General features: G+C 33.9%; 3 protein-coding genes and 1 long non-coding RNA gene across 4 annotated transcripts; all 4 read right to left on the reverse strand.

Moving 5' to 3' along the window:
* Positions 1-12,433: 12,433 nt before the first annotated feature.
* LOC135211830 (macrophage mannose receptor 1-like) lies at positions 12,434-21,833 on the reverse strand. Its single transcript, XM_064245040.1, has 9 exons — positions 21,774-21,833; positions 21,229-21,363; positions 20,512-20,689; positions 19,775-19,901; positions 16,408-16,529; positions 15,053-15,214; positions 13,871-13,939; positions 13,325-13,450; positions 12,434-12,662 (listed from the first exon to the last, which is right to left on the reverse strand). Exons 1-9 carry the CDS (start codon positions 21,831-21,833, stop codon positions 12,568-12,570), a joined length of 1,074 nt encoding a protein of 357 aa, XP_064101110.1. The 3' UTR covers positions 12,434-12,567.
* Positions 21,834-21,950: 117 nt separating this feature from the next.
* On the reverse strand, positions 21,951-40,090 carry LOC135211831 (macrophage mannose receptor 1-like). The gene is made up of 22 exons (XM_064245041.1): positions 39,923-40,090; positions 39,026-39,101; positions 38,169-38,327; positions 37,298-37,540; positions 36,014-36,187; positions 35,379-35,492; positions 34,692-34,852; positions 33,011-33,126; positions 32,207-32,361; positions 30,924-31,019; positions 30,595-30,701; positions 29,385-29,491; positions 28,625-28,695; positions 27,498-27,662; positions 26,931-27,154; positions 26,258-26,387; positions 25,588-25,758; positions 25,016-25,138; positions 24,058-24,203; positions 23,224-23,314; positions 22,370-22,482; positions 21,951-21,962 (listed from the first exon to the last, which is right to left on the reverse strand). Exons 1-22 carry the CDS (start codon positions 40,088-40,090, stop codon positions 21,951-21,953), a joined length of 2,922 nt encoding a protein of 973 aa, XP_064101111.1.
* Positions 40,091-40,572: 482 nt separating this feature from the next.
* LOC135211832 (macrophage mannose receptor 1-like) lies at positions 40,573-48,289 on the reverse strand. Its single transcript, XM_064245042.1, has 8 exons — positions 48,138-48,289; positions 47,385-47,489; positions 46,569-46,736; positions 45,541-45,714; positions 44,435-44,584; positions 42,276-42,317; positions 41,368-41,523; positions 40,573-40,613 (listed from the first exon to the last, which is right to left on the reverse strand). Exons 1-8 carry the CDS (start codon positions 48,265-48,267, stop codon positions 40,573-40,575), a joined length of 966 nt encoding a protein of 321 aa, XP_064101112.1. The 5' UTR covers positions 48,268-48,289.
* Positions 48,290-51,903: 3,614 nt separating this feature from the next.
* Positions 51,904-58,705, reverse strand: LOC135212293 (uncharacterized). The gene is made up of 3 exons (XR_010313848.1): positions 58,628-58,705; positions 52,546-52,658; positions 51,904-52,066 (listed from the first exon to the last, which is right to left on the reverse strand). It is a non-coding gene; the product is annotated as an uncharacterized LOC135212293 (long non-coding RNA).
* Positions 58,706-61,305: the final 2,600 nt, after the last annotated feature.

Genomic DNA, 61,305 nt, shown 5'->3' on the forward strand with positions numbered 1-61,305 from the left:
CCTAGGATGTATTTAACGCCATATGTTTAGTTTAATAAAACTTTAATGCGAATGTGGAAAGTTGGTAAGTGAGTGACAAGTTTTCGTATGGCTATTCATGAATATGTCTCTTGGAGAACTTAAAAATGGCGCAGTCCTGGGACGAAAGAGGCTAGTCTGCTTTTGTTTTAGTTCTCGTTAGCTTCCACCTTTGTGGAGTCTTGTGGGAGTATCCGCTGGGCCATTTGCTTGAGAGGGGACCTTTAGAAGAGCTCCTCTGTGAAAGTCGATTCCCAGTGTCCTCCTACGAGTTCATATTATCAGTTTTTTTCTGATGATGGCGGGTTTCTGAATCTCTCTCTTTTGCGCGAGCAGCTACATTCTGAAGAACAGGTATGACCAGTGCCCTTCATTCTAACGAAAATCCTGAAGGTCTCAGAGCCATATCTTGCTGAACGTTTAAGCTCTAGTAAATTCTATTTGAGGTTATAAACACAGTCATTTGGAAGTTGATTTTTATTTAAATATACGTTGCTGAGCTAACTATCGATGGATTTAGGATAGCTAAAAACACATGGATTGTAAGATTAGAGTTGGTCAGTTCCTTATTTATTTATTTTTTTTTTTTTTTACGTTTTCAACGTAAGGCAGCCTTACCGTATCCGTTATTGGCCACCTTCTCAATAACAAATCCTTAGTAAAATAAGTGGATCAGATGTTGACGCATTGTATCAAATTATTTTTTCATATACGTAAACGTAGGCCCTTTAAGTAACATATTTGAGCCAACTATGATCTTTACAGAAACATCGTGATAACTTAGGAAATGTATTTCGGAAACGGTGAAAGTAAGATTTCTTTGCACCGTGAATTCATATGTCTACCCCTGTGAGAGCAGCATCAAAAAAGGGAAATTTACTGTCTTTTCCAATTCAGTTTGAAATTTGATGACTAGCAAATTGAGACTATAAGGTCCCCGACTGTAATATTAACCACCTATCGTGGTCTGATGGACGGCAATTTTTACATTGGTTTCAAAATATATACCATGGAAAGGTTTTCTAGAAAAGGAGAGAAGGGGCTATCCACAGTGTAGTGAATTTTTGCTTATAAAAGATACACCTATATATATATATATATATATATATATATATATATATATATATAATATATATATATATATATATACGTATATGTGTGTGTGTGTGTGTGTATTCACGAAATGATGCGAGCAATCAGCACACGCAGCAAGATATTATTAAAATAATATAAGACAACTAACGTTACAACGCTCGATTTGCATCCCTTCATGGTGGGATGTCTTTGTTTACTATATATTTGGTGACGTCACCAACCAAAAACATAAATGGGTCCTGCAGGTGATCCTCCGTTTTCTCTGAGGATTTTACGTTTTCTTTGATTAAGTATTGCCAGAGTTGTCAGGTGTCAATATGTGCAAATGACTTTTAAATTTCCATAGCTATCAATTCAGTTGTGCCAGGTGTTCCACCTTGTTAGCTATTTTAAATAACGAATCATTAGAAGTGTAAAGAAATGTAAAATTGATCTGCAAATGCAGTATTCTCTATACTTCTAAAACCAGAAGGTAACCAATTAGCTTTTTACTACCATTCATTCAGAAAATTCCTTCCTCCACCGTAGCCAAGTGAGTTAACACTAATTCCTACAAAAATGTTGATTTAGTATCGATAGCTATCGTTAAGTTCTCTTAGTAATCTTTCAGAAATGTTTATTTTCTTCTTGTAAAGGCATTACAAAATTAAATAAGATTTTACGAGCTATATTTTATGATAAAACTTAAAAGATTTTTTATTTTTGTCACTCCAGAATCCTTGTATAATACTACGCCCATCGTACAATTGAAATCAATAACTGGCAACTCTACTATGACCGTAATAACGAATAATTAGTCTTTAAAGGCATTTCTTTATTTCAAATACAGTTGTAAACCCTTTAGATGTATATTAGAACTTTCTGGTTTTAAGCATACACAACGGCAAAATATGAGTAAATAAAAGCAACCAACATTAGACACGCGTCTTATGACACGCCGTACATCTCTCAACAGCGCTGATGTCTTTGTTTACTATATTTGGTGACGTCATTATCAAAGACATGAATGGGGCCTGCAGATGATCCTCCCGTTTTTTCTCTGAAGATTTTACGTTTTCTTTGATTAAGTATTGACAGAGTTGTCAGGTGTCAATATGTACAAATGACCTTTGAATTTCGATAGCTATCAATTCAGTTGTGCCTGGCGTTCCACCTTGCTAGCTATTTGGAATAACGAATCATTGGAGGTGCAAAAAAATGTAAATTTGATGTGCAAATGCAGTATTCTCTATATTTATAAAACCAGAAGGTAACCGATTAGCGTTTTACAACCATTCATTTAGAAAATACCTTCCTCCATCGTAGCCAAGTGAGTTAACTTTAATTCCAACAAAAATATTGCTTTTGCATCGATAACTATTGTTAAGTTCTCTTAGTAATCATTCAGAAATGTTTATTTTTTTCTGTAAAGGCATTATGATAAAACTTGAAAGATTTTTGCTTTTTGTTTGTTACTACAGAATCCTTGGATAACACTACGCCCCTCGTACAATTGAAACCAATAACTGACAACTCTACTATGACGGTTATAACGAATAATTAGCATTTAAAGGCACATTCCTTTACTTCATATACATTTATATATCATTTTTATATATAAAAGGACTTTCTTCCCAATAGGTATATTATAAAAGACATGGCGTATGTATATATAGGATGGTTAAAATCTTGATGGCTGGGAACATATGGCAACAATTCGTGACGTATGCAGCAAGTATAGTAAATTACGTCATCAACAACACCAAAGAAGGGATTGTCGAGAGTTCCTCCACGTATATGGTTCGCTGTTTGAGCTCTGCCTGAACTTTTCGAAGTTAATATCAGTTATTATTATTATTATCATCATCATCACAAAGTTCATTTATTTACAAAAAAATTTCCAGTGTGAATCATCAGCTTACAATAATTTACAGAGTTGTTGTTGTTGCTTGAAATTCAGGTGGCCTTATGCCAGCACGGCGCCTTGATCATATTTCGAGCCCCAAAGTATGAGGTAGGAGAAAAATTTTTGCAGCAAAATAGTTGCACGTCGTACTAATCCGGTACGAAAATATGAAGTTATCGTACGATAAAAATGACGGTGATAAACTCTACTGGATTACCACACTGTTTCACTTACTCGGTCTTCAATAGGTGGGGGATGTATGGAGGAAAAGGAAACATTTATCAGTCGTCTTCATAAGGGAAAGAAGCACAGATTTAGAAAACCTTTGTTGACAAGGCTTTTGGTTGCTCAGCCTCTCTAGCTATGTGGAGCAGTGTGAGAGATGCCCTTATTATATAAGTAAACATTACGGTCTACATTTACCAAGAGGCCAGTGTTGGCCAGGTTAATGCAGACTGTCGTGGAGCACACTTAGGTCTGAGAAAATAAGAATTATAAAAGAATCCTACCTCCAACATCAAAGATGTGACCGGATTGCTCAAGGTAGATCACTCGCCTTAAATTTCCTAGATTTAGTTTTCCCTAAAAGTTAACCTTTAGGTTTATCTGTAAATTGTTAAGATTAACGGCTGTTTTTTATGACCTTTGTTAAAGCTCCTTTGCAACCGTTCAGTCATTGCTCTACAGCAAAGATTTGGTAATGGTTTTGTTACTCAAGGAAAGGGTCAACTCAGTGACCTGCCATAGACGTTCTCAGTTGGTCAAAATCCCAAGTACTAGTGGTAGGGAGCTTCATGAATTCCAGATACCAAGTATCTGACCCCTCCATTCGAAATTGAGGCTACCTTAGAGAAAATTTATTTAGCGTGCTTTTAAGTGATTTGATTCCACAGCTCAAGGACATCCTCTGATTCAGGATGACCAATATAGGATAGAAAAAGGATTTATTTACAATCTCTAGAGTCCACTAATATACTTACAGGCTGCTAGTGATATTTGTACTCCTAAATTTTTTAATCGGAGCGTTTCTTCATTCTTATGTACGTCACTTTCGCTTATAATTCTTTACCAGTCCTCGTTAACTCGTTAACTTTTTGTTTTCTTATGGGATGAACTTTATTTCTATTATCTACTTCATTATTAGAAATATGTATATGTCTGATATTCAACAAAGTCATGCAAAAGGATAAAAATATATTTTTCCCGGACTTTGAATTTATCTTTGTAAATGAATTGAAGGCGAAAATGAACATAAATTATGATGTGGGTACAATACACACCTTCGGAAATTATTAACTATATTACTATGAACTACTAGACTGGATTATGAGCAATTAAAGACAGCCATAGATAAAGGAACACTTGCATAACATCTCGCTGTGCTGTTTATACTTTGTATAACGCACCTTATGACGTCATTAACCAAAGAACCGCCTCCACTCTCGAGTGAGTTTCCAGTTGCCAGTTATGTTAAAAAATAAGTTATTTAAATCTTATTAAATATTCAGGTCATTGGAGTCTGTTCATACACAATGGCAGCTATCAATATTATGGAAACATTGAAGGCGTCAGGAAATAATCACTTGGACTCCATACATGGTAATTTCTGTATTTCTCAACCATGAAAGTGGCCAACTAGTCTCTTTAGTTACTCATGCAGACGCCACCTTCCACCATTGCAACCATCTGGGTGAACTCTAATTCTTTCAAAAATGTTGGATATACTTCGTTAATTGTTATTTCTTAATGTCAAAAATGATTAAATTTATTATATAATCTAATAGGAAGGAATTAAAAAAGGACATTTGATTTTAGAACTTAACTTTCATCAAAAATTGATTTAGGTTTTTGCTTATCTTTTCAGAATCCTTGACTAGGAATTACGCTCTTTATGCCATTAAAAAGAAAGTGGCAACTCTTCTAAGACGAAAAATATCGAATAATTAGCATTTAAGAGCATTTCTTTATTTCATATCTATATCAGAATATTTGCAATCGATTTCAAAACTGTGTGACAATGGATATAAACACTAATACAAGATATGTTTAATGAAATCACGGTTCAGAGATAAAACTCTAGAGGCACAATGCAGCTGTAGTTACTGACGTCATCGGCAACCAATCAGAGGACTAGTTACTGACGTCTTCGGCAACCAATCAGAGGACAGGAAAGTTCCCGCCAAAACAACACCAGCAACTCCGAGGAACAACCATAATTATGCGTTGCTGTTTGCTAATTTTCCAAAAAATCGTCAAAAATTTTGTGAATTTTTGGATTTTGATTTCGACTGTTTTTTTTTTTTTTTTTTTTGCTTTTGGTTATTGTATACTTAATAAATATGAGTTTCTACGTAAAAATTTACCTAATAATTTATTTATCTAATATCAAAATATGACGATAATATAATGGCAAAAACTCTAATGAGGTAACATGTCCTTTATTTGGTTCCTGTGTGTCTGTGTAAATAAAATGATCTATCAGCGTTTTAAATCTTTCCAATCCTTTCTATCATATGATGTTTATAATTAGAATTTGTTCAGTCCCTCTCATATTCATTTTTATCCTTCATACGAGAGAGGAATTGTAGTTTAAGCATCACTAATGTAAATTGAACTAATAGTTACTTTTAGTTAATATCATGGAAAGAATATCTCCATTAAAAGGTTATTAGCATAATATTAGGAAGTCTAAATGTTATATGGTTTCATATTGAAGAAGGCTCTGCCTATCGGGCAATTAATTTGCAGGAAATAAAGGAATATAAATAATTAAAATCTTGGCCTGCCACCTCGGAGGCCGCGAGTTCGGTCCTCGGGCATTCCACTGAGGGGTTAGAGATGTGTATTTCTGGTGATAGAAGTTCACTATTGACGTGATTCGGAAGTCACGTAAAGCCGTTGGTCCCGTTGCTGAATAACCTCTGGTTCCATGCAACATAAAAACACCATACAAACAAAAGCAAGGAAAGATATACGCTCCTATAAAACATCTCGTGGTACTGTCGATGCTTTGAATAACGCGCCTTATGACGTCATCAACCAAAGCACCGCCTCTACTCTCGACCGAGTTTCCAGTTGCCAGTTATGGTAAAAAATGATTTACTTAAATTTTATCAAAAATACAGTTTGAGGGTCTGTTCATACACACTGGCAGCTATCAAAAGTATGGAGTTATTGAAGATGTCTTGAAATATTCACTTGGACTCTGTACGTGGTATTTTCCGTTTTTTCTCAACCACTAAAGTTTCCAACTAGTCTTTTTAATTACTTATTCATACTCCACCTTCCACCACTGCAGCTATTTGGGCAAACTCTAATTCTTACAAAAACGTTGGGTTTCTGTCGTTAATTGTTGTTCCTTCCTCGTAACAATGATTTTATTCTGTATACTATGTGATAAGGAGGAACAAAAAAAGGAGATTTGATTTTATAGCTTTAATTTCATCAAAAATTAATTTTGGTTTTTGCTTATCTCTTCAGAATCCTTGGATAGGAATTACACTCTTTTTGCGATTGAGAAGAAAGTGGCAACTCTTCAATGACGAAAAATATCGAATAATTAGCACTTAAGAGCATTTCTTTCTATTTTATCTATATTAGAATATTTGACTCTGGATTCAAAACTTTGTGACAATGGGTATAAACACAAATACGAGATATGTTTAATTAAATCACAGTTCAAAGATGAAACTCTAAAGGCACATGGCAGCTTTAGTTACCACGTCATCTGTAACCAATCAGAGGACTAGTTACTGACGTCATCGGCAACTAATCAGAGGACAGGAAATTTCCCGCCAAAACAGCGGGAAATTTCCTGTTAAAATCAAAATCTGGATTTCGATTTTAACTGTTTTTTTGCTTTTGTTTATGGTATATACTTAATAAATATGAGTTTATACATAAGAATGTATCTGATTATTAATTATTATCAAAATATGACGATGAAGCAATAAAAAAAATTCTGCCTCATAACTGAAGTAACATGTAATTTTTTGCCTATGTTCCTGTGTGCTGGCATAAATAAAATTATCAATCAGTGTTTTCTTTTAATTTCGAATTCTGTCTGCCATATGAGCTTTATAATTGGAATGTTTTCAGTCTCTATCATATTTAAAACTAATCATTTTAATCCTACATACGACACAGGCATCCATAACTGTGTAGAGAAAACAGATAATTATATTTTTTTCTGGAAACATTCAGCTCTCCTTCATCTTAAAAGGAAATTGAACTAATATCTATTTTTAAATGATGTTACAGAAAGAATATCTCCATTAGAAGTTTATTAGTATAATATCAAGAAGTACCAATGATTGTTATATGCTTTCACATAGACGAAGGCTCTGTCTGTCGAGAAATTAATGTGCACGAAATAAAGGAATATGAATAATTAAAACCAGGAAAATATAAACGCTCTTGTAAAACATTTCTGGGTGCTGTCGGTACTTTAAATAACGCGCCTTATGACGTCACCAACCAAAAATCCTCCTCCACTCTCGGCGGAGCCCCAGTTGTCAGTTATGTTAAAAAATAACTTATTTAAATTTGGTCAAATATCCACTTTAAGGATGTCTCTTCATACACACTGGCAGCTTTCAAAATCATGGAGATTTTGAAGGTGTCTTGAAATTATCACTTGGACTCCATACGTGGTATTTTCTGTGTTTCCCAACCATGAGAGTGGCCAATTAGTCTTTTTAATTACTCATGCAGACTCCACCTTCCTCCATTGTAGCCATTCGGGGAAATTCTAATTCTAACTGTTGTTCCATTAATTAAAAACTATTTTATTTGTTGCTTAATCTAATAGGAATGAACCAGAAAAGGATATTTGATTTTATAGCTTTAATTTCATTAAAAATATATTTTGGTTTTTGCTTATCTCTTCAGAATCCTTGGAAAGGAATTACACTATGCCAATAAAAAGAAAGTGGTAACTCTTCAACACGAAAAAATATCGAATAATTAGCACTTAAGAGTATTTCTTTCTATCATATCTATATTAGAATATTTGACATTGGATTCAAAACTTTGTGACAATGGATATAAACACAAATACGAGATATGTTTAATGAAATCATGGTTCAAAAATGAAACACTAGAGGCACATGCCAGCTTTAGTTATTGACTTCATCGGAAACCAATCAGAGGACTAGTTACTGACGTCATCGGCAACCAATCAGAGGACAGTAAATTCCCCGCCAAAACAGCAGTAACTTCGAAGGAACAACCAGACTTATGCCTTGCTGTTTGCTAATTTTCCAGAATCGTCAAGTATCAGCATCATTAATCTTCAAGTTTCTATAAACGTTTGTCTCTCCTTTAAACCCTTTAATGTAAAAAATTGTGAATAATATTGACTTTTAAACATAATATTACCCTCATTCCATGTATTACTTAATTGTTGTATTGTACCTCTCATAATTTATCTTTTCTCAAAAGCTTTGAATAGAAGAAATAACATACTCTTGCTCTCAAAACTTAACGTTCATTTGTTGTTGTTGTTTTATTTTTTAGCTGGTCTTATGCCACCACGGGCTCTTCCTCCTATAGCAGCCCGAAATAAAACAAGTTCAGTTTCTGCAAAATGGTGTTTTGAATAATTCAGTGAACGGTACTGATTTTGCATGTCGCACGCACATTCATATATATATATACATCTTCTTCTTCTTTTCTTCTTCCCAGCTTTTTCCCATTTTTATATGGGGTCGCCGTTTCGGATGAGCCGTTTCCATCTATTTCTATCTTGCGCTTCTGCCTCATCAATTCCCTTCTCATGTAAATCTCTCTCTTTACACAGTCCTTCCATCTCTTTCTTGGTCTCCCTCTCTTTCTTCTCCTTGCACCTCCACTCCCATAGTATGTCTCCCAGCGTGGTCCTCATCTCTCCTCAACAGGTGTCCATACCATCTCAGCCTCCCCTCCTGCACTTTCTTTGATACTTCCACCACCTTAGTTGACCCCCTTATGTAGTCATTTCTGATCCTATCCACTCTTGTTACCCCAGACATCCACCTAAGCATTCTCATTTCTGCCACATCCATCTTCTTCTGCTCTGCTTTTCTCATGCTTGCTGTTTCCGTACCATACAGCATTGCTGTTCTTACCACCGTCTTGTGAAATTTTCCTTTTAACCTAAGCGGCACTCTTTTGTCACAAAGAACTCCCGAGGCCGCTCTCCAGTTGTTCCAGCCTGCCTGTACCCGATGTTTTACTTCTTCTTCCATACTTCCTCCAGCGTTAACAAAAGATCCCAAATACTTAAACTTATCAACTCTCCTTATTTGCTCTCCACCAAGCTGAATACTTTCTCTATCATCCCCCTCAGTGGTGGTACACATATTCTGTCTTGGATCTACTTATTCTCTTACCTCTGTCCTCCAGTACTTGTCTCCATCTTTCCAAATCTTCCTGCTCTCTGCACACAGAAAAACAATATCATCCGCATACAATAGTTTCCATGGTACTGTCTCCCTTACTTCCTCTATTATAACATCCATCACTATGTTAAAGATAAAATGGGCTCAGAGCCGACCCTGTGTAATCCTACTCTCACCTCAAAACCTTCTGTCTCCCCAACCACTGCTCCTCACTCTGGTAAATACATTCCGGTACATCTCTTGTATCAATCGCACATACTTCTCTGCACCATCTTCTCCTCAGGCTCCTCGGCGGAGCCTCCAGTTGTCAGTTATGTTAAAAAATAACTTATTTAAATTTGGTCAAATATCCACTTTTAAGGATGTCTCTTCATACACACTGGCAGCTATCAAAATCATGGAGATTTTGAAGGTGTCTTGAAATTATCACTTGGACTCCATACGTGGTATTTTCTGTGTTTCCCAACCATGAGAGTGGCCAATTAGTCTTTTTAATTACTCATGCAGACTCCACCTTCCTCCATTGTAGCCATTCGGGGAAATTCTAATTCTACAAAAGTGTTCAATTTTTTTCCTTAACTGTTGTTCCATTAATTAAAAAACTATTTTATTTGTTGCTTAATCTAATAGGAATGAACCAGAAACGGATATTTGATTTTATAGCTTTAATTTATATATATGTGTGTGTGTGTGTATATATATATATATATAGATATATATATATATATATATATATATATATATATATATATATATATATATAAATATTTCCTCCTGACGGAGGCGCGCAGATGTGACTGATACTTACCAATCTCTCTCTCTAAAGCCCAGCAATATTTACCAACACACTCTCTCTCTCTTGCTCCTCGTCTCTCTCTCTCTCTCTCTCTATATATATATATATATATATATATATTATATATAATATATATATATATGTGTGTGTGTGTGTGTGTGTGTGTGTGTGTGTGTGTGTGTGTGTGATCAGGAGACCAGATTATAGAACTTATTCTTCTGTTAGTGTAAGCCCGTAAGACAAGAAAATAGCAAAATTGATCTAGTTCCACACAAAAGAAGACACTGTATAACTCCACTACTGCAACTTCCTTAAAAGCTTTCTAAGAATCGCGAAATCACAGAATGGTTTTGTAATCAACATATTTCTCCTCCAGTCAGTTATTAAGTGCAACAGCTTTAGCCTGATGCATTGGCTTATTTTTTGAAGTCTAATCTTCTTTGTAGAAAGAAAATTTATCTAGAAAAAATGTATTGCCAGTTGGATTTTTATTCCCATAAATAAGATGGCACTGAATTATTTGTGTTTATCAAGTAATTATATTTGCTGACTTAACAATGCTAAATGTATCCATTTATATAAACCCGATTAAACCTTTAATACAAACCTATTACTCTGTGGTAGATGGCGCTCTGCACTGTAGAAACTTAATCTGTCATCATAGTGTCAATTTCAGCTTCATGGAGAGAGAAAATACTAGCTTTCTTGATCTGTCCCTTTCAGATAGTTTTTAAACTGGCGACTGTCCAGATGAATATAAATTTATCTTTGTACTACCAATGAACAGCAGTTGATAAAATTGTATCTATCATATTTATCACCAGAAATTGTGATGTATCTTCAGTAAACACCCTTTTAATTCCTCGTCTGGTAAAAGTATGACCTTAATTTCACAAATATTTATATTTTCTGATATTCTTGAATGCCTTTTTGCACTATAACTGACTAGGCCAAAAAGACACCGATTCTGCTATGCTCCTTCCGGCCACTCAATCTCGAGCTCCTAATACCACTGCCCGATTTCCTTCCTGTTACCAAGGCAGCCTGAATGTACATCGATGCGTCTTCCCCTGCAAATAGCTTGTATTTTTTATTAATATGACTTTGGCCTAACTAACCGTCAAGGCATGCGAGCCATCTCAGTATCTAATCAAGTTATCTGTTCTGGTAGAGTAGAACTGCTGCTTGGTTGATTCACACAGGTAATTTGGGAGTCAATTCGAGATTGTGATATTTCTGTATAAATTTACGATCCGTTTGGAGTTATGAATTCTTTATGTGAGGGTGGGAGTGTGTGTGTGTATGTGTGTTGTGAACTCCTGCACGTGTATTGGTAAGTGTCTGTGGGTAAGTGTGTGCGCTTTGAACCCCTGAGTGTGTATTTGTGTACGTGTCGTGAACTCCTCTGCTTGTATGTGTTTGTTTTGTGGACCCCTGTGTGTGCGTGTGTGTGCTATGAACTCATCTGCCCAGCATTGTGAAAGCAACACACACAAAAAAGAATTTGACTTCCCTCTCCTATTCGAAATCACTTTGTCCTTTTTCAACCACTTCATGGGTCTCGACTCGATCATTATATATATATCGTAGAAAACCCTGTGAACTAGATACCACTGAGTAGATGCCAGCGAATTACGTTAACGAAGGTAAAGAGGTACTACAACCATCTTACCTCGAGCAAGTCTGCGATTTCAGCGGGTTTTAGCGTTAAAACGCTTTCGCTAATTCAGTGTTGCAAATTGTCGTGACTGATACCAAGATCAAGCCCTGACTTCATTTGTTGTTTATGAACCTGAAATACCTTATCATAGAGGATAAAGAGTGGAAATTTATTCGTTACACATTTAATTAAGTTATAGTAATTTATATTTACACATCATGTATTTACAGAAATGTCATCCGGATATAAATATTTGTTTTTTTACATTAATTTACGTGTCCATTGGTAGTCTTTCAGACTTAGTAATCTGATATCAAAGAATATATATATATATATATATATATATATATATATATATATATATATATATATATACACATATAGGCCTACTCATATAATATGTAGAGAACATGGATACAATAAAGTAGATTACCCACTAAATAAATAGATAAATAAATATTCAAATAAATAATATACATAAATAAACAAGTAAATGTCAGAATTTCACTTTGACATATTGACATAAATATGTACAATCAGTGAACATTTTTATTTTTGCAGATGTAAATTGCAACAACTACATTTACTTATTACTGGAGTAAAGCGAACTAGTATTATTCACACAACTTGAAGGTCTCGGATCAAGATGACAGATGCCCTAACTTCATTAATTTATAATACATTATGCACACATATGCATGTATGTAATATGTATATGTGACTGACTTGAGGCCTATGCATCAGTTACATCTCTGTGAGTGATGTACGCCACAGATGATTCCTTTTCGTCGCTGATGTGGGAAAGATTAACTACTCCTCCGCTTCGACCTGTTGGTAAATATAGGAAATATATAAATATACGACTTAATTAAACAGTTAATAACTTTATCAGTACAGGAACAAAGAATTATACTCCAAAAGATCAAGCGAAGTTGCAATGCATTGCTACCTTTAAACAAATCACGTTGTATTTTCGTAATTCCTTTATAGTTTTAACTACTTTAGCAATTACATTATTTTTTTGCATAATAATGGATCTCGTCTTTCTGTATTTCCTATCATGTTAAGTAATTCCTATCAAATTAACGACATATTCTTTGGAAGATTGAATTTTAAGTCATTGGCCCCTGTAGGCTTATTACATATGTGTAGGGGTTTATCTTCTGAATAATAATAATAATAATAATAATAATAATAAAAATAATAATAATAATAATAATATTTAGTTTCTGCCTCAGGTATCTACGTTGTAAAGTCAGCAAGAGGCGTTCTTGGGTTTGTTAATCGTGGTGGTTGGATAGTGTCTACTGGTGTATTTACCGGTATAATGGTTTCCTCCAGTGCTGGGGTGTTTGTGCGTCTCTCTCTCTCTCTCTCTCTCTCTCCTCTCTTCTCTCTCTCTCTCTGGCCTAAATTCTATATCCTACTCTATCGTATTAATTACGTCAATACTGAGAATGCTTGGGCATGTCACGAGCGTCTGTACTCACCCGTACTTAACACTGGAGCGTTCGTATTTTTCCTTTTGAGCAAAGTCATTCCGACGAAGCCAACGGCAACGAAAGCGAACATGACAGCGAAGACGATTCCGAATATTGCGCCGCCACTGAGTCCACCTGGTCAGTCAATATATAAAAAAATTGATCAGCTGCCAAAAAAGTCTTTGACGTGCATCTCTCGCTGAAAAATTCCAGTAATATCTTTAAAAATTCCAGTAATATCTCTAGATATTAGCCTCATTACAATTATTTACTTTTACCCCTCAAGAAAAATGAATTCACCAACCAAATAAGTAACATTCAGAAAATATTGAAACTGCAATTAACGAGACGAAACAACCAGCTGTTAAATGTTATGACTGAAAGTTATATTTCATCTTGCTATAAGTACTATTTTATATAAGTATTGAAACTAATGAACCAGACGAAAATATAAGCTGTGAGATCTTATGACCCTAAATTAATCTCATTCTCAAGGCCCACTTGACCCCCCAACGTCAAAATTTACCACCAGAGGTCACCTGTCACCTGACTCACCTCCTGTCGATGGACTATCAGTTGGAGGAAGGGGTGGCACTGTAGGATTTGTCGGCTCCTTATCAGGTACTGTGAAAGATAAAATCTAACATTAGGATGTTTCTTAAGATCCTTTGAATTAATTAAATATGCCTTGAAGTAACTAAATACCCCTGGAATTAATTAAATACCCCTTGAATGAATTAACTATATATTCCTGGAATTAATTAAATATCCCTTGAATTAACTATACATCCCATGAATTAATTAAATACCCCTTGAATTAATTAAATACCCCCTTGAATTAATTAAATATCCCTTGAAGTAACTAAACACCCCTTGAATTACTTAAATACTCCTTGAATTAATTAAATATCCCTTGAATTAATTAAATGCCCCTTAAATTAATTTAATATCCCTTGAAGTAACTAAATATCCCTTGAATTATTTAAAAAAACCCTTGAATTAATAGAAGATCCTTTGAATTGATTAAATACCCCTTGAATTAATTAAATGCCCCTTGAATTAATTAAATGCCCCTTGAATTAACTAAATATCCCTTGATTTAATAAAATAAATACTAATCGTAGCTCGAGTCCTAAAACGTATTGGTACAAATAAATTATATATATATATATATATATATATATATATATATATATATATATATATATATATATATATACTGAAGCTCAAATGATAGCATTGGAGAATCCATACGATTCCCCTATTCTAAATTTAAATTTACGATACGTGACAATATTTGCATTTGGAATATTCCGTCTCGCTATCATTTGAATAATCAGGAAATTTAAGGTATATTGTGTAAACAATTAGATGAATCTTTGCATGCATTTGGGAAATTTAAGAGAGTTCTATAAAATCAACAGAATTGTGTATAATCCTCTATCCTCGTATTTTGTTCCTTTGTAACTATCAAACTATCATCAATGTCATTCAAAGGAAAGTCATAAAATGGGAAAGTAAATCCACAGTAGTATGCCCGTTTGATTTTGTTATTTAAAATATATACAGCAAAAAGCTTTCAATGACCTGCACGGTTCTTAAATAGCAAAATAACAAAATCAAATAAGCATGCTACTTTGGATTTACTTTCCCAGTAATATAATAATTATTATTTATTATATATCGTTATTATTTATTTTATGTAAATGTCAAAACAAATATTCAAGATGGTCTTACTCTTCACAGCTCTGCAGATGAAAGACCGGTAACTGCTGCAGGCCAGGTCATTCCACTTCCCGTCCTCGTGGTAGAATTCAGTGCACTGCTCGTAGTCCCAACTAGGCTCCCCCTCCGCCCAGTTCTGGTAATCGAAGGGCGTTCCGTCAGACCAGCCTAGACCTACGAAGGAATGAAATATAAGATTTACGCCACATGCCAAGCCCTAGGGAGGGTGGGGGTGTTACTTACGATAAAGCCATTCAATGCTGAAAAGGAAATTTTAATAAGGTTTGAAAGGTGTGTAGTAGGCTGTCTGGCCACTCCACCCCACCCCCCAGCTAAAGCCCACAAGGCAGAAACCACCAGAAACGTCAAACGTAGACCGACCACGATGGACGACCTCTGACAAGTGGTCGCCAGAAACGCAGGCCAGGGGACAAGCTGTATAGAAGCAACGTTTATGTATTCTCGTCAGACACAGTCGTCTATGCATAAAATCCAACTGTGTACAAAAAGTAAAAAACATTTCACCTTTCAAGCCATATGTATCATATTGTCTTCGAAACAGATAGCCGTCAAATCTTACTTTTCCTTTTGTGATTGTTAATGACATGCCAAGAGTTTTGATCAATAAATAAGTATATACCCAGTTGCTGTATATCACTCAACTTCCTGCCTCTACACAGGTGTAACAGGAGGACAACCTCGCAGCTGCACTACGAAACAGTTGTTATTAAGAAGATTTCAAAGGTGTAACAGGAGAAACGTCAAACAGCTGCACTCTGAAACCATTGTTAGGAGGCGGTGGAAAGCACGATGGAAGGAAGAGAATACGAACGAAGGTACAGTAAAAGGAATGGAATGCGTTGCAGCTACGGGGCCGAAGGGACGCTGGAAAGAACCTTAGTTAACGCCTACACTGTACAGAGCGAGGTGCACTGTAAACACTAACCCATCTACGGGGATGCCTTTGCCTAAGAATGGGCAAATAAATATAATGATTTAACGTAGAATCTAAGAAATGAATTAAAAGGAAAACGAATTAAAAGGAAATGGATTTGTTTGTTTTGTTTGTTTGTATGTTGTTTTTAAGTTGCATGGAACCAGTGGTTATTCAGCAATGGGACCAACGGCTTGACGTGACTTCCGCACCTCGTCGAGAGTGAATTTCTATCACAAGAAATACACATCTCTGGCCTCAATGAAATGCCCGAGAATTGAACTCGCGGCCACCGATGTGGCAGGCCAAAAACAAACCGATCACGCCACTGAGGCGCTGGAAATGAATTTGAAACTCTGGTATTCCTGCTTAAACACCTAGGCACATACACTAAGAAAGTTTTCGAACAGCAAAATAATAAAAAGATACTTACCAGATGATTTTTGTATGAGGCCAAGCCATATGTTAACCTTTTCACCCTGGATGGTGTGTTTCAAAAGGGCGTTCTCGTCATCAGAGTGAATGGATGTTAGGTTGGAGTCCAAAAACATACAGCTGTAATGACACAGAGATTGTTTAAATCATAAAGAATACATTTAAATTAGTGGACCCTTCCCGTCAAAATTGACTGTGAAATAACAGAGAAATGAGACGGAAGACATGTCTAAATCATGAAGAAATATCTAATTATTGCATATATAACAATACGAACAATAATCATAATAATAATTTTTTTGTCAATCTCAGTCACCCTATTCACTTTTCTGGCTATGTGCGCTGTTTCTAATAGCACGCTCTTCTACAAGAGTCCTGGAGCTACTCCGGCGTCTAGTTTTATCATGTTTCTTACCAGGAATCCTGGGATCGTGCCTAGTGTCCCTACGATTATGGGTACAATTTCCACCAGCATTTCCCAAATCCTTCTTATTTCCATTTTCAGGTCTTGACACTTATCCATTTTTTTCTTTCTTTTCTAATCTGGTGTCCCATGGTATTGCTACATCAATGAGTGATACTTTCTTCTTGATTTGGTCCATCAACGTCAAGTCTGGCCTATGGGTACGTCCCACCTATCTATTCTGATACCATATTCCCTCAGGATCTTTGTCTGATCGCTTTCTATCTGTCTGTTATTATTGATATTATTAATTTTGTCTATCACAGTCATCCTATTCGACTGGGTGGTATTTATAGTGTGGGGTTCCGGGTTGCATCCTGCCTCCTTAGGAGTCCATCACTTTTCTCCTTATATTCACTGTTTCTAGGAGCACATTCTTCTGCATGAGTCTTGGAGCTACTTCGGCATCTAGTTATTATTATTATTATTATTATTATTATTATTATTATTATATTATTATTATTTATTTCTTATTATTATTTTTTTTTTGCTCTATCAAAGTCCTCCAATTCGACTGAGTGGTATTTATAGTGTGGGGTTCCGGGTTGCATCCTGCCTCCTTAGGAGTCCATCACTTTTCTAACTATGTGCGCCGTTTCTAGGATCACGCTCTTCTGCATGAGTCCTGGAGCTACTTCAGCCTCTAGTTTTTCTAGATTCCTTTTCAGGGATCTTGGGATCGTGCCTAGTGCTCCTATGATTATGGGTACGATTTCCACTGGCATATCCCATATCCTTCTTATTTCTATTTTCAGATCTTGATACTTATCCATTTTTCCCTCTCGTTTTCTTCAACTCTGGTGTCCCATGGTATTGCGACATCAATGAGTGATACTTTCTTCTTGACTTTGTCAATCAACGTCACGTCTGGTCTATTTGCACGTATCACCCTATCTGTTCTGATACCATAGTCCCAGAGGATCTTTGCCTGATCGTTTTCTATCACTCCCTCAGGTTGGTGCTCGTACCACTTATTACTGCAAGGTAGCTGATGTTTCTTTCACAGGCTCCAGTGGAGGGCTTTTGCCACTGATTCATGCCTCTTTTTGTACTGGTTCTGCGCAAGTGCCGGGCATTCGCTTGCTATGTGGTTTATGGTTTCATTTTTCGTATTGCACTTCCTACATATGGGAGAGATGTTATTTCCGTCTATCGTTCTTTGAACATATCTGGTTCTTAGGGCCTGATCTTGTGCCGCTGTTATCATTCCTTCAGTTTCCTTCTTTAGCTCTTCCCTCTGTAGCCATTGTCATGTGTCATCGCTGGCTAGTTCTTTAGTCTGTCTCATGTATTGTCCGTGCATTGGTTTGTTGTGCCAGTCCTCTGTTCTGTCTGTCATTCTCCTGTCTCTGTCCATTCTCTCGTCTTTGTATATTTCTGGGTCTTCGTCTACTTTTATCAGTCCTTCTTCCCATGCACTCTTTAGCCACTCGTCTTCACTGGTTTTCAGATATTGCCCCAGTGCTCTGTTCTCGATGCTGACGCAGTCCTCTATACTTAGTAGTCCTCTCCCTCCTTCCTTTCGTGTTATGTATAGTCTGTCCGTATTTGCTCTTGGGTGTAGTGCTTTGTGTATTGTCATATGTTTCCTGGTTTTCTGATCTATGCTGTGGAGTTCTGCCTTCGTCCATTCCACTATTCCTGCGCTGTATCTGATCACTGGCACTGCCCATGTGTTTATGGCTTTTATCATATTTCCGGCGTTGAGTTTTGACTTGAGTATCGCCTTGAGTCTCTGCATATATTCTTTCCTGATCGTGTCCTTCATCTCTTGGTGTTTTATATCCCCTCCTTCCATTATTCCCAGGTATTTGTATCCCGTCTCATCTATGTGTTTGATGTTGCTCCCATCTGGTAGCTTTATCCCTTCAGTTCTCGTTACTTTGCCTTTTTGTATGTTGACTAAGGCGCATTTTTCTATTCCAAACTCCATCCTGATGTCCCCAGATACAATCCTTACAGTCTGGATTAGGGTATCTATTTCCTTGATGCTCTTACCATACAGCTTGATGTCGTCCATGAACATCAGATGGTTGATTCTGTTGCCTCTTTTCTTGAGTTGGTACCCGGCATCCATCTTCTGTAGTACTTTTGTCATGGGAATCATGGCTACTACGAAGAGTAGTGGGGACAGTGAGTCGCCCTGGAAGATCCCTCTCCTCATATTAACCTCTGCTAGTCTTATTCCAGAGCTTGTAAGTATTTTATTCCAGTTGCGCATTGTATTTTTGAGGAAGCTGATGGTATTTTCCTCTGCCCCAAATATTTTCAGGCATTCTATTAGCCATGTGTGTGGTATCATGTCGAAGGCTTTCTTATAGTCTATCCATGCCATGCTTAGGTTGGTTTTCCTTCTCCTACTGTTCTTCATTACCATTTTGTCTATCAGGAGCTGGTCTTTTTGCCCCTACACTTCCTTCTGCAGCCTTTCTGTTGGTGGGGGATGGTGTTTGTCTCCTCTAGGTAATTGTATAGCCTTTCACTGATGATACCTGTTAGTAACTTCCACATTATTGGTAGGCAGGTGATAGGCCTGTAGTTACTGGCTATATTTCCCTTACTCTTGTCTTTTTGTACTAAGGATGTTCTTCCTGTGGTCATCCATTTGGGTGCATGGTGATTAGAGATACAATGCTGGAGTTGTTCTGCTATTATTGGGTGTAGGGCCTTGAAGTGTTTGAGCCAGTATCCATGGACTTCATGGACTTCATCGGGACCTGGGGCTTTCCAGTTTGGCATTTTCTTTAGTTGGTGTCTGACTATGTCTGTCGTGATCTCTGTGAATCTTTGTTTTATTCTCCCTGTTTCTTCTTCCTTGACTTCCTTATTATTATTATTATTATTATTATTATTATTTTATTATTATTATTATTATTATTATTATTATTATTAGATTACTTACTGCGAATGAGCATCATTCCAGTCCTTCTGGTCCTTGACGACCAAGTAACAATAAGGACCAGGTAAGGAGGTCCAAGTATCGTCTGGGCAGTGACCTGTTATCGGGGGACCTGGGGATGGAGCCTCGTCTGGTTTGACAGAGAGGTGGGGGGGTTACCTGTTAGTTTAGTTTTAGCTAATTTCATTGATTATGTAATTAGATTTTACTATCATTAATGATAGTAACAACTATCAGTACTCTCCATAACAAAGTTATCACTACGTTTGTATGTCTATAAGTAGCTTTTTGATCAACATACATACATACATACATACATAGTACATACATACATACATGACTATTTTATATAAGCAGATATTAAGCCACAAATAGTATTTTCAGTAGGTTTCTGATGTGCATACACTCATATATGCATACATACATACATACATACATACATACATACAAATAAATGTGACATTTATATCAACAATATATTAAGCCACAAAAACCATTCCCCGTGGACTTCACTCTATCTTGGGAATAACTTACACCCAACGGGGATTATGAATGACGAGTCATTCTGCTCTCTTAGTTGTAAATCATTCCCAAGGTATATAGTGAATTCGACATGAAACGGTATTCTTGAGTTAATATATGTGAAACCAATCGTCCAAAGAAGACTAGATTATACCTATAAGACATAATATACAATGGTCATATTCTGATCAACTTTATAAGAAAAATATAATCCTTACCTTCCGAATGTTTGCACAAAAACGGCTTTAGTTCTTCACACCTTTCGTTGTACCAATGGCCATCGTCTGAATCGAGCATGACGCAGTTTTTGTCAGTCACGTTGACCTGCGGTTGGGCCTCTCCCCAATTCGTGTAGGTCACGGGCCAGTTGTCCGACCACTCGTAAGTGCTTTGTACCTGTTTATGGACGGGTAAGAGGAACTTACATAGCACTTTATTTGTTTTAATGATCTCGGGTGTATTTCCCGTTATCATCGTGATTATTTCTTGCGTGTGGTCAATCAAATATGTATTTATTCATGTACTTATCTATTTATTACCTGACCAACGCAAAATATAGTTCCATTTATTCAAAATAACTAAAAGTCCCTGATGTTTTGGAAACTTTCGAATATGATTTATGGCATACATTGGTAAATGTAAGAGTTTCTTAATTGGTACTATTGATAATTTTTTCCGCATGTGTGGCTCCAAAAAGGGAGGGGAATAAAATACTCTCTCTCTCTCTCTCTCTCTCTCTCTCTCTCTCTCTCTCTCTCTCTCTCTCTCTCTCTCTCTCTATATATATATATATATATATATATATATATATATATATATATATATATATAATATATTATATATATTAATAATATTAACAATCATTGTACAAGAACCAGAGTCAGGTAGGGCCAAGATCCTGTGGAAAATAAAACACAAAACACCCGTCAACTTACTTTCCTGTTATTCAATCCAATCCAAGGATGTACAATTGGATCATCCTGTCCAAGGATCCATAGGAAGGCATTCTGGTTAATGTCGTAAGCCGAGGCCAAATGAGATCCTTCAGCTGCGCACGCTTTCTCGGCGTCCTGATCGTGAAGGATAACGATTAGGAGGAAGGAACATGAACGTTTGGAAAGTGAAGGTCAGATTCCTGTTATCAGACTGCAGGCAAAACATAAATGAAGGTTTTTGTGGTAATAAAAAAATAAAATGGGCATTCAATTAGCACTAATTTCTTGTGAAAGATAAAGCTGATATTCATACAGCTGTTTATGTAAAGTATGCTGCGTATGACCTATTAAAAATAGTGTTTAAGACTGGCTCCTGAAGGCACTTCTCAATGCCATGACAATAATCATCTTTCTGAAAGCATTTGCCATTAGGCATTTTCAACCAGCATACGACCTCGTCCGTTTTCTATGCAAACCGTCTTGAGATGCTTCAATACTCCCAAAATCTTTGAAGCCATAATTGGGATAGTGATAAGGTCTCTCACCATTAACTGGTTGAAATTAGCACCAGAAAGAGAGCTGGGGACCCGAGTTATCGACGACATATTATGTCAATCAAATGTCCAAGAAAGTCTTTAAAATGATTCTGATTGGCTGAACAGTGAATCTGTTGCCATTCAATGCAACACAGGGTATTCATAAATTGCAATACTCAACTAAAGCTACGTAGGGTTCTGATAAAATGAAATGCTCAATTATAGCTAAAATAAAAAATGGTTAATGAAAAGCAGAACAGCTCAAGTGTTGAGAAAAAATACAATGTTATTCTACATTTGATAATTACTTTAAACTTCTCACATAATGCTCAATTTACATTGTCCATCTTTTTGCTCCGGTGTATGTAAAATAGTAAAAGTAATATCCATCTGTTAAGGAATATTTTCTGGTACATTCAATGAGTTTATTACAGCTATGTCAGATCACAGATCTAAACTGAATGACATAGTGAAAGTATACTCCTCTCAAATCACTCTACAGCACTAGTCCACCAGTCAATGAAATCAAGTTTCAGTAGAGAGAGAGAGAGAGAGAGAGAGAGAGAGAGAGAGAGAGAGAGAGAGAGAGAGAGAGAGAGTCTTACCTCCCAAGTCATGGGTGTATTCTCAGGCCTGTAACACTCGCCCTTGTAGAGGTAGTAGTTATCAAATGGCGGTTCGCATTTCGGAAGAGAACTTGGCTCAGTGATGGAGGGATCTGCAGTAGAAAACAAAATGACGAGTTTAAAAAAATAAATAAATAAATAAATAAAAATAAAAGCATACATTCTACAGGGCAGAGTTGACTTGTTTATGAACCAAACTTTTTATATACTTTCTTGTGCAGAAGCCGATGACATTGTCAACCTAATGATGTTTGGTGGCCTAGACCAGACTGTAGAACATATAACAAAATAATTAAAAATTGAACAATAGGGTCCTTTTAAATGTTTAAAACTGAACGCAAAACATACACATAGGCACGCACATATACTTTATCATATATATATATATATCATATATCATATATATATATTATATATATATATATATATATATAATATAATATATATATATATATATATATATATATATATATATATATATATATATATATATATATATATATATATATATATATGTATATATATATAATATATTAATATATATATATATATATATATATACATAATATATATATATATAATATATATTATAATATATATATATATAGGATTAGCTCATTCAGGCCCTAGAGCCTCATAAAGGCTCTTCTCAGGTTGGTTTTACGCACCTAAACATATACTGTACACACACACGCGTACATATATATATATATATATTATATATATATATATATATATATATATATATATATATATATTAATATATATATCCACCATATAACACAAACTAACATTGACAGACATCTTACAAGATTCCACACAATCACTCTTACCTTGCTTCATGGCGCAAATGTAGGCAAACCTGCTATAGCCTGAGATATCATTCATCAGCCCCGTTGGATGAATCGCCTGAACGCAGCTTTCCTGAACCATAAAAAATGAAAAAAAAAATTTTAAATTGAGTCAATGTTTAGTAATGAAAAAATTTTGTCACAGATAAAATCAATACACACAATATTTCCAACCAATAATTTTTTATATATAGGACGAACCCAGTGTTTTATTTATGTTCATAAACAAAAGTGAAAAATAAAAATATAAAAATGAGCTTATGTTTAGTCATGAAAAATTTGTCACAAAATCAATACACAATATATTTTCAACCAATAATGTTTTATATGCATGATGAATCTAGTGTTTTATTTATATTCGCATACAAAGTCTTGTGTATCTTCATTATGGTTTATTATTCTTTGACAAATGTATAATTAAACATGTGTCAAAGAATAATGAACCATAATAAAGATACACAGTGAAAATAATGTTATAAAATATTGCACAGAATGAGAATGATATCACAGATGAAAATAGGCCATCACTGCTTAGGATATGTACTTTCAGTGCATTATAAGGCTACATTGCATGGGGAATGAATAATTACAATGCACTGCAAATCATAGGAACATAACTTTAAAAACCCATAGCATAATATGGAGAAGGCCCCATAACTTAAATACATTGAAATATGATGGAAATCAATTAATGTAAAATTTCTCGATCAATGGGAAACAGTATTATTCAAATCACTTTTGAGTAGGTGATCAGTAGCATAATTTTATCAAGAGGAACATTCATTCTATCTACAGAAAAACAACTGCAAACCTCACCGACATGTACTGTCCATTCGGCTCGCCAGGAGCCCAGGCAAGGAAATCGACAGTCGATTGGTCGATCCAAACGTATTCATTCATTTCGTATTTCAGGCCGATCCAGACGTCACTGCCGTGCATACCAACCATTGCTGTTATGTAGGCTGTGAGAGAGAAAGGAAATATAACATTTTCGTTCATCGTCTGTGAAAGGTAGATCGATCTGGTGGTTGAATAATTAAAATTTGAATAATATTTGAGAGGGAATATATGGATACAAAATGAAACTTTTTCTATCCATTTGTATCTAATCAATTTACTTACATAAATTTAATTACTCTTACCTTTTTTTAGATACACATTCACTGAATCAATCATGAGCATTCGAACTTATGTTCAATATAATTTGGATATCAGTTTTTGAGTGAATGGTTTATGCATTAATACATGTTTGTGCGTGAATACAATAATAATTAAACACATGCAAACAAGCATTTACACACACACATATATTCTATATATATATATATAATATTATTATATATATATATATATTATATATATATAATGTATGTTATAGTAATAATGTATTTAATAGTATATATCATATACTATATATAATATATTATAATTAATATTATATATTAATATATATATATAATATGTAATCTATTAATTATATTATAATATAATATATAGATATAGATTACATATATATATACAAATTATTATTGTGTTATATACGTATAGGTGTGTAAATACATATGCATGTGTGTATGTACATGTACATAATGCTTTTATAATATGCTATTTTTATATACAAATACGACAGAGCAACAAAAATGATGAAAATTACCTTCCTTTACTTTATTTTTATTATCAACTCTCTAATTTCTTCAAGTCCTACATCACAGTCAATAATCTAATCTTACTCATATCTGATTTGAATTATTCTGAGGTGCTCTTCCAATCTTACCCATTTCCTTTGGATTATGGAGACTAACCACGTCGGCACCAGTGTGCAGAGATCTACATTCGGAATCGATAAAATCGAAGTATTCCAAGTCCTCCACGAGTTTAAAACACCTTCCTGTTACGCCTGTAGGAGAACCATTTAGTGCTCTTAGTATAATCATTTTAAATGTTCGATGAGCATGAGTTACACATGCAAGCAGGCGATTGCCTGGTAACTCGACTGCAGGATCTGTTACAACTCTCTTTTACCAGTGCTTCGTTGAAGGATAAATAGAAAAATATTCAACAGGTTTTAAAAAAACATTTAAAATGTCACAGAGACAGTATTCTACTAGCTCTTTCTTTATAAATTCTGTAAACAAATATAGACGATTTTACATCAATAACATTTGCTGGTATCATCGAGAATAGGAATACAGATCCTTTTTCCCTGAACTGCATATCCTAGCTCAATCCTTTGCTTTCTAGAGGAAGATATCGAGGACGTCCTATAGTATCCTAGCTATCTAATCAGAAAAATTTCACTTCACAGGAACAGGCGCTGTTGGTGAAAATAGTAACAGTTGTACTTACCAACATGCATCCACCCTTCTGGGCAGTTTCCAGAGGGGGGTTCTGTCGGAGAGGGCGGGGGGACTGTGTTCCCTTTGGGCCTTTTGCATACCCTTCCAGTCAGGTGCCCGCAGTTCTTGTCGTTCCATCTGCCTAACCTACGGTTGTACATCTCAATGCAGTCTTCTTGATCTGGGAATAAAGTTAGTTTTAGGGGAAGGAGATCAGATGAAACTCACAGAGAATGGGTCTATGGTAAACTGGATATTCTAACCAAAAGATATTAGTTAAGCCTGGTTTTGGAACCAATGTTTACAAACTATATCCAACATGGAATGTAAAAGTCCTGTTTACACTATATTGATTTAAGTTTTTAGGCTTATTTGTTATGAAACATGTAACCGAAGCAGAGATTTATCATTTATACCAGAATGTGCCTTAAAGAATTCAGGATAAATCAAATGAGCGATAATAGTTGGAAAATATTGACATTTTATTGAAACGTCAATATTTTGAGACCCATATTTGTGCACAATGACATCCGTAATTTGAAGAAAAAACAAGTAAAGAATATAATAATTTTTATATGCGCATCAAAATCAATTCAGAATTCTTGTAACCTGTGTACATTCAGCTGTACATTTCGACACAACTTTCTTTTGAGTACGCAAGCAAAGAGGTCAACACATACCCTGGTAACTGTTAGGCTCTCCAGGAGCCCAGTTGTCGTAGCTGAAAGGACTTCCATCTACCCACTGGAAGCCAGAGTCTGCAAGAGCCCGACCTCCCAACCAAATGCCATCGTCCGATAACTCATCCAACTGATGAGGAAACGCACGATTTATTCATCAACTTGAAGATTATCATATAGATAACTAAATATGTCTAACTTCTTTATTCATAATCTTGAACATTATTATATAGATTAGCCTAAGTTACTAATGCTCAAATGGAAGTAAATAAGTTGAAGTAAAAAGTGCAACTATTGTAAGATTCAGAAAACTGATGAAACGTCAGAATGGGACTGCTTAATTATCTTTTGGGTTCCATTGAAAAGTTAGTGATTTTAGCTTTGTTTGGACACAGGAATCGTCAAGCATGACGGGTGAATATGAGAGAGAGAGAGAGAGAGAGAGAGAGAGAGAGAGAGAGAGAGAGAGAGAGAGAGAGAGAGATATGATTATTTCATGTAAATGTAAATACTGTTGAAGGAGGTTGTCAACATATAGCAAGGGGCAAATAAACTCTAAGGACAGCGCACGCCACATATAACTATCAGCTCACTACCTCGTAATAATTTAAGCTTAATACTATAGAAATAGCAGTTAGATTTGACAGTCTTATAAAGACCTTACAATAATTACCATAGATTCAACGAAGAAGTTCTCTTCAACGTCAGTGATTGAAACCAAATGGGAGCCTTCGGCTAGACATAACTCGGCTGACTTGTCCCACGACTGAGGGTCCTCTTCGGTTGCAGATATGAATTTATAACAGTGGTCCTTGAAGACGTACCAGATACCCTCTCCATCAGTGCACTGCTTGGGAGGTAAGAACGTTGGTGGTTGTACGGTTATGATATCCGTTCCTATAAGTAGATAAATGGGAATAGTAATTAGAGTTAGAGAATGGTATGTGCTTTAGATTATAATGGAGATGACAACATTGCAGCCACACACAGAGAGAGAGAGAGAGAGAGAGAGAGAGAGAGAGAGAGAGAGAGAGAGAGAGAGAGAGAGAGAGAGAGAGAGAGAATCTACTGGTCACTATTTACCAAATACACATGGCAATGTAACAGCCACAGTGCCTTCTTAACTTCACAAATTCTCTCATAATTGTCACATACGCTCGTCACTACAAAACCTAAGATCCAAATGGAAGAAAAATGAAGAAATTCCAAAGCCCTATTATAGACAAAAGCCCTCACTTACCCTCAGGAGTCTCACATATAAATGGGAGATGCGATTCACACACAGTGCACGAAAGAGCTACACTAATTCGTTTTATGGAGGCGCAGTTTTCATGGTCATGCATTTTTGGCTGGCCAGCATCCCAGTGCAGGTAGTCAACGGACGAGCCGTCTGTCCACTGTTTATCTGCGAATGCAAGATGGAATCATAGAATCAATTAAATAACGTTGAAATCATTAGTAAAAATTCTGAGAAAATCAGAAAGTAAATGCTGTCTGTAAAATAACCAGTAGTTTTCATTTTGCATTACAGATTTAATGGATACTAATGTGAAAATGTGAAACTTCAAAATTTTTTTTAAAATACAGAACGAGATAATCAATGAAATTATCGTTTTCTGAGGAAATCCTACTTTGAATATTATATAAGCGACCACTAAGAAATGCACATAAGTTTATATTTTAAGCCAAGTCAGCAGCATTTTCTGGACGATTCTACAGCTAGTGAGAATTGGAGACAATATTTGTCTTTGAGATGAGAGTATTCTCATTGGAGATAGACCTCAGGCCTTTCACCTACCCTAACCTTAGCCCTAACCTAACCTTAATTGGCAAAAAAAGACCAAAAATTGGTCTGAATTCCATACAAATTGCCTTAACCTATCCTAACCTATACTTAACCGTAACCTAAACTAATCTTAATTGGCTAGGGGCAAAAAGTGGTCTAAATTAAACAAAACACAGCCTTAAAGGGCTGATTTTTAAAAATAAAGTTTGACTGATAATTGCATGTACAGTCGCCATTAGTGTTTTAATTTTGTTATATGAGTGATATAAAAATATCTCACAAGAGATATATATATATATATATATATATATATATATATATATATATATATATATATATATATATGTATAGTATATACTTACTATATATATATATATATATATATATATATATATCTTATATATATATATATATATATATATTTATATATATATATGAAATACAAATATGTCTGATACAAGATACCTAGATATATAATAGTTACAATTAACCTGTAGATATTTCTATTATCAGTTCGAAACTGAATCAATTCAGGACAAGAACTTAAATATGTATATAAATAAAAAAAACAAATATCTTACCTGCTTCGGTCTTCAGTTCCAGTCCGACCCAAACGTTTTCATACTCATACACACCATGGGACCACAATAAGCTGAGAACAGGTTTTTGTCTTAGATTAATATTTAGCAAAGCATATTCATCAAAAGACATTTCTCTATGTATGACATATATTTGTGGCCACAATGTATAAAATAATGTTTATAAAAAGCATGAAATTTATATGTTTTATATGAATTTTTTTTTATGTTTATATATTACGTTCATATCTAATGAATGACACATATAAGCGCATAAATTTATGAAACTGTATATCTGAAAAGTAGATATTCCTCTACATATGACACATATTTGTGGCCACAATTTATAAAAGTGTTTATAAAAAGCATGGATTCCATATGTTTTTTATGAATTTTGGTTATGTTTATATCTATGTTCATATCTAATGAATCACACATGTCAGCTCATAATTTATATAGCTGTATCTGTAAAAAGCATAGATTTTAAAATAATGTTATAAGAAGTTTACATTCACATCTCTGCATACATGCTCATATTACATGAGGCAGAAATTACACCAAGGAACAAATATTCAAATTATACAATTTTACATTCTGGTCCATAAATGAAGGGTACAATGTTTACAATTTTACATTCAGGTCCATAAATTTAGGGAACTGTAATGAATAGCAAAATGGACATCATAAAGATTGACATTAACCTATCCTATTAAATTCCAATCTTTCGAATAATCGAAAATAAAAGAGATCCTTTTCATCTTACTCTTGGACAGATGACTCTTCTTGTTTGCTGTTGATGCTCACCAGGTGACCTCCATACGATTCACAAACTTCCTCTGCTTGGAACCAGGTATGACTGTCCGAAAACACCTGAGGGAAATTTTAATAAGAGTATTATCATTATTATTATTATTATTATTTTTTTTTTTGCTCTATCACAGTCCTCCAATTTGACTGGGTGGTATTTATAGTGTGGGGTTCCGGGCCGTTGCATCCTGCCCTCCTTAGGAGTCCATCACTTTTCTTACTATGTGCGCCGTTTCTAGGATCACATCTTCTGCATGAGTCCTGAAGCTACTTCAGCCTCTAGTTTTTCTAGATTCCTTTTCAGGATCTGGGATCGTGCCTAGTGTTCCTATGATTATGGGTACAATTTCCACTGGCATATCCCATATCCTTCTTATTTCTATTTTCAGATCTTGATACTTATCCATTTTTTCCCTCTCTTTCTCTTCAACTCTGGTGTCCCATGGTATTGCGACATCAATGAGTGATACTTTCGCAATACCATGGGACACCAGAGTTGAAGAGGAAAGAGAGGGAAAAAAAGAAAAAATGGATAATTATCAAGATCTGAAAATAGAAAAATAAGAAGGATATGGGATCATTATTATCATTATTATTATTATTATTATTATTATTATTATTATATATTATTATTATTATTATTATTATTATTATTATTACTTAAGGAAATGAAAATTCTTTATTCAGGATCTGTGATGACAAGGAAACTATAGTAGATTCACATCAACCGTGCATTTGATGTCTAGGCCAGTCCCTTACGACGCTCCTGATTGGCTGTTGATAAGCCAGTCACAGGGCTGGAAACTCTCAGTCTCTCTCAAGAGTTCGCATGGGTAGGAGCTATGTTTCACCTCTCCTGAGGGATACGTCTTTCAAAAGTATCCCTCAGGTGAGGTGGAACATACATCCTGCCTATGTGAACTATCGAGAGAGACTGAGAGTCTCCAGCCCTGTGATTGGCTTATCAACAGCCAATCAGGAGCGTCGTAAGGGACTGGCCTAGACATCAAATGCACGGTTGATGTGAAACTACTATAGTTAACTAATGTTCGTTATGGATTCATAATATTAGACTATAGCTTGTTTGTACGAATCACACAAACACATCTCAGAGCAATAAAAGTTGAAGGCTTAAAGGCCTGAAAAAAAGAAACCTCTCGTCTCACCTCGTAACAATGGCCGTTGTAATGATTCCAGCCATCCGGGCAATTCGTACCATGGGTCGGCGTTGGTTCAGGAGGAAGAGTCGTAAATCCTTCGCGAGCATATTCACCTGTTTAAACACAGAGCAAACGTGTTTATCATATTTTCAAAGTGAATTTTACAACACAATTAATTTATCAATTTAAAAGTAAGAATTTAAATACATCACACACAAACACAGAGGAAACGTGTTTATCAGATGTTCAAAGTGAATTTTACAACACAGTTAATTTATCAATTTAAAAGTAAGAATTTAAATACATCACACATAAGTACGTTACTTTATACTTACAAATATAATGCAGCTCTTTCTCACAGACTTCTACCCTGTACATCCCCGCTACACGTGTGGTCCCAGTCAAAAAGACGCAGTCGCCACCTGATAAATCTGAAAAAAATTTTAATCTCAATTTAGAGTACGTCTAATTTTCTTTATAACTGTCAAGTCATTTTACGACAGAAGAGTACAGTTCACAGAGAACAGGATACAGAGAACAGAGAAGAACTGAAACAATTAAACTCAACTAAGGGTATGTCTCTTTTTCCTGCTTGACTGTAGAGCCACTTCAGAAAAACAGGGAACAATAAAGAGAGAGCAACATACATAGAACAGTATAAGGAGAACAAAGGAGAACTAGACAAACTAAATTAACAGCATGGGTAACTTCCCACTTAAATGTCGAGAACAATATACAGAGAACAGCATAGAGAGAACATAGGAGAACTGAAACCAACTCAACTAACAGTATATGTAATTTCATGCTGAAGAGAACAGTACACAGAGAACAGAGGAGAACAGTATTTAAAGATAAGAAGAGCAAAAATCGTAATGAAGCATAAAATATTAGGTAACACTTCACCTTTGCTGTTCAGTATATTTGTGACCAAAAACTTTCTTTTTAGCAATGTATAAAATATTCTGCGTTTACTGAAGAACTAATCAAATATACTAAGAGGAAATATATAGATTAATATATGTATACCTATTGAAAATGATTAAATTATCATTTCATTATACACTATTCGTAAAATGTTTACATATGTTTATGCAATTGCGTACACAAATGCTTGTCAATCAGTGCATGACATTTTAAAATTAAATTATAATTTCATTATACACTATTCGTAAAATGTTTACATATGTTTATGCAATTGCGTACACAAATGCTTGCCAATTAGTGGAAGACATTCAAAATTATCATTATCAATTATTATTCAGAAGATGAGCCCTATTCATATGGAACAAGCCCACCATAGGGGCTCATTGACTGGAAATTCAAACTTCCAAAGAATATGATGTTCACCAGAAAGAAGTAACAGGATAAAAGAAAATACAGAAAGAGGAGCTCATTAAAAAGCGACCATTAAAAGAAAATAATTTGCAGTATACAATGTTTCCTTACATAATAAATACTAAAAAGTGAAACTCATTTGCTATAAACTTAAGAAGTCAAGTAATAGGGGAAAAACCTAAACTATTACTTGGCTCAAAAGAATCCCAAGGCAGATAAAATGAAAATCATTTGCTATAAACTTAAGAAGTCAATTAATAGGGAAAAACAGCTAAACTATTACTTGGCTCAAAAGAATCCCAAGGCAGATACGGAGCAAGTTTCCCGTCGTCGAAGGCGAAGTCAGCAGACCCATCCGAATACCTGCGGACTTGAACGTCCGTCCAGGCGTCGACACCGTAATCGCCAAAGGACGAGAAGAAGAACTGGCCCTCTTGCCTGAAGAAAGAATAATAAAAAAACATCCTGGATATATTTAATTATCTATAGCAAGTGTTCACACGCGAGGCTTTCTCTCCTTGTAATGAGAGGTACTTATTAAACCTAATAATTCTCATGGTAGCCGGAGTACGAGAAAAAAGAACGCGCCATCTTGCCTGAAACCTAAAGAAGAGAAATATTTTGGAAGTATTTATACTTAATCTTTACATGCCAGACCTTCTCCTTTTGTTATAAGATCATTTGTCCTCCATCAATTTATAGAATTTTCCATGATCTTAGTTATTCATTATAGTGTTTTTTTATGAGGGAAATATTAATGGAGTCACTGTTGGTTTTAAAATAGATACATGTTATTGGATATATATAAAATAGAATATAAAAATATTAACAAATATGTAAGTAATAAAAAAGCCTTAGGTACATGCTTCTGAATTGCGATACATTCTCTTCTTGTTATGAGGAATAAAACAAAATATAAACAAGCTAATAATAATAATAATAATAATAATAATAATAATAATAATAATAATAATAATAATAATAATAATAATAAGAATCACTGTAATGATAAACACTTCATTTATTCAATGCAAATATAAAAAAAGTTTCTGTGCCAAAAAGAGGCAGAGGATTTCTCCAGACTTACTTCTCTTCCAATCTTAATAAGTAGGAATCAGCGCTTTCACAAGCCATTTTGGCATCTGCCCAAGGCAATTTAGAATCAGAGATGCTGTAGCAGGAACCTCTGTAGAAAATGTCGCCCTACAAAAGAGACGAAGAGAAGAATAATTTAGTCAATTTATCCTTGCATGAACCTGAATTATACCTGACATTCTTCAGTGTACAGACGCTCGTAAATATGCATAATTAGCACAACTTGTCTTTAGGGGCAAACTGCTACTATACAGGATACCTCAAACATAATAATGTCAGCTCCTGCTTGTATAATACGAGCAGTAAGTAAGATTGACGTATTCGAAAAGATGCTTTGATGGATATCCTTTCATATTATGATAATAGTGACAGGTTTGATATATTCAGTGTTATTGATGTGTATAGAAGCAAGCTGTGCAGAAATTATGCCATGTTATAAGAGGATACAGATATATTTATATATATATATATATATATATATATATATATATATATATGTATACAGTGGACTCCCGTATTCACGATCTCCGGATTCCCGGACTCACACATTGGCTGATTTCTCTCTGGAACATTCCCCCGCATTATTCGTGGAAAATTCGCCTATTCTCAGTATTTTTCTATGAATAATATCCACAAATTCCTGTTTTTTTTATCAATATCACCATAGTTGTATTACATTTTGTGATAAAACTATGAAAAAACCAGGTATAAAAATCTTTAGTGGTTTTTTTCTTGAGTTTTAACTAATAAAATAGGAGGATTTAAGCATTTTTATAGGGGTTCCAACTATTCATGGAGGGGGGGGGGTGGGGTGTCTGGTACGCATCCCCCGCGAATACAGAGGGACCCACTGTATACATATATATACTCACTTTGCTAACAATACTACAATACAGTCATGATGAACGCAAATACTATATTATGTCCTTCAGGCCCTTTGTTAACAATACTGCCACACAGTCCTAACGAATGCAAAGTAACTCCGACCACAGGTTGACGTTTAGCCTGCCTGAATGTCTCATTAATATTCCTCATACCACTGGACTGTGGAACAGCCTCCCTGAGGATGTCGTACGATTGGACCTTCAGAAGTTCAGTGATTTACTTAAATTTTCTCTATTTATTTATCAATTTTTTATTCTATATTTTTTAGCTGAATTCTTCTTTCTGTATTTCCCATTGCCTTCTGTTACTTCTTTTTCAATTGAACACCATATTCTTTGGAAGCTTAAATTTTAAGTCAGTGGCCCCTTTGGTGAGCTTGTTCCGTATGAATAGGTTTCATCATCTGAATAATAATAATAATAATAATAATAATAATAATAATAATAATAATAATAATAATAATAATAATAATTATTTATTATTATTATTATTATTATTATTATTATTTATTATCATTATTATTATTATTATTATAATAATAATAATAATAATAATAATAATAATAATAATAATAATAATATAATAATAATAATATTTGGTGACGGCTTCCCCTCGTTGTTCTTAGACCGGCGAGCAACAACGAGAAAACCGTCATCAGAAAGATAGAGAGGACTCTTTACAAAGATTAATAGTGCTGAAGCAGCAGTCATTTTTTAATAAAATAATATAATAATAATAATAATAATAATAATAATAATAATAATAATAATAATAATAATAATACCTACGTTTCGGCAACCAGTAACCTCAGGTTCAATCTTCTTAGCTTCGGGTGGTTTACTGCAGATCACTGAAAAATTATCCATTATGATGGTCTGGCAGTCGTTATGTTTCCATTTTCCGTCAGGCAGCAGCATTGCACACTTCTCAGAAGCATAATCGAGATTGTCTGAAACATTTAATCATCAAAGGGCAGTATATGAGAAACTGTTTATAGTCTTGAGAAACGTGGAGTCAAAATAACCTTGTTTTCCAGATTATCCCATTAAAAATTACTCCATATTATTCCTAACGGTTTTCAAGATAACTGAGTTATAGAAAAATAACTCTTGTGCAATCACATAAATCTTTACAATAATTTCAGATTTTCCAGTTATTTAGCTAAAAATACTAAGCATCTTTTATAAGCCATTCTTAGCAGTTTTAAGGATAATTAGATATTTAGAAAATAATTCTCGTTTACATAAATCTTTACAGTATGTTTAAATTTTCTATTTGGGCACTTTAGAATTAAGCGCAAGTTAAATGATTCTATTGAATTTAGTTAATTTATTATCGTTGATAAATTCATTTAACTGTAAGGATTCAATAATGAATTATAGCAAACTTTACCAAACTTTACACACCAGGTATTGAGGACGATCATCCCCAGCTCACGACAAGGTTACAATAAAGAATTTAGATGGAATACTTACAATCACGTTCCAGGCGTTTCCAGTTAGAGTACACGAAATTAGTCCCATCGGAGCAAGCAAAAGAATTCTGGTGGCCAATGTCAGTTATGCCTATCCAGGCAACTGTGCTGCCGACTGAGGGTAAAAAGAACTTTGGTTATTAGCTTGACAGAAAGCTGACGAAACTTCTGTTGAAGAACCAAACTTCACATACATTCATTTATGCAATAAACAATGGAAAAACTTTGATATCATCCAGAAAAGGAATCAACTTGCTTAGTAGAACCTTAATCTTTTAGTCCTAATGGTACAAATTCAACTTGCTTGTTAGAACCTTAATTTTTTAGTCCTAATGGTACAGACTAAATAGGATAGGATTTAGGACAAATACCAGACACTGGGACCTATGAAGTCATTCAGCGCTGACATGGAAATTGACAGTAAGGTTTTTGAAGGATGTAACAGGAGGAAAATCTCGCAGTTGCATTAAGAATAAATAGTTAAGGAGAGGGTGGAAAAAAAGATGGAAGAGAGAGAACTGGAACAGAAGTAAAAGGAATGAAAAGGGTTGCAGCTAACAATAATAACAATAAATAATAATAATAATAATAATAATAATAATAATAATAATAATAAAATCTCTAGTTCACACTTACCAGGAATGAGAGAAGCAAGGAACTCGTTTTCCTTAGCAGAATGAACCGTTGCAACTTGAGCCCCCAAACTCTTGCAATGGGCCTCGGAGCCGAAATAGTCTTCTTTCAGCTCTGCAGCCTTGTAGCAAACGTCACTGAAGAGTTCCCATCCTTCCTCACAGCCTAGGTAATGCTCTGCAGTCATAAATAACACAGTTAAAAAGATCTGCATTAAAAAGTCATTGTTCTGGGTTAAACGTACTGAAGGTATTTATCAAAAGGTATTGCCAGGTTGACTTGTTGAAAGGGCATCAAAAATAATTTTCAGATTGTCTTATTGAAGGGACATAGGGTATATCAAACAGCATTTTAAGGTTGCCTCATTAAAAGGGTATATCAAACAGTATAGTAAGATTGCCTTATGGAAGGTATACATTAAGAATAGTGTAAAATGGGCTTATTTAAAGGATACATCAAAAATGTATTTAAGATTTCCTTATTGAATGGGTATATCAAACATTTTAACAATATTGCCTTATTGAAGGGGTATTTCAAAAATCATTTTCAGGCTGCCATATTGAAGGGGCTTATCAAAAAGCATTGTAAGATTGCTATATTGAAGCCGTATATCAATAAGTATTTCAAAATTGCCCTATTGAATGGGTATTTCAAACAGCACTTTAAGATTGTCTATTTGAAGGGTATAACAAAAAGTATTGTAATTTTGCCTTACTGAAGGGATATATCAAACAGTATTGTAAAATTGCCTTACTGAAAGGGAATATCAAACATTATTTTAAACTGCCTTACTGAAAGTGTATATTAAAAGGTATATATTGTGTAAGGTTGCCTTACTGAATGGTACATCAAAAACTCATAAAATTGCCTTACTAGGACATGTCAAACAGTATTTTAAGACTGCCTTACTAAAGGTGTACTGTAAGGTTGCCATATTGAATGGTACATCTAAAACTAATGTAAAATTGCCCTAATGTATCTGTTCTTATTTTGTTAGGATACCTCTCATTTTATAATAATAATAAAATAATAATAATAATAATAATAATAATAATAATAATAATAATAATGATAATAATAATAATAATAATAATCAGTGATTCAAATCATATAGAAATCTCTTGCCATATATAATGGATGAAGTTAAAAATAAATTTTTAATAAAAATAGATTTCATGTGTAAAAAACGACTATCATCACGGCATTCCAACGGTTGTAATAATAAAGATAATAAAACTATTAACATTATTATTATTAGTAGTAGTAGTAATATTAACATACACATACGGGGGAAATATTCACAGCCAAAGTTCCTAGCCTCACTGCACTGAAGGTTATTCCATTTGCCGTGAGTATCGAGATTTGGAGCATCAATCACTTCTGTACAGAATTCCCGATCCAAGTTGTTGGGCTCTCCGTCGTTCCAGTTCGTGAAGGTGCTGTTGGAACCATCGGCCCACTGCCAAACCTTCGTCCCAGCGTTGTACTTGTAGCCGTTCCAGACACCCATGGAGCTCTGACGGAACATGTCTGCGGAGAGGAGAGAGAAAGAGAGAGTGATTCTTGAACTGTTTATTATTGGGTGTACTGTGTCCTTCTCGATGGTGTGGTGGGTTAACTCTGAAGCTTGTTTGTATGTTTTTCATATAATAAGTAAGTTTTCTCCCTCAGGTTTTCACATAGATAAATATTCTAACCCAGTATATATTCTCCTCAAGTCTTCCAATTATGTATTAAATATACGATGCAATTTTGTCAGATAACAAATAAATATTTCTAACATGTACTAAATATTAGGAACAAATTTGTCAAATAACAAATAAATATTATTTCTAACATGTACTAAATATTAGGTACAAATTTGTCAAATATCAAATAAATATAATTTCTAACATGTACTAAATATTAGGTACAAATCTGTCAAATGCCAAAAAAATATTATTTCTAAGTTTTCAAACGAATGAATTTCCTTTCTTAGTGTTTCAAATAACAGTTACTATTCTTTGAGTTTTCAAGTGACAATTATTCCTCATATATTTAAAGTAAGAGAACTTATGGATTGAACGACTTCCAAATACCAAGTCAACTATCTTTCCAAGGCTTTAAAGTAAATGGTCTCTGTAGGATTTCAAATAAATAAAAACGCACAAGTACCTACCTGCAAAGTATTCATTCTCTTCTGCATTTTCAATGGTCACCAGATTCGCATTTGTGTTGAATTCTTTGCATTTCTGGTGAGCTTCGTCATTGGGAGACGCTTCCTCGCTCGTGTGGTAACATTTATCATTCCAGAATTTCCAGCCGGATGGACAAATGTCTGGAATTTTGGAAAATGACTTGAGCTTGGAAGAGAATTTGAGTAAGACTGGTAAGGGTGTCTCCGGGAAGCATACAATGTTACGTTTACATGAATGTCAATAAAAGTATTGTATACAACTAAGTGAAATGAAGTAAACACGTCTCATAATAATAAATAAAATAAAATAATAATAATAATAATAAGAAATAATAATAATAATAATCAATATACAATAATAATAATAATAATAATAATAATAATATAATAATAAATAATAATAATAATAATAATAATAATAATAATAATAATAATAATAATAATAATAATAATAATAATATAAAAGAGAGAAAAAAAATTATATGTAAGTTTGGGGTTATTCCATATAAAATTAATTACAATGATTCAACCATTCTATTTAAGAATAACAACAACAACAACATTAATAATAATAATAATAATAATAATAATAATAATAATAATAATAATAATAATAATAATAATAATAATAATAATAATATTGAGCTAATGACCCCAATCACAAAGAAATCCCTTGTCATATGTATAACAGATGAGGTTAAAAACCCTTTTTAAAAGGGAAAAAGACCAAATTTATGATAAAAGGTACAGAAACGTGTAAATACAATATTAGGAAATCATATGTTCCATTTATGCTTCCTAAGAGAAATTCGTACGTGAACAAATTCATTGTGACCCACCAAGAGTAATCTTGCAGACGAATCCCAACTTCTGGTCACAATCCAAGTCATTCCACTTTCCTTCTCCATGTCTCAACTGGAAAAGACAATAAACGAAATCACTGTCAAAGTGTTTGGTTGTCATAAAATGACAATTACGATAAAAATTAAAATTAACTAGCGTTCGTACTTTGCAAAAAAGTAACTATCTCAAAAATTGTGGCTCTGATAGAATTACGATTATGATAAAAGCATAAATACCTTCTGTTCGTATTTCGCAGAAAGTAAAAGTATGTATTAAATGGCGCTACGAATGGAAATTTATCAACTTTCATTGAAAGTTTTGTAAGTTAAAGTATTGGATTAAGTGGAGATATTAAATTTATTAGTTAATTGAATGGAATTATTAAATTTATTAATTTTTCTTGAAGGAAAGCGTATTTTCAAGGAAAAAAGTAAATAAAATTCAATTTAATTAATAATAAACACAAAGTGTCAAAAAATCCACAATTATATATTAAAATTTATTTCTATGTAAAAACAAAAGAGACTTTCGAACACCTGAACGGTGTTCCTCATCACTGTAACGTTAAAATATACATTTTAACGTTACACTGATGAGGATCGAAAGTCTTTGTTTTATTTGTACATAGAAATATATTTTAATATATAATTGTGGATTTTTTTTACAACTTTTCACGAGACTGAATTTCTTAACAGAAATTTATTAATTTATTAAATGGAGTTTTTAAATTTATCTGATTCTGAAACTGTACTTTCAAGGGAAAAAGGTGACCATTCATTTTGTATCACAGGGGACTCATGAAAAGTAAAAAAAAAATTTAATTTAATTAATAAAAAAAACACTGACGTAAAAATTTGGTAACCAAGTAAAAAAATAACTTCATAATGACTCGCCTCTCCACAGTGCTCTATACCGTGGTAATCATCGGGTTGGCTGTCAGCCCAGTTAATATATTTGTCAAAATCAGATCCATCTGTCCAGTGCCAGTTAGCGCCAAACTCGTCGTCGTGAAGACCAAGCCAGAGATCCAGGTTCACATAAGCAGCCATTCCTACGAACATTATGGAAAATGGCAGAGTAAATTGAAAGGAAAAAAAAATACGTTATTTTCTGCTGCTGCCAAAAAAAAGAAACTTATGATGATTAGGAAAAAATTGACAGGAAAAAAATAGTTATTTTCTGCTTCTGCCAAAAAAAAAAAAAATCACGTGGATTAGTTATATCTAATTATGCTTTAAAAGAAACTTATGATGATTAGCAAAAATTTGAAAGGGAAAAAATAGTTATTTTCCGCTGCTGCCAAAAAAAATCACATGGATTAGTTATATCTAATTATGCTTTAAAAGAAATTTATGATGATTAGCAAAAATTTGAAAGGAACAAAATAGTTATTTTCCGCTGCTGCCAAAAAATCACATGGATTAGTTATATCTAATTATGCTTTAAAAGAAATTTATGATGATTAGGAAAAATGGGAAAGGAAACAGAGCGATGGGTTTTATTTCTGATACGTGAAAAATGAGCATGAAAAAATGACATTTAATTACACCTTAAAAAGTTGCTGATCATCAAAAATGACAAAGTCTGGGCGAAAAAATAATAGATTACACTTCTGCTACTTAAAGGATGTTCACATGGAGAAGGAATTACATTCAATTACATTTTAAAGTGGGAAAAATCCTACTAGGATTCGAGTCCTAAAGACAAGAACACACATATTACGACCAAAAGTTCATTTAGGCATTTCCAAAACAATACATTTTAGTGTCTACTTTCCTTCAATTTAAATTTGATGCATTTTTATAATTCAATAGATGAACTTCATTTGGCTTTTCCGAAACAAGATATAAACGAACATATAATACGGATCATCAAAGAGATGAAATGTCTAAGACTGACAATAACCTAAGTCAGCATTTTATCTTAAACATGAAGTTAATGTAAATTTACGTTATTCTTTCAATTGAAACTAAAGATTGAGAACGTTTGAATTAAAAACAATAAGAATGGAATAAATGATAATAGTGTGTAAGGGAGACGACGCCTTGAATGATCTCTCTGAAGGTAATGAAGGTTTAAAGTTTTGAGAGAAAAAAATTCTGCCTAAATAATTGTATCAATACTGAAACCTTGGAACTCTACGTACTTATAGTTCTAACATAGTTTTCATTATTATCAAACCACTGTCTTATTTGACTTCAAACAAAATATCTCCAATTTTAGAATAACACCTACAGTGGCGGCCGAAATGAAACTGACTTGAGCAGCTCTACCCGACAGAAATATCGAACCAGACTTAATCTAGTATATATACAAATTAATTTGACGCGTAACCTACCCGCTAAGAAGTCATTCTCATCAGCATTTTCAACAGACGCCAAGTTACTGTTCAAGTTGGATTCACACCAGGATTTGGCACCGTTCCAGGTGTCTGTGATATTTGAAAAGTAATAGCAGTGCCTGTTGAAGGGTGTCCAGCCAGAGGGGCAGATAGCTGTTGGAATTACAAAACAAAATTACTTTAGTTTCAGATATTTTGATGCAGGATTCATTCATATTTCAGGTATTTTTATTTGTTTTAATGATTGCTGTTATTTTCTACAGACACATCGTATTTCCTATTTATAAATCTACAGGGTGTCCATAAAGTCCCAGTACTAGTACAAGTATTTACTGCTCAGAAACCATATAACATAGAGTAATACAATATTTTTGTAGAATGAAGTGCTCTGAATGTAAACACGAGGAAATGTAGAATATTCTACAAAAAAACTGCATTAATCTATGTTATATGGTTACTGAGCATTAAATACTTGTAATGGTATAGGGACTTTATAGACACCCTGTATTACTTCATAATGATTAGAATGGCCGTCTCGATAGCGTTGAGTTTTTTTTGTTGAGTTTGTAATGTACTGAAAAAATAAAATACAAACTCAAAGGGATCCCAGAGGCCATTCTATTCAATGAAGTTTGTTTGAAAAGGGGTCTTTTTCCGAAATAATAATAATAATAATAATAATAATAATAATAATAATAATAATAATAATAATAATAATAATAATAATAATAATAATAATAATAATAATAATAATAATAATAATAATAATAAGGCTAAATCTATAAAAATACAGCAATAATAATATTAAAAATAATATAAAGTATAGCTACTGAGTTTTTTTTCTCAAAATTCTAATGCCAAGTGTGTTTAATTATTTTTCACTAACAAATAATATCTCTACTTACGATCTGGAGGTGGTGAAGGCGAAGGGGGTTTGTAATTGAGACCTGTCGATGAAAGAGAGAGGAGAAGCAGTTTGAAAAGTGAGAAAAACGTTTTAGAAGACTAAACATTCTTCCTGAAGAGGAAACGTTTTCCAAAATAATAATAAAAAAAAAATTTTTTTCAAAAGGAGTAGAACAAAAATCGTTTGCAAATAGAGAAAACGTTTTCAAATGAAAAAAAATGAAAATGAAAATAATAATGAGTTCATTTCTATGAACCTGATTTTGAGAGAACAAAGAGAATATAAAATCATATAGCTAAATATATATTGCCAAGGACAATGTAGCCACAAGTGATAATAAACCGGATATGAGACAATGAAATTATTTATTTTCATATTCAGAGGATTTGAGGTATCAATGACAGTGAACAAGAGGAAAATTGTACTTAAAAGCATTCAATATTTTCTCACTTCAGATTCATCTCAATTAGGAGATATAAACTGTTGGTCAGTCACTGTAGGGAGCTCTTATTTTAATGTTTTCATTACGATTAAGCCACAAACAACATATAATGGAAAACAATATTTATTTTATTCCCTAACTAAGGATGATAATTTTGCCATCACTCACAGACTCGAATAATTTGACAGGAGTCCTCAATTTGTTATTGATAACAACAACACAAAAAGTCTTACATGGCATATATATAATATATATATATATATATATATATATTATATATATATATATATATATATATATATATATATATATATATATATGAAACTTTCACAAATATCTACCTTTTTTCTCGCAGATAAAGGCCTGTTTCTCGTCACAGTTAATGTCATTGAATTTACCACCCGTCACGTACATTTCTGCAAGAAACAAGCAAATCAGTTATTTGTATATGAATCTAGTGTATTTAATCATATTATCTCTCTCTCTCTCTCTCTTCTCTCTCTCGCTCTCTCTCTCTCTCTCTCTCAGTCTTTCTTCAATTCGGTCACCAACCTTTGTCAAGGTATTTCGATAAAAGCAAATCTTCCACATTGATCGGAAAGCAAAATGTATTTATTTTCATATAGCTGCTCCTACCAACGGGCCCCCACCAACCCACATCCAACACCCCCCTTCCCGCTCCACCCCCGCCAACCCCCACCAAAAATAATAAATAAATAAGGGGAAGTCGAAAGGAAGAAAAAAAATTGCAAAACTTTTCCAAAAACGCGCCAATTTTAATCATGTCTAATTTGCATATTCGCCCCAGGAACTTACCTCGCCATCATGAATTGCAAATTGGCGGCCATATGTGTGTGTTTTGCCAACCAACCAAATAAACAATTTGGCTCTCAGGAAGTCTTCACACACATAATTTCACGAATTTACTGAATTTATGAATTTCTAGTTGTTATGTGTATATGTAATTATGGTACTTCATTAAACATGGAACTGAAAACTATTCAAAAAATTTATGAAACTATTTATGTCACTTAACAGCAGTTGATTTATCTCTGCAGTTGTTTTCAACTTAATACCAAATTGGTTTTTAATAGTTTACCAAATCATTCTTATAATAATCTCTTGATTGAAACTGTGACTGAATATCATTCTTGCTGACTAATGCTTGGTGCCAACTCTATTTACACAGATTTCGTGTTCCTGATCATACTTAACCACTAACACTGAATTTAAGTGATATTTTTGCATATTTTATTTACTGCCATTACGTATCAAAATTTTAAAATGAATTAACACGTTATCACTCAAAACATATTCATGAATGATTGTCACGATTCATATTTAAAAATGAAAAGTGTGTGTTTTAAGTTAAACGTCAAATTGATATGTCAAAGGTATGATATGGACATTCACTAATACTTTACAAATATATTCTGAAATATCAGTTAGCGATTTCATATTACATATTTCACCTTTTTATCATTTTCATAATTAAAATTTTCACATACATATAGTTAATGGTTTTAAATTTTCAAAAGGCTAAAATCGTACATAAAAAAATTGTAACTAGAGTTTAAAAAAAGCAAAATATTTCTATTACTTATTCCTAATTAATAAGGGTAACTTATTACTATGTTAAGTCTTGGACATTTTTGATAATATATTCCAGTTTATCATAGAAAAGAGAATATTGAAAAAAAATCTTGACAACTCACCTGTGCAGGTACCGTCACCAGAAGGCTCTCCATGGTACCAGTTGAAGAAGCTGACAGGTGTATTATCCATCCAGTAATTACCTTGGTTGATTTCATTCATCATACCGATTGTAAAGGCCTGCTGACTGTAGTACTGATGTCTAATGTAGTCTAGAATGCAAAGAGAATAAAGCCTTTTCATTTATTTATATTTTTATTTATTTTCATTTATTCATTCTTATATAGTACTACTAAGGCACATATTTTCGACCGCATAACTTGGTTCTTCATTTGAATGTGTTTTAAGTTGGTGAACATAGCAAGGCATGATCCGAGCTTCAGCTTACGAGGGGCACGTGCTAAAATCTACGATCAATTAGTACATCGTTTTACCTACGAAAATTAAACTAATGAGCTACATTTTATTAAAAATATTGTTCTGGACTGTTTAACATGCACATTATTTATTTTTTTCCATTTTCACTCAATCAAATAAATCATAAATATCCTATCCTAGAATTCCTGTATCTTTAACTCAACGCGAAACACCTTTTACAGACATTTTTAGGCTTTTCCATAGACTTTCCTAACACCCCAACAACAAGAAAAAGAAGAAGAAAAACAGCAACAACAAAGTAATCTTTAGGCTTACTCCCCAAGTAAACGAACATGTTTTCAGTACAGTAAAACAATTTCCTGTTATAGACGTTCCTATATCATTACCGTCCATAAGCAAATAGATATATTTCCCAAGCAAGTTTTTATTTGGCAGGAATTTAATATTCAGCCGCTTGATGGAGGGCTAATGTATATCAGTACTCAACTCGACTGATGGTCAACTTAATATCAACATTTAACTTGACTGATGGCCAACTTGTATTAAAATTAAATGTTTAATACTTGTCAATTAAATATTGAATAAAGGGATGTACTGCAACTTTTCATTATACCAGTCTATTGGCTCTGTTGAGTCAAAATCTATTTCATTATTAAGTCTTTATTCTTCTCATGATTTAAATATATGATATGCTTCAACATCACTTTAAATTGGCAACTTACTGTCTAGAATACTAAAAGAAAACACTCTCCGTTCCTCAGGCCAAGAACCTAAACGAAAAACGACCTACCCCAAACGTAAACCTGTTCATCTTTCGTCGAGAGAGACAGGAGCGTGGCGTCACCAGACTCGTCCATCCTTCGGCAGTGTTCCTGAGCAGAGAACTGATCCATTTCTTCGAGGGACATGTGGTAACACTCTCCTGTTAGGTGGTTCTCGATCCATCCGGGGCCACAGGCTTCGGCTGCAAGGGTACGGAAAGGGGAATTGGAATATATGGCTTAAAGCCAGGAGAAATAGCTCTCCCAACTCTTTGGTATTCAGATAAAATACGGCGCGATTGGGTGCTCGACTCACAATAAGGGCCACTGAACATCAATACAAATAACTTGTAAAGTCAGTGCTTCTATTCGCAGTAGGGTGTCACTGAACATCAATACAAGTAACTCTAAAACCTGAAAATATGCGGGTTTATGAGCGTACGCTTAAGACCAGGAGAAATAGCTCTCATTACAGTTTGGTATTCAGATAAAATATGACGCAATTTGGGTGTCCTACTCACAATAGGGGCCACTGAACAGCAATACAAATAACTTTGTAATGTCAGTGCTTCCATTCACAGTGATGTGGCACTGAGCAGCAATTCTATTAACTTTAAAACCTAAGCGTTTCTATTCACTATAAGGTGGCAACGAACATCAATACAAATAACCTTGTAAAATCAGTGCTTCCATTCACAGTGGTGTGGCAATGAACATCAATACAAGTAACTTTAAAATCTAAGTGTTTCTACTCACAATAAGGTGGCACTGAGCATCAATACAAACTAATTTAAAATATCAGTGCCTCTACTCACAATAGGGTGGCACTGAACATCAACACAAGTTTACTTTGAAATTGAAATATAAGGCTTCTACTCACAATAAGGTGGCACTGAGCATCAATACCAACTAATTTAAAAAGTTAGTGCCTCTACTTACAATAGGGTGGCACTGAACATCAATACAAGTTACTTTGAAATATAAATGCTTCTATTCACAGTGGGGTGACACTGAGCATCAATACAATTGGATTTAAAACATCAGTGACTCTACTCACAATAGGGTGGCACTGTGGACGTCGGGGTAGCAGTGGGTTCCAAAGGAGTGTCAGATGCGGCCATTTCACAGCCGAAGTTTCTCGCCTTGTCACAAAACCAATCGTCCCATTTGCCGTTGGTGCCGTACATAGAGCCACAGTTCTGTGTGTTCTTGCCATTGGGTTCCCCTGTTGAAAAGAGGCAAGAGTGTTCATACTTATTTTGATGTATTTATGTATGTATATTAAGCTTTGCTATGCAAATTTGAAAAGAGGCAATAGTGTTCATATTCATTTTGATGTATGTATGTATGTATATTAAGCTTTGCTATGCAAATTTGAAAAGAGGCAATAGTGTTCATATTCATTTTGATGTATGTATGTATGTATATTAAGCTTTGCTTTGCAGATTTAGAGGAGATATAGGACTATGATAAGAAACTATAGTTCTTATACATCCATGATTACACAAACTTCCTTCATATAAAATAATAAATAAAAAAAATTGCGCACTTCTTGACGAAATCTTTTTCATAATTTTTTCCCACTCCAGAAAATAGTTCGTGTCCACAAAATATTAATCCACTTAATAAACAAGTATTGCTATGAACAAATATCTATGAAATATTACCTAGAAATGCCTCTGGGAAATTGCACACTCCTTGACGAAATCATTTTCATAATTATTTTTTCATTTCAGAAAATACTTCAGAGTCCACAGAATATTATCATTCTTAATAAACGAATCTTACTATGGACAAATATCTGTCAAATATTACCTGGAAATGCCTCGGGTAACAATTACCTTGGCAGTCAACGAAGGGGCGTCTTTCTTACCTGTATCCCAATTAACGATTCCACCTGTGGACTTGTCGTTCCAAACCCACACACCTTCGTCCACTTGATCGCTGTATCCGATTAGGATTTCCGTGTCTATGTTAGCTGACAATAAATAGTATTAATTTAGATGAGATAGACACTAAACACGGAGGAATAGTTTGTTCACCGGGTATAATTACCAGACGAAATCAGAAGGTTAACATGATTAGAAGCTAACAGTAAACGATTAGTTTGTTTACTATATATAATTGGCAGACGAATATCAGAGGGTGAATATGATTAATGACTTGAATTCACTTGATGCGATTTTGCTCTTACAGGAAAATGTTTTTTATTTTATCTTAAATTTAGAAATAAACATACAAAATTAAAATCACCTGCTACTGTATCAATAACGCAAAATGTTTTTGCACTCACTGAATATTTTTGCACCTTGAACTTACACGAATATTAAAATCAACTGGCCCTGTAAAATTACGAAATAACTTTTTGCTGTCACATAATATTATTTTCCTCTTAGATTTAAACAAAACTTTAAAATATTCTTACAGATCATTTCTACAGCAAACTTACAAGAATGCTAATAAATAATACTAATCACTGATAGTAAATAAAAAGGGAACGTGTATCTGTACTTAAAAATGTACAGCTGAAGATACTTCACCGGAACATTGTATCTACTGAGATTATACTTAAAATCTACATAAGTAGATAAACTGAAAAAAAAAAAACTCTTCCCCAAGAACTTACTATGGACAAAATCCTGCTCAGTCCAAGAATTGATGGAGATGAGATCGGCCTGATGATCCTGGCAGTATTTTCTGGCGTCCTGCCAAGTCTTTTCGACATCGCTCAGGTAGTAACACCTGTCCTCATTCATTAGCCAGCCATCAGGGCAGTATTTGTCAGCTGGAATTTACAAAATTGCTTTTTAGGATATACATGAATTGATAACTTCACTGAAGTCCTGATTTCTCCTCTGTGCGCTGGTTCGAATCCACGCGAGGACGAAATTATTATCAACTAAAACATTCCCCTTCGGTCAACATATATGCAAATATGTTAATTCCGAGGTAGAGAGAGTTGGATATTAAAGGACAATTGTAGCTTCATAAAGGACTATACATCTGCGAAAAAGGGATACAGGTGAGAAACACACACACACACATATATATATATATATATATATATATATATATATATATATACTATATATATATATATAATCTATATCTATATATATCTATATCTATATATACATAGATATAGATATAGATATAGATATATATATATAATTTATCTTATATATTATTATATTAGATATAGATATACGTCTAGAATATATATATATATATATATTATATATATTATCTATATATATATAGATACATATATATATATATATTATATATTTATATATATATATATATATTAGATATATATAAGAGAGATATAGATATATATATTATTTTATATATATATAGATATTAGATATAGAATATAATTATATTATATATATAATATATATATGTGTGTGTGTGTGTGTGTGTGTGTGTGTGTGTGTGTATAGATGCATACATATCATACAAAGTCACGCGTACAAGAAATCATGAATTCAGTAACTTGACGGCAACCAATTAAAATTACCAGAAACTCAAAATGAATTAAGTACCGAAAATACAATCAAATGAATGAAATAAATGCAGACACCAAAAAGAGAAAAATAAGAGAAAAATAAGAGAAAAATGATTTAATGAATAGATAATAAAAATATGAGTACTTAATTGTAAAACTAGACAAATAATAACGTGGGAAACCAAGGTAAACCAAGGATTACAAACTGTACGAAGATCTATCACTAAGTTCTGCAGACGACTCACTCGGGTGGTGGATGAGGTGTATAGCCTTCCCTTGTTTCACCTCGCAGATATAGTGCCTCGGGTAATAGCAGTCCATCGGCGTCCAGGCGATCGTCTTTGGGTCTTGGGATAAATCGAAGAAGAAGATATAAGCTCCTGGTGCGTTTATGAGTTACTATCAATTGTTCTTGGGACTTTAAGGTAGGTTATCAAACGATACTTATTATTCATAACTTTATGTTCATGGAGTTTTGATCTAATAACTGTAATATTCAGTTTTTTAGGTCAGTTATCAAATGATATTTATTATCCATAAATTTATGAGCATAGAGTTTTGAACTGACAACTGTAATATTTCGTTTTTTTAGGTCAGCTATCAAATGATTAGGTTATCAAACGATACTTATTATTCATAACTTTATGTTCATAGAGTTTTGAACTAACAACTTTAATATTAACTATAATATTTCGTTTTTTTTTAGGTCAGTTATCAAGTAATTAGGTTATCAAATAATATTTATTAGTCATAACTTTATGTTCATAGGGTTTTGAATTGATAAATGTAATATTCAGTTTTTTTAGGCCAGTTATTAAATGATTGGGTTATCAAACGATACTTATTATTCAATACTTTACGATACTTATAATTCATAACTTTGAACTGATAACTGTAATATTCAGTTTTTTAGATCAGTTATCAAATGATATTTATTATCCATAAATTTATAAGCATAGAGTTTTGAACTGATAACTGTAATATTTCGTTTTTTAGGTCAGCTATCAAATAATTAGGTTATCAATTAATACTTATTATTATTCATAACTTTATGTTCATAGAGTTTTGAACTGATAACTGTAATAGTTGAGTTTTTAGGTCAGTTATCAAACGATACTTATTCATAACCTTACGTTCATAGGGTTTTGAATTGATAACTGTAATATTCAATTTTTTTTAGATCAGTTATCAAATGATTAGGTTATCAAATAATACTTATTATTTATAACCTTACGTTCATAGGGTTTTGAACTGATAACTGTAATATTTCGTTTTTTGGGGGAAAGTTATCAACTGATTAGGTTATTAAAAAATACTTAATCATTCAAAACTTTATGTTCATAGAGCTTTGAACTAATAACTGTAATATTTCGTTTTTTAAGGTAAGTTATCAAATGATACGTATTGCTCATAACTATGATAATAAGGTCGTAAACTAATTATAGAAAAATGTTGCATTTTTTTAATACAAATTATCAAATAAAACAAATCATTCAATCCTCATTTTAATGAACTGTAAACTAATTACTGCGAGATGTAGCGTCTTTAAGATGAGTTATCAAATAGTACATAGTACTCACAGCTTAAAGTTTACTGAACTGTAATAATTATTAATCTAAGATATTGCGTCTCTAAGGTCAGTTTTTTTTTTTTTTTTTTTTTTTTTATACAAAATGTCATTCATAAGTGTTTTTTAAATGTCATACATAAAGAAAAACATAAATAAATCATGAACACTCACCAGTCAGATGGAAATCGACGCATCTGTCCTTGTCTAAAGCAAGTGCTTCTTCTTTATCTTTATCAGACATTGAGGTAAAACTCATCTCCGTGCCGTCTGTCCAGTAAAATTTGTCTTTGGATTTACCTGCGCAAAAAAAAAAAAAAAAAAGTTCTCGTTATTGGACTTTCCTTGTTAAAGACGAAAACATAAGACGGATTTTGCCTAACATGACCTATGACCCTAACATGTACTTGTGTGGCTGTCGGTATTCACTGTATGCATACTCAGTATGCCTGTGTGTACAAACAGTATGCCGTAATAGGAACCTTGTTTCTCTGTAGCTACAAATACACTGGAATCGTCTTGTCATAAGTTAATAATTGATGCCTGTCCGTAGTACGAAAGGAAACTACCATAAAGACAGTCGTTTTAAAACCAGTGATTTACACGATAACAAACGATTGAATCTCTGTCTTGGTACAGCAGAGGTAACCAATGAAAATGCAAGGGGCTGTTTATGCCATTTGCTCAAGCACTGCCTTTCAAAGGAAATATAGTTGTGCATGCAAGGAAGGCTACATGATATGATTTGAGAATCTGTGTCAACACTTTCAGTTGAAATGGGGATCAATATGTATGAATTGGGGATCATCATGTATAATAATGAATAATAATGAAAAAGTTCCAGTACAACAAAGAGCAGATAAACAACTTACAACAGTACCCTTCTGCGTTATGAAAATTGGTAAATAGATGGAAATTTACAGAAATATCATATACGAAAACAGTCATTATTTTTGAGGAAATTTAATCTAAGCCTAAAACCTTTCATGCTTGTCGAATTCATTTTGTATGAATAAATTTCAATACATGAAAGAGCACAGAAAACCAAACTACAAGTTTGAAAATTGGTAAACGGATGGAAATTTACAGAAATATCATATATGAAAGCAAAGTCATCATTCTAGAGGATATTTAACCTTTCATGATAGTCGAATTCATTTTCATACGAGTAGTTTCATCCAAGACTGGTGGTGCTATGTATATAACTCTTAAAGACAAATACAAAATTGTAAAAAAAAAAAAAAAAAAAAAAAAAAAAAAAAAAAAAACTCACTTTTCAGCCCAATCCAGAGGTTATCGTCGGGTTGCATATGCTCCGAAATAAAGTTGTTTTCTTCTTCCCCATCAATGATGACCAGGTGAGCTCCCACCTCCTCGCAGGTGGCTTTGGCATTTTCCCAAACCAGGGCGTCGGATTTCTCGGTGTTGAAATAGTAGCAGGATTTCCCGAAGGGCTCCCAGCCGTAGACACAAGCCCCTGGAGGAAAGGAATTATACAGACTTATCAAATATGACGCCTTCTTAGTTTCAAGTGACGCGAACAAAACTGGAAAAACTTGCTCTGAAATATATTTCTGGTTAATGCAATGCAACTATAAGTAAATGTAGTGATATTCGACATTCAAAATGAAGGGTTGTAATTTCAGACGACGAATATTAACAATCAAAACTGAAACTTGGCTTACAACATCTGTTGACGTTTAATGCAAACGCCAGAATTCAATCAGCGTTATTTACAATCACACCCGGAAATGCAAATGAAAAATGAATAAAAATACCTTTATTTTTATATGTATTATTAGCCTTGATAACCTTGGGTCCTGTTTAATCCAATACAAGAAGAAGTAGAGTAATGTTGTTCATCATCATACCAGGAGTATAGGTAATGGAATAAAAAAGGCAATCTTATTATTATGTAATAATAGTCACGGTGCCAATACCACAGTGCCAACATACCTTGCTTCTTTTCGCAGATGTAATCGTATGCATTTGTTTGGCAATCCACGGCTACCCAACTGCCATCAGTGTCTTCTGGGTCAATTGCTCCGCATCCGTTACCACTAGTTGCTCTACGAAATAATAATAATAATAATAATAATAATAATAATAATAATAATAATAATAATAATAATAGTATAGTATAGTATAGTATAGTATAGTATATTTGTTTGTCCTTATTTGTTACAAATTCATAGTATAAGCAGAAAATTCACAGAAGCAATTTAATGCTTATATGGCGATAACATAAGGCAAGTTTACTGGTTTTACATAAAAGTTATACAGACTTACAAGCTAAAACAGAGACATAAAAAATACATGTGGGTTTCGAGCCTATTTTGACAAAGGGTTATAATACTAAGTAAGATATAATACTAAGTAAGCCATTAAAATACAAAAGAAGGCAAGTCCAGCTTGCAACACAAAAGCATTCATACAAATGCCAATAAAATAACACACACGTCCAGCTTGTGTTCCAAGGAATAAAAAACACCTGGGTAAACTAAAAGGAGTCTTTAAAAAGCACAGTTCAACACCACTTAAAATACCTACTGTTGTGCAAGTAACAGTTTTTTGTAATTTCTGAGAGAAACATGAAAGGAATCTTCTAAAAGTTTTTTTTCTGTTCAAGTTCATTGTTAAGCCCAATCAGCTGATAGTGGAGGAATCTCCTTTCAACCTCCGTACGGATAATAGGTGTATGATAACCACGGCCCCTAGTAGCATATTCATGGGAACTCAAGTTGGGGCGTAACAAAAAGATCATAAAAGTAAGGCAGCTCACCCATAAGCAGTCTCCTCAAGAACTTGAATAAGCTTAGTTTATACAGGCTACTTATGTTTAGTATTTGCAAACGTGTATATAGTTCCGATGTGCCCATCACCGGTCTTCCATCCTCATATCTGACTCCCAGAATTATTCTCAGCAAGTTGTTAACACGTACCTTCAATCTCTTAAGCACAGTAACAGGTGCCGAGCCCCATATCAAGATGTGGTTATTCAAGTAGGGGAGCAATAGAGCATAATATAGTTTAAGCCAATATGTCCAGTCGGCAAGAAATCACGAGTACTAATAATTGCTCCAGTTATACGGCTGAACATTAAGTGAGACATTGATAATGTGTTTTGTATATGTCAAGGTATTAGTGATAGTCAAGCCTAGGTATTTGAAGTCCGTTACCCATTCAATAATGCCATCAGCGAAAGATAGGGCGGGAAGTTCTTGGGGAGACCTGGTCAGGACAAACATCAACTTACTCTTACTAGTATTAGGAGATAGCATATTTGCTTTTAAGTATACCTAAAGTTCACTAAACAAATTCCTAACTTTATTCATAAGCTCGGTGAATGATGGTGGATACCAACAGAAAAGCAGCATCACCCGCAAAATAAAAAATTGTTTCGGCCTGCACTGCATTAGGTAGGTCATTTATAAATATTAAAATTAAAACAAAGAGGACCAAGTATAGACCCTTGAGGACACCACATGTAATCACTTTAACATCAGAATCAACACCATTGACGCTTACAAACTGCCTTCTGTTAGCAAAGTATGATCTTAGGTATAGATGAAATTGGCCACGAAACCCATAATGCTGTAAGTTTATCCAAAAGTATTTTGTGTGACACAGTGTCAAATGCCTTTCTCAAGTCAAGGAAGAAGCAGACACAGAAACTCTTCTCTTGATAAGCCTTTGTTGCAATAGAGAGAAATTTAATAATGGCCTGTGTAGTACTTCTATTCTTGCGGAAGCCATATTGAGAATTATTAAGAATAGAGTACTTTTTAATGAAGCTGTTCATCCTGTCTAGAGTTCACCTTTCAAGGATTTTTGAAGCCACAGGTAAAACTGAAATGGGCCTATAATTATCAATGATGCTTTCTAATCCAGACTTATTTACAGAGTAACTCTTGCAACCTTAAGTCGACTAGGAAATTCAGGCTGCATAAAGGACATATTATAGACCATTGCATAATGGGAAGCAAATACATTACAGCTATCTTTCAATATTAACGGCGTTATATCACAAATTTTATTGCCTTTATTTTTTTAACTTCTGATAACATGTGCCACCTCTACATGATCAGTCGGCCTTAAGTAACACGTTGTCATTATTGGAGGGGTATGGTAGGTAGTTACAAGCAGTGGTTCTAAATTACCCACAAGGGAGGCAGCAGCATTTATAAAAAAATTATTGACATAGTTGACCAAATCCAAGCCAGTCAAAATCCCATCAGGTGTATGGATATATTCCAGGCTGGCAGCTTTTTTAGTTTTTATAAGATTATTAATAATTAACCACAGTTTCGAAGTATCATTTCCAGCATCTTTAAATTTACTATAATAGTATACTCGTTTGGCCAGTCTAATTGCTTTTGTTAGCATATTTCTATATTGAGTATAGGCCAACTTCTCAATATTACCTTTCAAGTACAATTTATATAACCTGGACTTTTTAGTAATACAAGATTTCAGAATAGGTGTCATCCATGGAGCTGGCTCGATCAGTTTGGGTAAGGATTTTTTAAGAGGGAATGAGCTCTCATAAAGTTTAAAAACACCAGCAAAGTAAGATTCATACACAGTATCAAAACTACCACTACGAACAAACTCACGAGGATTAAAATTAGACACAAGAAACCTAAAAGTCGTCAAGCTCCTCTTGCTAAACGATCTCCTCACCTGAGCAACCCTACCTATAAGTTGGTTAGCAAAAGGCTTAAATGAAGCCATAACAATAAAATGGTCTGTAAGATCATAAGGGATAACGTAAGTGTTATTCTCATTATCAATATTAATAATCCAAATATGGTCCAGTAGGCTGAACCTTGTTAAAACACTATCTATGTTTATTTTGGTGGGTATTGTAACCAATGGCGTAAAGCCAATTTCAAACATACCATTAATGAAATTATCAATATATCCAAATTTACCCATATTAAGCAGATTGATATTATAATCACCGCATGCTATCACTTTCTTGTACTTAGCAAGTAAATCTCTCAAGAAGGATAAGTAATTAGAGACAAAACGCATTGTTATTTCTCAGGGGAGGAAGTAGGGGGATGGTAGAGAGCAGAGCAGACAACGTCAACACTGTTAAAGTTGAGTACAACTGTTAAGACCTCGAAGAGGTCATTTACGAACGAGAAATTTTCTAAAATTTTCGCCTGTATGCCACATTTTATAAATATCTTCACTCCTCCACCATAATGGTTTCGATATATATCATGAGACTAAAATCCAGGAATTACATAATTTACGTCTATATCAGGAGATAACCAAGTTTCAGTAAAGATGACACATGAAAACACGGTCAACAGGTTAGCCAAATGTGACGCAAAATGCATAAAATTCTTTTTACAACTTCGTATGTTCAAGAGTAATATATTAAAACATGTAACAGTTACCATATTAGATATTAACTCACAGTCAAGATAATTACACAAGAGAGGAGAATAATTAACCAGATCTAGCGTCAGTATAGGGTAATCACCGTTTTCAAAATCAATAGAAGCCATCATTGATTAATAATAATAATAATAATAATAATAATAATAATAATAATAATAATAATAATAAAACACATGGGCAGTAGCCAGTAATCAGATACAGCGCAGGAATATGGAATGGACGAAGGCAGAACTCCGCAGCATAGATCAGAAAACCAGGAAACGTATGACAATACACAAAGCACTAAACCCAAGAGCAAATACGGACAGACTATACATAACACGAAAGGAAGAGGGAGAGGACTACTAAGTTATATAGAGGACTGCGTCAACATTGAGAATAGAGCACTGGGGCAATATCTGAAAACCAGTGAAGACGAGTGGCTAAGAGTGCATGGGAAGAAGGACTAATAAAAGTAGACGAAGACCCAGAAATATACAGAGACAGGAGAAAGACAGACAGAACAGAGGACTGGCAACAACCAATGCACGGACAATACATGAGACAGACTAAAGAACTAGCCAGCGATGACAATTGGCAATGGCTACAGAGGGGAGAGCTAAAGAAGGAAACTGAAGGAATGATAACAGCGGCACAAGATCAGGCCCTAAGAACCAGATATGTTCAAAGAACGATAGACGGAAATAACATCTCTCCATATGTAGGAAGTGCAATACGAAAAAAAAAATGAAACCATAAACCACATAGCAAGTGAATGCCCGGCACTTGCACAGAACCAGTACAAAAAGAGGCATGATTCAGTGGCAAAAGCCCTCCACTGGAGCCTGTGCAAGAAACATCAGCTACCTTGCAGTAATAAGTGGTACGAGCACCAACCTGAGGGAGTGATAGAAAACGATCACGCAAAGATCCTCTGGGACTATGGTATCAGAACGGATAGGGTGATACGTGCAAAACAGACCAGACGTGACGTTGATTGACAAAGTCAAGAAGAAAGTATCACTCATTGATGTCGCAATACCATGGGACACCAGAGTTGAAGAGAAAAGAGAGGGAAAAAATAGATAAGTATCAAGATCTGAAAATAGAAATAAGAAGGATATGGGATATGCAGTGGAAATTGTACCATAATCATAGGAGCACTAGGCACGATCCCAAGATCCCTGAAAAGGAATCTAGAAAAACTAGAGGCTGAAGTAGCTCCAGGACTCACGCAGAGAGTGTGATCTAGAAACGGGCACACATAGTAAGGAAAGTGATGGACTCCTAAGGAGGCAGGATGCAACAACCGGAACCCCACACTATAAATACCACCCAGTCGAATTGGAGGACTGTGATGGAGTAAAAAAAAAAAAAAAAAAAAAAATAATAATAATAATAATAATAATAATAATAATAATAATAATAATAATAATAATAATAATAATAATAATAAGGAGGAAGGAGAGGAGAGGACTACTAAGTATAGAGGACTGCGTCAACATCGAGAACAGAGCACTGGGACAATATCTGAAAACCAGTGAAGACGAGTGGTTCAATAGTGCATGGGAAGAAGGAATGATACAAGACGACGAAGACCCACATATATACAGAGACAGGAGAATGATAAACAGAACAGAGGACTGGCACAACAAACCAATGCACGGACAATACATGAGACAGACTAAAGAACTAGCCGCCCCGGATGAGAACATAGCAATGGCTACCAAAGGGAGGGGAGAGCTCAAGAAGGAAACTGAAGAAATGATAACAGCGGCACAAGATCAGGCCCTAAGAACCAGATATGTTCAAAGAACGATAGACGGAAGTAACATCTCTCCCATATGTAGGAAGTGCAATACGAAAAATGAAACCATAAACCACATAGCAAGCGAATGTCCGGCACTTGCACAGAACCGGTACAAAAAGAGGCATGAATCAGTAGCAAAAGCCCTCCACTGGAGCCAGTGCAAGAAACACCAGCTACCTTGCAGTAATAAGTCGTACGAACACCAACCTGAAGGAGTGATAGAAAACGATCAGGCAAAGATCCTCTGGGACTATGGTACCAGAACAGATAGGGTGATACGTGCAAATAGACCAGACGTGACGTTGATCGACAAAATCAAGAAGAAAGTATCACTCATTGATGTCGCAATACCATGGGACACCAGAGTTGAAGAGAAAGAAAGGGGAAAAAATGGATAAGTATCAAGACCTGAAAATAGAAATAAGAAGGATATGGGATATGCCAGTGGAAATTGTAACCATAATCATAGGAACACTAGGCACGATCCCAAGATTCCTGAAAAGGAATCTAGAAAAACTAGAGGCTGAAGTAGCTCCAGGACTCATGCAGAAAAGTGTGATCCTAGAAACGGCGCACATAGTGAGAAAAAGTGATGGATCCTAAGGAGGCAGGATGCACCCGGAACCCACACTATAAATACCACCCAGTCGAATTAGAGGACTGTGATAGAGCAAAAATAATAATAATAATAATAATAATGATAAAACTACTAGCTCCTATGTCAGCTTTGAGCAAGTCATGACCTGCAAATTGAGAGAGAGAGAGAGAGAGAGAGAGAGAGAGAGAGAGAGAGAGTGATTTTAATAAGAAAATGGTAATTTAGATAATACTTACGGGTCAGGCTGACCTTCTTCCCAGTCTGTAAAGTTAGATTCACTGCTGTCTGTCCACTTATAATCACCTTGATGTCCCTTTGTGGGTATTTGGAAAAAAAAATATTTCAACTTCAAAAGATTGTAAATATATCTATGAATATATAAGAAATATATAGCTTAAACCTACGCAAAGTTGCTCAGGAACAACTGGAAAAATTAACAGTAACATATGATACACTGTGGTTCAGTGTATCATGTTAAACGTAACATTTAAAATTGTTTTTCATGGAACCTTTCGTCTGTCCCTTAAATACAATCTCTGGTTTTAAACAAATATTTAGTGCGTAAGTACCTAACAAAATCATATGAAATTACTTTGGGAATATTTTACGAATATTTTGGGATTACTTTGAGAAAATATCTTGGGAATATTGTGAGAATATTTTGGGAACATTTTGAGAATATATCGAGAGTACCATGGAAATGTTTTAGGAAGATTTTAGAATTTATTATTATTCTGAGAATATTTTAAGAACATTTCAAGAATACTTGGGAATATTATAAGAATATTTTGAGAACATTTCGGGAATAGTTGAGAACATCATAAGAATATTTTGAGAACATTTCAGGAATACTTGAGAATATTATAAGAATATTTTGAGAACATTTCAGTAATACTTGAGAATATTATAAGAATATTTTGAGAATATTTCAGAGTACTTGAGAATATTATAAGAATATTTTGAGAACATTTCGGGAATACTTGAGAATATTATAAGAATATTTTGAGAACATTTCAGTAATACTTGAGAATATTATAAGACTATTTTGAGAATATTTCAGAGTACTTTAGAATATTAAAAGAATATTTTGAGAACATTTCGTGAATACTAAAGAAAATTTTTAAGAATACTTTGAAAACATTTCAAGAATACTTGAGAATATTTTTAAGAATACTTTGAAAACATTTCAGGAATACTTGAGAACATTATAAGAATATTTTGAGAATATCTAAAGAACATTTTGATATAACTTCGGGAATGCTTGAGAATAATTTTAAGAATATTTTGAGATCAGTTCTAGAATAATGTAGAATATCTTAAGCATACTTTGGAAATAATTTGAGAGATCTTCAGAAAATTGCATTATTAAAAAAAAACACTTTGAGACTATCTTGAGAGAATATATTGAGAATACTTTCGTAATATTTAAGAATACTTATCGACCGACCACTCACCATCTCCGTGAGCCCAATCCACACGTAATCAACCCTATGGTGACAGAGATCTTTGGCAAACCGCTGCTCTGCAGCATCGCTGATGGTGATGAGGGAGCCCTCATCATCAACACAGTCTTTCAGGCTGTCGTTCCAAGTCTTCTGCTCGTCAGATAACTAGAAAGATGGGTAACGAGTTGCTCTATTATCTAGAAAAATGAGTGATCACTTATCTTAATATTTAGAAAGATGGATGGTCATTCATTTTTATTATCTAGAAAGATGGGTGATATTTGATTTTTATTATTGAGAAAGATGGGTGATAAATTATTTTTATTTTCTAGGAAGATGGTGATCATTGATTTTATTATCTAGAACGATGGGTGATAACTAATTTTAATATTTAGAAAGATGGGTGATATTTGATTTTAATATTTAGGAAGATGGGTGATCACTGATTTTAATATTTAGAAAGACGGGTGGTAATTGATTTTATTATCTAGAAAGATGGGTGACCATTGATTTTATCATCTAGAAAGATGGGTGATAATTAATTTTTATTTTCTAGAAAGATGGTGATCATTGATTTAATTATCTAAAAAGATGGGTGATAATTGATTTTTATTTTCTAGAAAGATGCTGATCATTGATTTTATTATCTAGGAAGATGGGTGATAAATGATATTAATATCTATAAAGATGGGTAATCTTTGATATCAATATTTAGAAATATTTTATATATATATATATATATATATATATATATATATATATATATATATATATATATATATATGTATATATATACATGATATATATGCAAGTCTTTGCGATAGGTACCTTACAGAGATTTACAGACACGATAAGAAATCTTACAGTTAAGTTAGGTCACTTACTTTGTAACAATGACCTGACATTTCTTCATATCCACTCAGGAAGTCACAGGATGGTGGAATATCTATGATAAAAGTAAGAAATGCTTTAATTGCATGGACAACATGTGGATGAAACTGTATAGAAAGAAAAATGAATATATTATTTCAGAAAAAAATTATATATGTACATGAAAAATTACTTAAGATACTGACTAACATGTAACTGAAACTGTATGCAAAATCTTAAGAAAATTATTGTCACCAAGTACGTGCAAAAAGTATATATATCTTCCACGAAAAAAAATTGCCAAAGATACTGATTCGTTTATGTGGCCATATATCCTATGGAGAATTCTTCATTAAAACGTTCATTTCTAATGAATTTTTGAATCTACCATGATTATATCATTAAGAAAACTATAGTAAAAAAGTACGTGCAAGAAGTGTATCTTCCACTAAAAAGATTGCCAAAAATACTGATTCTTTTATGTGGCCAAATATCCTACAGAGAATTACTCATTAAAACGTTCATCTTCTCATGAATTCTGAACCAACCATGATTATATCATTAAGAAAACCATAGTTACCAAGTACTTGCAAGAAGTA

The sequence above is a fragment of the Macrobrachium nipponense genome, chromosome 40 (assembly GCF_015104395.2).
Source record: "Macrobrachium nipponense isolate FS-2020 chromosome 40, ASM1510439v2, whole genome shotgun sequence".
NCBI classification, from domain to species: domain Eukaryota; kingdom Metazoa; phylum Arthropoda; class Malacostraca; order Decapoda; family Palaemonidae; genus Macrobrachium; species Macrobrachium nipponense.

Coding starts and splice junctions, on each gene's coding strand:
- LOC135211830 (XM_064245040.1), bottom strand. CDS start 21,833: ATGTCGTCGATAACTCGGGTCCCCAGCTCTCTTTCTGGTGCTAATTTC. Junction 21,364..21,773: donor CTAATTTCAACCAGTTAATG/GTGAGAGACCTT, acceptor CTTCACGATCAG/GACGCCGAGAAAGCGTGCGC. Junction 15,215..16,407: donor CCTCATACAAAAATCATCTG/GTAAGTATCTTT, acceptor ATTCCTTCGTAG/GTCTAGGCTGGTCTGACGGA.
- LOC135211831 (XM_064245041.1), bottom strand. CDS start 40,090: ATGTTCGTAGGAATGGCTGCTTATGTGAACCTGGATCTCTGGCTTGGT. Junction 38,328..39,025: donor CGTCTGCAAGATTACTCTTG/GTGGGTCACAAT, acceptor CCAAAATTCCAG/ACATTTGTCCATCCGGCTGG. Junction 27,663..28,624: donor GGAACTGAAGACCGAAGCAG/GTAAGATATTTG, acceptor TTGCATTCGCAG/ATAAACAGTGGACAGACGGC.
- LOC135211832 (XM_064245042.1), bottom strand. CDS start 48,267: ATGAATGAGGACAGGTGTTACTACCTGAGCGATGTCGAAAAGACTTGG. Junction 45,715..46,568: donor GTCCACAGTGCCACCCTATT/GTGAGTAGAGTC, acceptor GTACCCTTGCAG/CCGAAGCCTGTGGCCCCGGA. Junction 41,524..42,275: donor GCCTTCACCACCTCCAGATC/GTAAGTAGAGAT, acceptor TAATTCCAACAG/CTATCTGCCCCTCTGGCTGG.